The 70,597-nt window shown below is 48.0% G+C and overlaps 3 protein-coding genes across 3 annotated transcripts; all 3 read right to left on the reverse strand.

Moving 5' to 3' along the window:
• Window positions 1-10,830: 10,830 nt before the first annotated feature.
• RPS21 (ribosomal protein S21) lies at window positions 10,831-14,749 on the reverse strand. Its single transcript, XM_050907309.1, has 5 exons — window positions 14,656-14,749; window positions 13,619-13,682; window positions 11,782-11,853; window positions 11,074-11,129; window positions 10,831-10,893 (listed from the first exon to the last, which is right to left on the reverse strand). The coding sequence occupies exons 1-5, from the start codon at window positions 14,703-14,705 to the stop codon at window positions 10,884-10,886; spliced, it is 252 nt and encodes an 83-aa protein (XP_050763266.1). The 5' UTR covers window positions 14,706-14,749; the 3' UTR covers window positions 10,831-10,883.
• Window positions 14,750-15,448: 699 nt separating this feature from the next.
• On the reverse strand, window positions 15,449-39,621 carry CABLES2 (Cdk5 and Abl enzyme substrate 2). The gene is made up of 9 exons (XM_050907378.1): window positions 39,107-39,621; window positions 25,150-25,242; window positions 24,392-24,469; window positions 22,789-22,897; window positions 21,958-22,123; window positions 21,108-21,211; window positions 20,597-20,703; window positions 19,076-19,280; window positions 15,449-18,624 (listed from the first exon to the last, which is right to left on the reverse strand). Exons 1-9 carry the CDS (start codon window positions 39,619-39,621, stop codon window positions 18,484-18,486), a joined length of 1,518 nt encoding a protein of 505 aa, XP_050763335.1. The 3' UTR covers window positions 15,449-18,483.
• A 9,030-nt stretch (window positions 39,622-48,651) lies between these two features.
• RBBP8NL (RBBP8 N-terminal like) lies at window positions 48,652-62,405 on the reverse strand. The gene is given in 14 exon segments (XM_050907579.1): window positions 48,652-48,770; window positions 49,956-50,082; window positions 50,403-50,464; window positions 52,571-52,679; window positions 53,117-53,175; window positions 53,178-53,932; window positions 54,976-55,139; window positions 56,599-56,681; window positions 57,197-57,363; window positions 58,677-58,749; window positions 59,877-59,989; window positions 60,357-60,452; window positions 60,979-61,021; window positions 62,339-62,405. Coding segments are annotated over 14 exon segments (2,037 nt in total).
• Between the last annotated feature and the right edge of the window lie 8,192 nt (window positions 62,406-70,597).

Genomic DNA, 70,597 nt, shown 5'->3' on the forward strand with positions numbered 1-70,597 from the left:
AATGCATTTCAAAACAGTGCAGGAAGGAATGCATATCACCGTACTGTCTCTTCCATACTGTGTGACACTGTATTGGGATGGTTTTTAAAGCAAGATCACAGGCTCAGCATTTAGGTAAGCAGCTTGTTTCAGGACAGTAAGAAGAGCTTGCTGCCCAACCTGTATTCACCTTTCACTAAACACAAAACATTTTCATCTGCTCCTTTCTTTCAATGATTTACAACAGTAAAAAAAAAGAGGATTGTGTCACTATTTTCTCATTTTACCAATTTCTTCCCCTAAAAGCTGCTCCCTGGAGCTGTTCTTTGGGAATACCACTTTGCACTGTGCCACCCCTGATGCCAGAGCTGTTACAGCACTGGGTCTCAGAGTACAGCTACTGTTCTACTTAGGCATAAACAGCGTATTTAGAAGTTACCTGGATATATAGAAGGACATAGCTTTTGTGAGCCAAGTTTCCTCACCACAGAAGTCAGGGAGGTGATATTACACGCTTGTGAAGGTAGCCAAGATGCTGAACAGTTTCATATGGCAGAAGAAACAACCTTTCCCTCTCCATACCCTCACTCACGCTGCAGGCTGCCATAGAGATTTGATGCATCTGCTTGATCGACACCAAGTCCTACAGGTTCATACCTCTTTCTCCACTTTGTGGAGTGAGTCCAGAGTCTTGTTTTATAGGTTAATCCAAAATGTCAGAGTTATTCCCAGCATCCTGTTGTGGACAATTCATCCCAGCAGTGTATGACATGGTGTTTTCCTAAAAGAGTATTTTATGAGGTCACTTCATCATCTAGTCCTTGTTCTGCGAGGTCATTCAAAAGTCATGATAGCGGAGGCAAAATCCCCTTATGCTCTTTTGGGCGTATTGGAAACTTCAGTTCCAAAAAACCAGAACTGTTTGCTGGAAGAGACAAATGTGGCTGAAATAAATCCACAGATTTTCCCCTAATAGAGTTGCTAGAATAATAGCAAGGTCATGACTCCCTTTCGCTCCTAATAATTGTTGCAGCATATCCCTAAAAGGATGGCTAACCATAATACAATTTTTTTTTTTTCATGTAGTAGGAAGGAGTTGTTGAGAAATCACTTGGAGCACATGAGAGTCAGCCTAACGCTGTACTTGGGACCAACTACTTGCCAGGGATGCTCATCTTCTCACATCTACATCATTCTTTAACAACAAATCCATAGTTTTCTGTAACAAAGCTGTAGGGTTTTTTTCCAAACAGTAACTGTAAGTTTTCTCCCAAAGGTCTGCCTTGTTTTTATTAAGCCATAGTACCTAAAAACAAATGCTTGAGGCAAAACCAGAGTTAAGATTACCATGGTGTGGTCTCATGTCCTCCTCAAGTAATCTTCATCTGCCAAGACGCAGGGTAGCTCTGCAACTGCAGTGATGACACCAAAAGGGTGACAGTGACGCAGCGAAGGTGATGCTATCCATGCGTTCATGCTTCAAGGAGAACGGGGCTATTAGGTGTCTAATTACAAGTCCCAGGAGAGACACTGGCATTGTTTCTTAATGGAGCCTTTTTGTACTCCAACAGACACTTCGGATTAGAAAATCAGATCCCAAAGTCAACATTTAAACAATCTCCATACTTCTGGCATGTTGTTTTTGCCAATATATGTTGTTTTACTCATTAGCACATTTCCCAGCCACTCGAGTGACAGCCAAACAGTAGTTTGGGTCTGTTTATTGGAACAGTAACACGGTCTGCTCCTTCTCCCTAAGGCCACACTGACACTCAGAACTAGGACCCCCACAAACATTTTCCAGGAAGCAGTGACTTTTGGGAACCTGAAAGATACAAGGGAAGTCGTTGATCAGAACAAGCAGATGTAGATCCCTTGAGGCGACACACAATGCAGAACGGGATGCTGCCTGACACTCTGTTTAAATTGGGTGGATTTATGAGCTTCTCTGATAACAATTGTTATCTGGAGCTAGAATCAGTTACCACCCCCTTTGCTGGAATTTCTCTTGGTTTGTTCTGTTCCCAGCTCTGAGCACTTCTGGAGAGTGTTCGGTGTAGCTTTGTCTTTTGCAAATTCATGACTATGGGAATCTAAGTCTAATGGCATCCTACGAATTTGCATTAAAGGCTCCGTTGACCTCAGAGATCCAAGAAGTCTTTAGACTGGGCCAGAGCAGTAGGAGCAAACATGGCAGCTACAACTGTGTGCCTTGGAGTGGCAGTGGATTGTACAATGATCAGTCCTTTGTGCCATTCATGACTCTGGGCCGCAGCTACTGATAAAAGAAATGGGTGACTGAGAGCAGGCTCCCCGTGAGCATTGCTTTTTGCATTTTGGAGTCTCCAAATACCAGAGGCATTATCTCAAGCTGCAGAGCACTGTAAATCAGAGTCACTCTTTCCAGCAGTCAACTTTGACATGACCCTCCCTCTCATTACCCACCCCCTAAAGGAGGAAAAAATGCTCAAACGGTCCTACCCCCATAAATGGTACTGGATTCAAAAGGAGAAAAGAGATACCTGGATTATTCTATTTGCATGTCCAGAAAATTTGTGGTGTAAAATTTCCCTGCTGAATAGAGGATAAAACCAGGGGTTAAAAGAGTAAATTAGGACACCTGCCTCTGGCTCAACTCTACTGAGTTTACTGCAGATCTTTAAAGTATATATTCCTTGTATAACAGTTATTTAAAGAACTGTGCCACCTCATGTTGCATTTTCTGAGTACTCCTCGCATTGATTCAAAGCTTCTACTTTTTTCTTCACTTTCATTTTAGAGATGGGTAAATTCTAGTATAGGATGTAGCAGTCGACAGGTCTTGCTCAAAACAAACATCACTGTCAGAAGTAGAAACTAGGTCTCCTGAGCCTTGGCCCCAGTGCTCTAGTTTTTCTGAATGCCTGTGATGCACACTTCATGGGAAGCATGCCAGGAACAGCTCTCTGCTCAGCAGAAACAAACGGCACTTTTTTTCTTTCTTTCTTTTTTTTTTTAAAGGCACTGAGATCAATGAGGGTTGAGTAACAGAACAGACATGAGCCACAAGATATCTGATGAGGTGACATAGTTTAAGATTTTTACATAACCGCATGGAAAGCTGCTATACATATATGTGTATGAGACTCTCCTGAATATTTAAAGTTTTCAGGGAATTAAGACTTACGGCAGTGAATCAGCACTGGTTCCAGCTGAGGCAAGGATTAACTCTGCTGTCAGGATACTCTCAAACCAGCTTGAAAAAGAAAACCCGCAGAGATATGTGACAAACAATACATTTTGGAAAATAAGAAATCTGCATCTGGGGCCTTAAGACCAAACCAGGTCTGATATCAACCATTCAGTAGCCGAGATCAGAAGTGAACGCTGGCCACAGTGTCAGTGGCAGGCAGGTACTCTGCCACATGTCCCACACCTGCTAAGCCTCCTGTTACCTAGACAAGTGCAGCATGTGGGAGAAAGTCAGAAAAATCTTATAAAATTGCTTCCCTTTACCCTGAAAGGGTTTGTGCCTAATGTGCTCACACTTGTACCACTTGGCAAGAAGGTGACTGCTGAGACATCAATCCCCTCTGTGATCAAAAGACCCAAAGCTTTGGCGCCATTATCTTCTGCAGGAGGATGCAGGCTCTCCAAAGGCAGTGCTGTGTCAAGATGTGCTGGGTTTCCAGAAATATGAGCTCTGTGCTACAATGATCAAGCTCCCTCTCAGGTAATATACTTTGCAGCCTGAAAGCTGCTTCCTTAATCTGCCTTTTGTAGTTCATGTTTTAATCAGCACCATCTGGGATTAGCTTCTTTTTATTTACTTATTTTGTGGTACAGGCAGTCTTAGATCCTCAGATTTTGGTCAGTCTGTCTGGAAAATCTTCCAAGTTTGAGATTACCAGCTGATGTACTGAACTCTGGGATGATTGTTCCAAGCACTTGAGAGCAGACACAAGACAGCAGCAAAAGTGACCCATCAGCAGACACTGAACTTAACTGCAGCGTTGACTTTTTAAGGTCGTTATTTCCTCAGCACAGCTGGCTTGTGGGCTGTACAGTCACAGATCCGGCTCATGTGCTTGGCTGAGTGATCTGGCACAAATGACCCCATTTTCCCAGGAATGCAGAGGGAGTTCGCTGTAAGCATGGCTCCATTGGCAAGAACAGAAATCAGGTGTGTAAATCCCTTTCTTTTAGCCTCAAACTAGTCAAAGGGAGAATTAAATCCCCAGCCTTTCTAGCCCTTGTAGAGGAAAGAACTAAATGAACCAGGGACAAGCTGCAAGTAATGATCTCTGCCACCTCCCCAGTGCACTACTCAATTTATTTTGAAGTGCTATTTTTATTCAACCTCAGACATTTGAAACACTTTGCCTAGAGCATGAACTATCACATTTCCCAGCTCAATGAGCAAACCCATGTAAAGTTGTGCTAAACACTTTATGAAAACATTGTTTTGTGAAATAAAACACGCAGTATCTTAGCATTTTTGCTCAACCTTACTTACCTGACAGGCACTGCAACTCATAAGAATGGGCGACAGTCTGAGTAACTTCACATCAGGATGCCAGTGCATCGCCTTTTGGTATGCATCAATAGATGGATCAAGGTGCTTCTCAGGACTCTGGTACCCTATGAAAGCAGTGAAAAGATTATTGCATTTACAGCCAGATAAGCAACAGCTTAATTTTGATGTATGTGGCATGTCCTAGTGCACAGCTTACAGTCGGCTCATCAAAATGCCAAGCGTGACTTTTACTTCCATCCCTGCAATAATCCCCAATCGACACCCAGCAAGCCTGGCCTCCCTGCGCAAGGATCGTCCTCCATCCTCTCAGAAGAACATCTGCTGTGGGTTAGCAGATAATATATGTACAGCTCTGGGGCTCCCAAGATCTGCATTTTAATCCTGGTGCTATCAGATGTCTGACGGATGGCCATACCTCACTTTCAGAGCGCTATCGCTTTCCCAGGTGCGAAACACGGATAAATATACGTATGTCCCCATAAAGCTGGTGGAGATCTGCCGCAGGAGAAGCACAACACAAAAACGAGGCATTGCTGAAGCCCATCACCAGTTGTGGCACCAAAGGTTTTTATTTTAACTACATTTTGGTCGGGATGAGAGTTGTGCCGGGTGTGGGTGCCCAGGTGTCGGCAGGAGGGTCTCTGTGAGGAGAAGCAGGGCCGCCTCATGCCGGACACAGCCGGTTCCGGCCGGCTCCAGCTGCCCCACCACAGGGCTCAGCTGAGCCCCTCAGCAATGCTGGGGGCATGGCTGGGAAAACATGTGTAAGAATGGGCAAAATGGGTGAGGTAAAAAAAAAAAATTGTGACAGACAGCTCTGCGAGCACTGGTGCTGGGGAAGGACGGGATGCTCCGGGCACCAGAGTGGGTGTTCCCCTGAAGCTGAGCCTAGGAAAAGGGGGTGGTAGGGGTTTCTCACCATCCAACTCCGTTTTAATTAGCAATAAATTAATATTCCTGTTTTGTCCATGATGGCAATTGGTAAGTGATCTTCCTGCCTTTACCCACGAGGTTTTCCATCTTATTTTCTGTCCTGTTGAGGAGGGGGAGGATGGGAGCTGCTGGGTGGGCGCCTGGCAGCCGGCCATGGTCAACCCGCCACAGGACTGCAAAAATCAGGTACCACTCTGCTCCCAAACTGAGGGTCCCGAATCCTCAGCAGAAGAGGAATGTATCTGCTTTTCTTCACAGTCCCAGTCCAGTAGAAAGAAACCACAGAACAGGATTTATTAACAGACTAAAGCTCAGGTATGTATGCTGCAGAATAATATGCTTGCTTCAGCCTGGCCACATTTGTTTTACTTGCTATCAGCTATCTGAGAATAGATGATAAAATAATACCTTTTTCATCATAATACATTTTAAAAAACCCCACATTGACCTTACTAATTGTTCTTAATTCTTAAAATCTCAATATCTGCCGTTCCTATTGAGGATTTAGTCAAGGAGAACTCCTGGCTAATATTAAACAATAGTGTACTTCCCAGCAGGAAAAAATGCCTAATTAGTTTTCTACGGTTTTTTTCATGGCTGATTAGTCCAACACACATATGGGGAAGCTGCCTTGCCTGGGATGCCTCAATGCAAATGGTCATCAATGAATTAACTGTAATCAAAACCTCCCTTAACCTGTTCAAAGTAATATTTGCAGCAGAGATGTTTTTATCTCTGTGTATCACTAAGAGTGACAGCAATTAAACAAAACAGGAGATGGGAATAGACAGCTCTCCCTAACATTCAACTGAAAAACAAAATTGCTGCCAAATCTAGTGTAACAGCTTAGCTCAGTCCTCTAGGTAGGCTTTCAGCAGCCTCCAGCATCACTGCATTCTTTAGGAAAATAAAATATATCTCTCTCAAGCTGTCCCAGCTTCCTTTCTGTAGCGAGCACTAGTGAGACAGCCTCTGCTCCACACACTCCTTGGGAGCTTGAGCCAGGAAGCAGAGAGCAGCGGTAATGGATATACATGAAGGCAAAAGACACTCCTGGCCTTTTTTATTCCTCTTCTGAGTCACAGTGCTCCTTTCTGCAGTGAAGTACAAGTGATGCCAGGGAAGCACGTTGGCTCTTGTCTTCTCCCAGCCTTGGCAGTGTTTTGCCTGTTTGGCACCTCGTAAGCAAGGGTGATGTTATCAAAGCTGCTAATTCTGTGCCCCCAGCAACAGAAGATGCAGTGGCCTCCTAGCTCTGGACCTCTGATCACAACACCCTTACAGCCGAGATTGACTAAAGCAGCTTTTCAACACCATGTAGTTCATTAAAAGAATGTCAAGGCTTAAAAGAAAAATCGGTATTATGAGACATCTACAAGCTCCTACCAAAAAAACAGGTGTTTTAAGGAGTAGATCGGCTCTTGTCTGAGCAGCAAAATTTTGGCCAAAGACACTAAAATAGCCCCAGTTAAATCAGATGTCTTTAGGATGCCACTGCCAAGTCCTCGTAAGTAACAGAAAAGAATTTCATGACTTGGTGCAATGTAACCATGTAAGGGCAACTCTGTCCATCTTGTACAGTACAAGTACAGTTCATTCCCTTTCATGGCTCTAGAAGATCTGAACTATTCCTGTCCCAGGCAAACAAAGAACATTTTACATCACAATACTAGAAAATGCATCTCAAAATTGACTTTTAAAGGGACACATGTCTTCCCTTTTTAGGATTCTGCAGAAATATTTATAAGACCTCATGTGCTAAGCAGTCTCGCTGGTGAAGACAGTGTGAACTTCAGGAAGCCTTTAGCACAGCACTAATCCATTTCCAACTGAACTAGGTTTTAGGATATGGCACTGTAACATTTCATAAGCTTATTTTGACAAGAAATTAATGAAAAAGTAATTTGTTTCAATTTTTTAAAATTCTGAAAAACAAATGGCAACAATTAGTATTACAAAGCAAAGAAAGTTTTAAATTACATGATTCTTAAATACTTAATCAATACAGAAGTGTAAATTTGGCATAGCTGTATGCTATTGCAGTTTTATTGCTTAAAAAGACATCTGAGAGACCTCAAGTTCATCTTGAGCTTTTAAGCTGTCTTTTCACTTCGCCTTACGGAGGAATTCCACTGAAATCCACATGGATGAACAGAGTCCCAGGGGATTAGAAGCAAGTCAACAATATTTAAACTCTTTGGTAAACTAGGCATTTATCAGCAATAAACAGTTACTGGTCTTATTTAAAGTTCTATGCTAATGCCAAGGCAGAAGCAGCTAATTTCAGATGTGTCAGAAAGAAACATCAAGTCCAATTAAAGCTTAACTCCTTTTACTGTGTACAAAAGAAAGTAATGAGGATTGGACATAGGCCAAGCCAAAAATCTCTCCAGTTTGGAAACTATTTGTCTTTCCAGAAAGTGTTTTCAGAGATTTATCTGCTGGAAAAATAAATTATTTCCAGGAGAATCACAACAAACAAGTCCCCGCCCCGCCCCCCCCCCCTTTTTTTTTTAATGCATCTTTCATGGTTGACTTAGATGTCAGAAGAAAATAGCTCAAAAATAAAGTGTGGGTTCATTTTTTTTTCCTGCTTGTGGTATTTAAAAGGTATCTTTCTCGTGTGCTTTTTGTATTATTAAGTTCAACATGAAGCCTTTTTCTCGTCTTTTTAGCTGAATTCCCCCTTACTTGAAACATCCAGGAGTTTATCTTTTAGAAGTTCTATCAGCTTGGAGGAGGACTAGTAAATTCAAGTGTTATCAGTGGGAAGACAGAATGTGCAACCAAAGATGTTTTAGTTTATAGCTATACTAAAAAAGGCTAACAGCCTGCCAATTTTGGTTTTCTCTACTGAAATTGCTTCTGAAACAAAGGTTTAGTTACGTACTTCATTATATCTATATCCTAATTCACTCAATGATTTGAAAAAACCCAAACTGATTCAAATTAAAAAAGACACCACACTGCAACCACACATTAACATGGCCTGATTTGCCATGCTTAGGTTCAATAGATATCCATGGTGTCAAGACAGGATCTTCTACAGACATATGCTGCATTTTGACATGTCTGAGAAGTAAGAAAAATACAGATAAGGAGAAAGATACTACACTTGGGTAGTTCAGCCATCCTCCTTCTTAGTTCAGAGGCGATAGCGTCCCTATTCCAGGCTCTCCTGAGAGAAGTCTGAGGCTTAAGTTTCCCACACCCACATGCATCCACAGCAAACAAGTCAGAAATAAGCCACACAGTAACCAGCTCTACATGGAGACAGCTTACAGCATAAACAGGAAAGCATCACCAAAACAGTTTCTATCACTTGAGAAAACTTTGAGAGAGGGCCTATGCAGAGATTTGAGTACGGACAACTGCAAACATTGTCCTAGAGATGATCACACAGGCGTGAACACGGTGTAACGTGGATATAACCTCTCTCAGTAATTCTTGAGGACGTGCAGATCAAAACACACGATCTGAAGGACAGCCTGTGCGTAGTTGTAGGTATTATGAAATTGGTAAAATGCAGCTGACAATGGAAGTTTTCAATACCAGTCATATCATGCTGGCCTATTTTAAAACTACCAAAACCATGTACGACATTCTATTTAAGTGAGAAGCACCAGCTGATAAATAAACCTGCTGTGTGCAAACAAAATCTACCAAAACAAAAGCAGCACCTGGAAGAAAGGATATAGCCTTTTCTTGTATCCCTCCTGCAAAACAAAAATCTGAGACAAATTATATCACTAGAAAAGACATAATGCTTTTAAGTCCTTGTGGAATCATAGCCAAAGTAAATCAGAAGTCTCTTTTCCCAATAGAGGCACCAATGATTTTAACTACACACTTTAAGACACAAAAGTATATGAAGTGTCTGCTCTTCTCTGAACACCCTTCCCCTTTCTCACACCCGTATCTGAGTGCCAGCAGTTGCTTCTGTCTTAGCACTTACTGCAATCCAGTTTCTCAATTTCTGCCGACAGTACAGGAAAAAAAGATTGTGGAGAGCTTTTGCAATTTAATCCAGTGCTTAACGCTGTAAAGACGTAACAAGGTCATAATACTGCCGAAAGCACTGTGGCCCACTAGAATGACACGTGAGATCCCAAAGGTTCGTTAGGAGAGCTGTAACACCTTAGGCATAGCACTTTCTAAATGCAATACCAAAGCTGAACATGAAGAGCTGATCAAAGAAAAAAAAAGGCCATGAAACCAACGTATTTCTGGCGTGTTCTGGCACACAAAGCAGGAGCAAGTTCAGAGGTGTCAGAATATAGTACTGCAAGGTCAGGATGATTGTATATTTTTTAAACACTTCAGTTTGACAGTCCATCTATGATCTCAGCCCTGCAGGATAACCAACCTTATTTCTAAGACACCAGATGTATCTGAAGTTAATGCCTGACGATAACTCAGCAAAGCTTGTGGTTTGAGTATCAGTGTAGTCTGAGCCAACAAATAATATTTTTCTTTCACAATAACTACTTCAGAAGCTTTACATTATCAGAAAACCAACCAGTTCAAATTAAAACTAAACACCTGAAGTACAACAGGTAAAACCTTGAAGCCACTCTTTCACACTTACATTATAAAAACTTCTGTGTGTGTTAGCTCAGAAATGCGAAGTGATGGCAATTAGCCAGACAGGGAACTGACAGATAAGAGAGGCAATGTCAGCAGCTGTAGTATCATTCAAACTGCTTGCATCCTCCCTTGGTTCTGCTAGTAAGATAGCTAAACCCTTCCCCCACATCAGCAGGCAGAAAGTGTATCTAGCTATTAAAGGGCTATTAAGTAATTTATTGAAATATTGCCAAATATTCGGCTTTATTTCGCCTTAAATTATTTCCCTGCTTTTCAACATCAAGGTCTTATGTAAGAGTAAAAAGGTAAAACTTTAAGAGTCTCTCTTACATGGCAATCAATCTGCTAGCATGCCAAGAAGTATTTCTAATAAGGCAGTTTTCCATGAATTCCAGTTTTAATAATTTGCTTAAAGAATGTGTGAATGGCAGAACAAATATTGTGAGCCTCTATCAGCAGAAAACCCACTAAACTTTCATATCTTAACCAAAAGAATGCCCGTAATTTTTCCAGTGAAAAAGCAGCAAGCTGAATTAGATTGCTGCATTGCAAAATGTTCTATTACAGACCAAAAAAGGAGTTGAGCTACAATTGCAAAACTTACTAAATCTGGAAAAGAAAAATGACAGTGAACCAAAGAGTGAAGTGGAAATTCTTGATTTTCAACTCTGGCACTGCTTTACAAGCTGGTTTCTTTTAAGAATTCATGATCAGAATCTGTGTATCTTTTGAAGACACACATTTCTAAGTCTTTTAAGACTAGCTACAATAAATCCACCGATGTTTATGACTTGAACAAAAGACACAGCACAATATAGGTTTGAACTGTTTATTTTACATCAGATGTTCCATACCAGAGGTTCTTCAGTTAGAAGTTCCTAGAAGAAAATGAAACAAACATTTTTACAAACTAGTTTGCTTCAACAGCTCGAGTAAATATTTTTGACCAACTATGTAATCATCCTATAAATACAGTGTATACATTTTCATCCTAAAAGTTGGATTTGGGTATGGAAGTCACCCCTGCAAGAGTTAGAGGATAAGATAAACATACGTACTTGGAAACAATTCCATCATTTTTTGCCAGACGCAGAATGGAGTCATCCGATTCACCCTTTAAAAAAATAAAAGATGATTCTGAAGTGAGCAAATAATTGCTGATACACATTAAAAAGAGAGGCAGCTGCAGCATAATGCTGGTAGTGAAACGCACAATGCTTTCCACAGATCACTACATTTCATATGGACAGATTAGTGTTTTCAAAACAAGCTGTTAAACCATTTGTCATCCTTTAGGATAAGAAATAGTTTTAACTTGATAAAATGTATACTTGCATTAACAAGATACATTTCTAGGTAAGCAGACTTCTGATGAACTCTAAGAAGCTTCACACCATGTTTAACAAATTTACGTTATGGTAGCATCATCTCTAATGATCATAAACAACAGATAAAAGCCAGATATTAGTAGCTTGGTACATTCTTAAAAGAAAAAAATCCACTTGCATCCTTCAGTGATTTAAAAAAAGAAATAATAAACATACATAATTCTACAAACCAAAGGATTGAGGAAAAAACCAGAAGAAACTGATTCTTGCAAGTGAATTTGTTCACATGTTCACTCTGTCTTCATTATCCCCACAAAAGCTCTTCCTCTAGAAAGAGCTGAAGGCACATTGTGTTTTCAGGGCCAAACACAAGTCTAAAAAATTACTAATCAGTATAAAAAGAAGCACAACCATTTTGTAGGTCAAGAAAGTACTTACCATTCTACGAATTGCTCCACAAATGGCATATGTTTTGAACTGGCCGTTTACTCTGCCTGTTACCTTGTCAACCTGTAATTACAAGCAAGTTACTCCACACAGATTCTTAGAAAATTTTATGCTCTTACATCACACTTGCCAAGCACCCAAAGATAAAAATTACTTGTTAAATTCTGCAAATATTTTTCTGCAAACTACAAAAATGCAAGGCAAATACTGAAGTTAGAAAGACAACTACAGAGTATCTTTTCACAGCAAATTTATAGTTTATTACATAGTGCAGCTATAAAATTTAATGGATCACGCAGCATAACAAGAACACCATAGAAAATGGTAGCTAAAAGAAGAAAATGCTTGAGTTACTTGTGGATTTTACTGCCTTTGTTAATTTTTTCACGTTTCTTTTCATTAAGGTCAGTATTAAGGAAAATTGAAGTGAAAGGGAGAAGGGGACAGTCTTGTTACACAGGTAGAAAAATGCCCAAGTTGAGGGACACACATTGTCTCACTTCCTCCAGTTGCTGAGAAATTTAACAGGAAAAAAGATTGAACAACATAAATCATGAAATTAAACAGTGTAGTGAACCCTGTAATACCATGTGGGTTTGTTTTCAAGTTCTGCTAATCTCTGATCCCTTGAAAACAAGAAATAGGGATTGCTGAAGGAATGAAACATGGTGAACAAGAAAAGTATTTGCCTTTACATTTACAGGAAATCGCAAACAGAGCATTTTTAAAAATTCTCACGTCAGAGAGATAACACAGGAGACTCAGTTGTTTAAAAACACGGGAATGTAGTCTTGTGGTGTCCCATTCAAAAAGAAATAAATCAAGCTATATAGCTCATACGCTATAGAAACATTGTGTCCACAGAATTCCTGCAAGGTGAATACCAATAAACAAATGGGAAAAAACCCAGCATGCTAAAAGGAGTTTAAATTAACTGGAGCCCACATGCATTAACTAGGAACCTGCAGGAGTCAAGGTCTACTGTGGTTTATTCAGCATGTACGTTAAGCTTGGAGGGATTCGCAATAATGCTACCGTGAGAAGATGAAATTAAACTTAGACAAGAATAAATTCCTTACGTTACAGAAAGAAAACTAAATGTACAATACCAATACAAATAACCAGCATGCCTCAGGAAAAATTCTAAGCATGTAATATCCCAAGCACTGAGTTAATGAAATGATAACGCTGCACATAAAACACAGGAGCAATCTCATTTGTCACCTATCAAGAGCAGCAGTGTCAAGTATTAACAGAAATGATTCAAGCAAAACACAAAAGATGGCATTTTAGTTAAGCAAAGTAGAACAGAAAAAGAGTTCTGCTCTAGAAACTGTATCTTTCTTAAAGTTTAAACAAACTACAAAAAGCACAGAGAAGATCAACAAGAATAAAAAATTAAAAACCAGGGCGTACAAGGACAGACTGAAGAATGGTACTTTCTTACAAATAGGTGAAGGTAGAAGAGATAAGACTCTCCCAGAAACAAGCATTTCTTCTCCTTCTTTCCTTCAGGACAAGGAACTCCCTAATTTATAACTCTAAATATCTAGAGTTAGGAATTTATATTTACTCAAACAGTTAAGCACTGGAACTGACTGTACAGAGCTTTATGAAATTCCCTCTAACGAATATTTTCCAATAAGCTGAAAAATAACCAGGGGTAAGATAGTAATATACTTGTATGTTTGAAAGCCCTCAAGCTCTGCACTTACATGGTCTCTAGTGAATTATCTGGAGATGCATCACAAGCTGTTATATTTCTTAACTTCTATCGAAAGTTTAAAGGTGTAGCTCTCTCATCACATACTTCTGTTATGAAACTTACCTCAGAAATATTTATCTGAATAGAAGCATGATCCTTGGCACCAATTATTCGGTTGCTAGCCGAGCTAAGGAATAAAATAACAAGATGTATTTAAACAAAAGGAAATGGACAGTGACAATGAAGAAAACTATTAAAACGAAATCTACATGCAAATTAAAGCTGCACAAGAAGTTTAGACAGTAACAGTTTAAGCTTTCAGTGCTCAGAAAATTAAAATGCAGTTTTAACTACATTTAAAGGTGACTTTCACTTGGTAGCATCACGCTAAGTTGCCAACTCTCCCTTCACTTTGGTTTTTATCTGCCCAGTTCACCCCTATACAGTGCACACAGCAGCACAGGCCTTCAAAACACACAGAATATCAAGTTTTTCTTTTCTAAAGTGCAAAAAATATAGCAATCAAGGTAATTCATGAGAATGTAGTTTCTATGCCTTTTTCATTGGGAGCCATTACAGCTGTCAAGACACTCAGGTTGCAAACCCTCAGAAATCACGGGTTGTAAAAAACATTTGACTTAAATCTAATAGAATGCATACAAATGTTTTATTTTTTAGTGTTTTTTTTAAACACACACATTTACAAAAAGCTTCTCACTGTCCATTTACTATCACCTCAAAATTGTACTTAAGATGCGCTATCAAGGCAACAAGTGATTACTTAACAGGTTCACTACAAGAGCTTGTAGCACAGAAACGCCAGCACGCTACAAACATGCATATTTACTTCTGAAATGAACCATACATGAGCTGCCACCGCCACTGCAAGGCTGACAGTTATGCAACAGAAGATGCACAATATTCTCTTCAACTTTAGTCTTTCCTTCATATATTTTACAGAAGGTATTTAAAAGTACAGAAACAGACAGAAAACAGATTTCCCCTCCCCCGATATTCGCTACTACAAAAAACCCCTGCTTTTGCATAGACTGTATCGACCTCTGGTCCGGTTCACTGCCAAGGGCCCAGCTCCTCGGGGTACAGGCGTTGCAGACCCGCCATCCCCACCGGCACCCTCGCCGCTGAAGAGAACCGCTCACCATTTCCGAGGGACGTAGAGGTCCACAAACTCCCCGGCGTCGTTCTGCATCTCGTTCGGGCTGCCGCTGAGGCACAGGCACCAAGCGGTAATACCTACAAGAGGACCAAGGCACGGCTCACGGGCCGTCCCCACAAGGCCTGGCTTGCGCAGAGTCCTACCCCCGCTCCCTACAGCCAACCCGCCCCGCGGGGAGCGGGCCCGGCCTGGAGCACGCCAACCCCTCCCCCGGCCTCACGGCTGCCTGGAAACCGAGGAGAGAGCACCCCACACCCCCGCCGCCGCCCCCCAGGGCCCCGCCGGCCCCCGCACGCCGCCGGCCGGGCCGCCCCGGCCGTTCCCTCCGGATCAGCGCCGCCAGCCCGCTCCTACCTCGCGTGTGCCGCGGCGGAAAGGAAGGCACGCCAGCGGAAGCGGAAACACGCTAGAGGGAGCGGAATGCTTCCGGCGTGGCGGCGCGACGTCACCAGCGCGGGCGCGGGGCCGTTAAACGTCCGTTAAACGGTCGCGATGGGGCACCGCCCCCCCCCCCTCCCAGCTGAGGCGGCCCCGGGAGAAGGGCACCAGCGCCGCCGCCGCTGCCCGGCCTTCGTTCCGCCGGCTGGGGGGGAATCACAGGGCGGGGGGGGGTGCCGTGTCGTGTATGTCGTGTGTCGTGTCGTGTCGTGTCCCCCTCCGTGGGCCGCCATTCGTTGAGTGAGGGTGATGGCGCCAGGATCCTGAGGGGAACTGACCGCCCCCGGACCCCCCTCACGGAAACCGAAAGACCATTCCGAAACAAGACGTTTGGTTACAAAACATGTACCAAAACAGTTTTTATTTCACAGCATCTTAATTTCACAAGTTCATGGGGGGGGGAGGGAAGAAAATGGAACAGGCTACAACTCAGACTTTTAAATAATGGAGTAAGACAAAAACACAACAGTATTGTTTACACAAAGATGTACAGCCTCTTATCAAGAGAGTTCTCCATGCTGAGTCAACCCAGCAGCATCTTCACACAGTACACAGCGCTAGACCACCCCTCGGCGTAAACCAGCGTTTCTCTTCAAAGCAAGAGGAGCCGGGCTGTGAAAATGTAAAGCCGGCAGAACCCACGTATTATCTTGTGTCCCACTTTCCGTTTTATTAATGGATAACGTAGTATAGTCCTTTGCCACATGGTGGCAGCTTTTAGGTGAAAAGATAAATATTCCCACACAGGACTGCAAGCTACGCTCTAGGAACAGAAAAATCAACACATATACACACACAAGTTACCGTATCTCTGCAGAAGGACTGTTTCTGCACAGACACCACCACAGAGGTACCGACGTACAAGCTGCAGACGACACCTCCGGGCGGCATCGGCCCCAGCCCCACGCTCTACCAGAGACATCAGCGCAGCGTTCGCTCCACCCCGGTGTTTTTGGCCTGTGCTCCGAACAGCTTTTGAGCTCAAGAACACTGCGTGTGCCCAAGCCAATGTTTAGAGTAACCGCCAGACAACATTCAGCGTTCTGTAATTTAATGCTCCTTATCCTAATTTTTCTTCTGAAAGAGAAAACAGAAGCTCGCCAGTTTATGACGTGAAACCGTAGATTCTGGGAGCGTAACTACAGCCCAAATGCCCGCTGCAACTAGACAAACTTCCACTGAATAGAGACTGCAAAGTGTTGCAAACCAAAGTGCATTTTTTTCTCCTTAGATGGTGAGAAAGGAAAATTAATTTTGTTACAGAAAACTCTTTATACGTTAAACAAAGAAGTTCCCAGAGAAAGACATTTTCTGATTTCATTCATACTAACTGAAGTTAGTTCAGTTCACTAGTTCTGGAGATACTGTGGCAAGAAATTTCTTTGCTCAGTTCTACCTCTGTCCGCTCCCCTAACGACTTTAGGAAGTGGTGGACCACTTCAGCTGTCTTCACCACTGTTTGCTAATTTGAAGGCTCATTACACACTAGATGTTTAGTACATCACTATTTCTTGCATGCAAGGACAGTTACATTCAGTAGAAAGTTTAACTAGTAGGCAATTTTTTAAACCTTTTGGAAGATAACTTGCAAGCTGATTGACTAACTTATTAGCTACCATCTCACTTACGGAGACTGGGAAGTCCTTCTGTGTTAGAGAGAAGTCACAAGTGTATTAAATGTTACACAAATAACTTGAAGCTACATACAGCTGAACAGTTACAAAAGATTTGATAGTCACTGTAATTATTATATATGAAAAATACATTTCGAGCCCTACTTAAAGACAAAGGGACTCCAGTAAAGTTTGCTGCAATTCTAATGAAGCCAAATTAGCTTCAGACAAAACACAGCTGAAAAGCAAAGATTCAGCTTTGGTTTTGGCTACAACCAACATTTAATACAAGGAACAGGAATTTACATTACTTTACATATTAGATAGCAGGTCCCTTACCTCAGTACGAGGTCTAGTATTTCATTTAGGAGTCAAACTTAAATTACAAGTTTTTCAGTCATAATAGCCAAGCATCAGTTTTGTTCCTTGCAAACGGACACAGTTACTTGTATCATAATATTGCTTCAGAAAATAAACCCAAGAGCCAATATCACAGAAGGTTCCACATCTAATCAAGAGTTCATTCCCAACCTGGATATTTAAAAAAATAAATGAAAGAATAGCCAATGGTCAGAGAAGTTATTTAACCTCTGCATAAGCATTAGAGCATTGCTGGGCACCAGCCGTTAAGTGGCTGTTCAGATGTGCAACAAATGCCAGGTTTATGAGGACCATCACAGTGATGCAATGCTTGGAAGAACAGAGTAAAAAAAAGTAGCATTTTAAATATTGAGCATGCTTTGTTACATTGGCTTAGTTTGGCAGCAGTAGCTCTGACTTAAGTATTTGCTCAGAGCACATAAGACCATATATAATACAGTCATACTAAAAAGGTGCTTATTTTGGACTACAGAACACAAACAAAATCATAAACGATACATTTGACAGCAAATTGCTCTTAAGTCAAGCGCTCATCTTCCACTGAAGAGTGAATTAGGATGGCAATCGCTTTGCTGCAGCTACCTTGTTCAACATGTGGTACTTCATGACAGATTTTCAAACAATCTTTCCTTTTTAAAGTGTATATTCTTAAGGTATTAATAGTTAACTAAATTGGAACAGAGTAATTTCAATCTTACTACTTATAGATCTATAGTATAGTAGAGAATAGATGCCCTGTGTATCATTAGTGCAGACATACTGGAATTGTTTTCCTTATATGCAAGGCCAATGCAGGTAAAGAATAAATGGCTATACAGATTCAGGATTCCCCACTAAATAACACAACTAACTTAAAAAGCACTGGTACCAGACCAGCCAGTTTTAGGCACATCTTTAAAAAAATAAAGTATGCATTTCATTAATGTAAAAATGCGAGAAGACTCTTAGAAACATCTGAACTTTATGGTGCACTGGAATGGAAGTGATGCTTCCTTTAGTCTCAAGGAATACAATAAAGGCTTAAAAAAAAAAAGAAACAATACCATAGTATTCTTCATAGGGAAGAACAGTTTTAGTAAAACCGAAAAGATAAATAAGGAATAATAAGCAGCCATGACAGCTGACTGGTGAATATTTGTGCTTTAAATGTCCAAAAGAAAATAAAGTTCAATAACTCTTCTCATACCATCCCCCAGACTTGGCATACGTGTCCATTATGCACACCTCGACAGTTTAATAACACACTGCAGACTTCAAACCTAGCTGTAGCCACGGCAGGACGCACACAGCAGCACAGAAAGGCCAGTGGCGACTTCACCAGCAGCGTTCAGTGATGCGATCCCCAGCGCCACTGGCTGTCAGCTGGAACGTAGCTTTGGTTAAGACTGTTGTGTGAGCCGTCTGTAATGAGGTAAAACTTGGTTTTCAGGAAGATAGAGAGCCAGTTCCAAAGCTACAAGGACGGTGAATTCAAAACCAATGAGATCTCTTCTGTTGAATCTGAATCTCTCTTCTAATTTCTACGATAGTAATAACAAAAAGGAGAGAGGGAGAAACAGAATCAGTTAATCCACAAGATACCAACACACTGCTAGATTAAGTCAGCATAAAACAGGAGTCAGCGATGCATGGCCTGAGCTGTACCTACAGAATCAAGCGTTGCCAGGGATCAGACAAGTAAACCAGCTTATCAGCTCAGCTGTGACAGTTACATATGTTTGCCTGCGAAACAGTAAGTGCAAAAATAACCTCACTGTAGGATCAGTAGGACATTAGACTGCACCAGTCAGGTAGTTTTAATGAATTTAAAAAAAAAAAAATCAAGGAAGAGCCCTAATGAGACATAAAACTGACTGAAAGAGTTGGTCTTAAATGCAAGCATGCACCACAAAGTCTTGGCTTTAATCTTTGTCTTGTTCTATAAGCTAGAGAGGCTTTGACAACACCTGAAACGAGTCTCATAGTACTTACATCTATAAGGTGTTTGACTTCATGTTTCCTGAGATCACTGCTGATCTTGGCTGCAAGCAGAACGCAAGCACCAGCACACAGTTTGCGGTTCTGTTTGTTGAGTTTGCCTTGGAGGACGAGCTTCTCAAAGTAAACATAAGCCATGGAGACAGTAACCGGCTCCAGATTGCACTCTTCACTCAGGTTCCGCATTTCTCTCTTTAAACTGGGAATAGGAAAAAAGACACCCTCTCAAACACGACAGCTTTTATGAAATGCTCTAGCATGGAAACTCAGAAGAGCATATGGGCAAGACTCCTATTTGGAAAACCGTGACAAGTATTATCCTAGACTGGAGAAGTCCAGCTGGCAGCAAGCTGGAGCTGATGCACAAACTGATTTAACCTGGCTGACAACATCTACTGCGGAAGAACAGTTCCTCATCTGCCCATAAACATCAGGGGCTTAGCTGCACCACTCACACACAGGCTATTGCTGTATGATTCCCTCTGGGCTCCCAAACTGGTTCGTGATTCATATCGTAAGACTGAACCATCCTGACCTACAGAATACCGCATCAAAGCCGTGCAGATCACAGCAGTTGCTGCATAGAGACCTGTCTACTACACACCTCGTGGAAGAATCAGGCCTGAGGGGGAAGGCAGACTGGTTTACACACTTCCCACAACAGCTAGCCCTTCACTTCAGCATTAAGGCAGACTTTATGATGGATGCTACCTCTCATGGCTGCCATCCATGCTACACCTGCAAGATCTCTGCTTGAACACACTACTCAAAACAGCTACAAAGAGGAGTATGCACACTGGCAGAACACAGACTCTGCCTGAGCAAGCCTTCCACTTGGAGCTGAGCTACACATAGCCCTGGTGATTCAGCAGAATCATGTTTAAGCTGGCTATTTCAGAAGGCCCTGATTGCATTAACTGCCATGTAATACCAGCAAGATTACAGCTCTCTGAAGGCGCAACAGTGCCTCTTGCTGATGAGCAACCAGATGCATTTCCTGGAAGATGAGGAATTCTGTGTGGCATAGCCCTGCCTTCACAAAATGCTTTTCTTTACCGAGACTCCCCAGACCTAACACTCCTTCTCTATCCTAGAATCTTGTAAGAGTCCATGGTCATTGGTGAGTCTGGTAATTGAAAGGCGAAAATAGCCAGAGGGTCCAGAAAGACAATCTAGTTAGAGTGGGACTGCACTACAGCCAAACAATCAGGTTACAAGTATTTGTTTCAAGGCTAATGCTGCTTCACTGTTAATTGGCTATTAGTGTTAGTACACCACAGCTGGTGAAACAAAACCCTTTTAGGTGGAACTATGAAAACCAACTGTTACCCTTTCTCAGCATCCTAAACATTCCTGTACAGGGCTGTCATCCTACAGTCAGCTCAACTGGCAACAAGAGATTAGTGTTTAATCATATATACTATTAATAGATCTAGTCTTTGCTCCATACAAGTGGAAGATAAAAGCAGCCTTGTACAGCATAGATGTTCTCATTATTCAATGCTTGTTTCTTACCTCCTAATTTTGCTCAGTGTCAACTTGATATGAGGAAACTTCTCTCTAAAGGTTTCATTCATATCCTTTTTAAGGTCCGAGGGTTTCACGTATTCTATGACTGTAGTCTGAAACACAAGAGGCAAAATTTATCATTTCTCTTGTGAACAGTACTGACAGCCAAACAAGTCTTCCAAAGGCACTAATGCAAAGGCAAACCCGAGTTTTATTATTCACAATTTAACATTTCTGTAATGTCCTAAGTAATAGACCATGTTGAATCTCAACTACAGACAAAGTCTTAAACTAGTAAGCAAATGGTTACAAGAAGCAAATGACAACATGGAGATACGTGTCAGGTTGGTCCTCGACAAGCTGAGTATACAAATCCAACTATTTGTATTTTTCCCAATCAATTCTCAAAAAGCCACAACTTTTTCCTAGAGGAACTTTTCTTCCTCGAGGAAGTTCTTTATAGGAGGATCTTCCAGGCACTCACTCACTCCTCTGTTCAGGTATGCCTGTCACTCACCATGTAAGAGGCAAAGATGAGAACACGTTTATGTTTTCCACAGGGCCATTGAGGATCATCCAGAAGATTTGGATCATACTCTGCGGCTTCCCCACCTTCACTTCCTGAGGGAACGAGGAAAGCGCATTGGGTCACAAGATACAGAGCTTTAAATTCCCTGTTTGCTCTGTAAGAAAGTTTTCAAACTGCACGCGTTAAGAGTGTCGGCAGATCTCACAGTACAGGCAAACTGCAGCTGCAGTCCCACGTTTGCATTTCATAAATGCCCCAGTCAGGTATTAGAATTATTAAGAGACCACACAAACTCTTTCTCCAGCATGTGCCTGACGCACCATTTTAGACTTAGTGCAAACTAAGTTTGTCATCCACAAATATGCACAGAAAAGAACTGCACAAGACTGAATTTCTGCCTATATAGAGTTGTAAGGTTTGCTCTTTTACACGAGAGAAGGGATTCTTGTCACAAACTCTTTGGCTTATGCATTGTTACTGTGCTAGCAGGCAAGGAGGACCACCTGTATCCACGTACACCAGATGTTTCTTGTTGAATAATACAAAACTTCACATTTCCGAGGAAAAACTTTGTGCTCCTTGAACTGCATAAACAGAACTAGGCCAGATATACAGAGGATGCAAGGAATGTGTGCAAGCCTCAGTCCTAAGGCTCATCATTTATACTTTGTTAACGAGCCTTCTTTACTAGGCTATGCTAAAACCAGTCTCCTTCCAGCTGCAGCAGATCCTTCCTAATAACGCACTTTACCACTTGCAATTGTTTCAGACAAATATATTCCTTTTATGCTTTTATGCTGTGTGCACAAGTGGTGACAAAGCTGGCAGCTGTCCTTACCAATGTCTGTTCCTGCTGGTATCGTTTTTGCTGTCACAGGTTTATATCTTGATCCAGGAACACTCCGTGAAGCACTAGCTCGACATGAGGGAACAGCACTATGGCTGTCAGCTTTGCGAACAACTAGGGCATTGGTTGGATACAAGAATTTTGCATAGGACACAACCTTAAAGAAGAGAAAGTTGTAGTAGTTATAGGGGAAAATTTATTGAAAAGCTTATTTCCAGACATCTAGGATTTTCCAACTCAGAAAATACAAGAAACTCAGAAAGTCCCCTGGATTTTGTATTTGGGAGTGGGGACCTTGAAATTGTGGGACAGGAGGAAAGGGAAAAGTTAGATGAGGAACGCCTTGCTTCCACGACTTCAGTATGGAAGTGTTGTAGAAGATTTGGTGGGGTGGCAAAGAAAAGGGGAGAATCACATCAGTAAAATTCTGGCAGTATAAAAATTTAACTAAAGAGGTATAAATTTTGCCCATATTTCTATCAAAACATCACTCACATGTTGCCTGAGATACCAGAGCCAAATCAGTTCTCCAGAAATGGAGGCAGAAGTGATCACAGGCTTCAACAGCCTCCTCAGAAGAAGCTTTATCACAAGCCAAACACTTCAAACTTTAAGGATCAAACCAAACTTCCACTGCTCTGAAAAGTTACAGCTTTCACTTTATGGATGGCAAAGCACTGCATAAATTAAGCGATTTGCCCCAGCATGAAAGCAATCCTGGGGTGAAAGCAGCCAGCTTACCCACCTGCTGTCCCCCACTCCAGTCAGTCATTTGGTCATTGGCATTATAGATCAAGACAAAAAAAGAAAAAAATTCCTTACCTTGCCATCAGCACCCAGCTCTACTCCTTCCAGTCCAAGCACCATCTCAGTGGAGACTGAAACTCCTCCAGAAGGATGTCGTTGCTTCTGTCCTTCCATTTTTAGATCACTAAATGCAGATAAGAAAATGCACCATTGGAAAATGCAGCATAAGCCCAGCTTCCTCTATGGTAAACACCAGGTCCATCCACTAGCTATGGCCAACACCACTAGGTCAGAGTTCTATGCGAGAACAGTGCAATCCCTCAATCCCATCCCCAAGAAAGCATTAATAAGTACTCTTTTCAAAATGTAGAGATGTTCATTAACTGAAGAATCAGTTTTCATATCATTTTAACTCAAATCTGTAACATACCTAGCAAGTGTAAACTTCTTTTAATACGGTCCTTCTGCATAAGACCATATCATTCGTGAACACACCAATGCTCAAACACTTAACAGCAAACATGATTTATATTACTAGTTTTCCAGGATCAGAAACTTGCCTTTCAAGTGCCTTTCCGACCACTGTGCACACAAGCTCAAATTAAGAATTAAGGCTGCTAGCAGAACTCTGCTTCAGCGATGGCAGCATGCAGCTTTGCCACCTATATTCCAATGCGAAAAAGCAGCTTTCAGTTGAAGAACTGCATTGCCAGCTTACAAGCAGCACGACACAGTGCTCAGAACTGCTCTAAAATAGCTCCAGTGACCTTGCTGCTTTTCTATGAAGTGAGAGAATATTTTCCCATCAACTATTTTTATGGCAAGTGTATTTGCATACAATACAATTCCCACCACTAAACATCCGTTTCCTTCGTCCATAAGTTATGTACAGGACAGAAGTGACAACACCATTGTTTTGCCAAAAGTGGATTAGAATAAAGGTATTATTTTCTATGGTATATTTGTAATCACAGACCTTCACAGAATCAACTTAGACTTCACAAGGGACTGAGCAAAGCTGCAGGGAAATCCAGTTAGCAGGTTTTGTTTCTCGTAAGTGATCACGTTGACAGTTCTATACAAAAATGTAGTACAAACACTAAAAGCAGTTTCAATCAGTCTAAACTGTTTCTGTTTTTCTTAGATTGCAAATAGCGACATTCATGGCTTAGAGCTGAAAAATAGAAGAGCATCTCAAACTTACTTAGATGTAACTTCACTATAAAACCTTGAAGGTTTTCAGCAAAGGCAGCAGCATCCTTCCCTGATGCTCTGTATGCTTTTTTGCCGATACCATTGTTTGTTGCACTAAAGACAGTTGATTTCTGACGACTTTAGGAGTACAGGAAATCCTACACAGCAACAAATCACATCATCTGTTCAAAGTTGGTTTCAGGGATTTCACAGGACGGGAGTGCTTTAAAATGTGAATAAACACCTGAAGAAAAGTCTACCTTTTCCACTATTTTTCTCTTGGGAGTTTGAATGAACACTTTGACACTGCTGCAATGTCTGATTTTACTGCTCTGATAGCAAGCTCTTGTCCTTACACATAAATAGCAAGTTAAATAAGTTCACCTGCTTCAAAACAGGAGACCTACACCAACCATACTCATTTAAAAAGATCTTTTGCAAACAATAGACCAGACATTTCACAAAGCAGTTAAAGTTGACTCACCTGATCCGTAAACTCTCTCCGTAAGGTAGGATAGAAAAAGCCACACACAGTGTTCGTTTAGCACAGATTAACACTATCCTGTAAGCAGATGGGAAAAGATCAGGATATTAATTAAGATTCAGAAGTTACAAAGCAGCTTTTTACGGATCACAAACACAGAACTCCTCTTAAATTGCTCTGTAAGTTACATAGACACTGCTATGGATTTTATGTTTTCAGAAAGCAGCACAAAAGCAGAGGTTTCATTCTGACCCTGTAGGTCCTTAGAGACAAGCTCCTCAAAGGAGCTCCTACTCTTTAAATATGTATCTATATTTATGTAATTTTTACATAAACCTTGTGAAAAGATGTAGACAATATTTTACATTTAGATGAAGTCTCACACTTCTATTCATAATAAATATGAACGCAGCCTCGCTCTTCTTTTCTGCCCAGCAGCTATGAGCCAAGAATTTGGCTAAACCAAGCCATTCTCCTTAAGTCCTCCTCAGCTCTAAGCTTTCTGTGTGCTAGAGATAAGGAAGGTGTTAGAAGAGAATGATTTAACCTCCTCAAAGTAGGATGGCAGAACCATCAGAATATTGCTGCAGATGTAGCAGATATGAGCACCTACTGCCTTCGATAGAAGTATGTATAAAACTAACAAGACCCCAAGGACATCACCTTATTCCCACTGATATTAAATGGCTAACTGCATTGAACTAGAGTCTGCTTCTGAGCACCTAAGTACAGGAGGCACCTTGATCTCCAGAAGTTACCTGCTGTTCTTGGTGTCATACTGCCTCATGTTCTTGATGAAGTGCATCTTCTTCAAACTTTTGTGTCTTGGAGACCCAGATATATGCTTGGTTCTGCAATTATAAAAAGAAAACCAAAACCTGTTAAGTGCTCTGAAAAAAAGTCATGCCAGTTGTATGATCAGATGGCAGCACTAGCATGCAGGACCTCAGATTTTGGCGTGGAAGAGGGTGGAGGGAGGAGAGGACTGCATGCAACGAGTTGAGATTAATGCTGCTTTTGAAAAAAGTACCTTCGTACACTGGCATATTCCACTATGTCTTCTAAAAAGTCTAGAGAGCAGCGCTGGGAGATAAAACGCCTTCTGTAAAATGTACAACACCACGAAGAGTGAACAATATTAGTTCATGGCCTCTGAGTTTATGAACTGCAACAGATCTATGAGCTCTTAGGACAAATGGCAGGTTTTTTTGATTTTTTTTTTTTGTTGGAAGAGTGCTTAACTAAGAGTTTCAAGTTCCTAAAAAGGCCAAGAACTTGTCTTCCCCTCCAGGGCCCTTGAAGTACATAGTTACACCAACTTCATTAACAAAAGCATTCGCTATCTTCAACACATAAGAACACCTACCTATAAGTTAAACACCTAAAAAGCTTCCAAATACTCATTTAAAATCTTACAAGAAATATCACAAAAAGCCCCCCCGCATCAAGGCAAGGGAATAAGTCATTTTGTATCAATCTATGATAGATACAGGTATATCTGTATGATGACCGAACATCTGTGTGTATTCTCAATCCAGAACACAGTTGTCTCCAGCTGCAGGAGTCAGACTGAGAGCCTATGACGGTAGCTCAATAAAATTGACAGATCTCTCCGCAAAACAATAGAGAGGGTTATTAGAGGAAGCAAGGAGCATTCAGTACCCATCTGAAATCCCAGAATGGAAGATGCAAGGAGAATAATAGTAGGAATCACGTGAGTTAGTGTAACAGTAATAGGATATTACATTTAAGCAAAAAACCCAGACTTTGCCAAAGTAAGATACATTACTATTGTCAAAGTCAAGTCATTCTTTGTTGGTAGAGATTTACAAATGAATTGTGAAACTATGACTGCAATTTCCATAGGAACAATGCACTCAGATTCGACTGCCACCAGCAAAATGCTGACACTACAACTATCAGATTCCCTATTTTCTGCTTTTGTTTAAGCATACATCGTGCTACATTTTTAGCACGAGCCACATGCGTTCAAGTCCAAGGTTTTCTTCCAAAGTGACACAGTAACTCAACTAATGGACAATATTGCCATGGAAGTCAACGTAGAAGCAGCATACGAGACAAAAGTTACAGGACTCTGGTTTGACAAGATCTACTTTTGGAAAACATTCAAACTTTAAACTGCATCAGAGCTCTGGCACCCACGAACGGCCAAACCGCTCAGACCGAGGCCAGGCTCTCATGCCTGGAAGTTAACATCCAACACCAAAGCAAAAGCATGGCACCTTGGGTGGGTGCAAGGGGTGGGGGAGGTCAAGAAAAATGGGATTTATTAATTGTTAACAACTACAGAAGAGTTTTTACACAGCAAAGCCATTTGTAGCTTCAGTTGATTCAAGTTAAAGATCAAAAAAAGCTACTTGGGATTAAGTCTGGTCTTGAAGCCCAGCACTCCAAGATTTTGAAACAGTTGGTCAATCTGCTAATCCTAGTGACTTTGCCTTTCCTCATCTCCAGCCTGAGCTAGGTAAGAAACCAAACCACACTATTTTGTTGCTACAGAAGAGATACACCAGAGTTCTGGACAGGAACAAATTCTGGCTGCTTTTTCTTCAGCATGGTGTCTAGAAATGCAAGTTGCCTGAGTGACAAAACAGGTGCTTTCACCTCTTTTCCCCCTTCTTGCAAGTTATTTCTTCTCTTCTGAGCTACTTGGAGCTATTGCCAGAGCTGCCTGCCAAAAACTGTGCCAGTGAGACGTGGCAGTTTCCCTCTGCATGGCACATCGCCGTTACAGGCAGCGTCACCGATGCACAGGACTTGCTATAAAATTACGGATTTCCACAACAAGCAGATTGTTAGCAACAGTGGCATTTGCCCCTCTTGCTTCAAGCTATACCAGGAACACTAAAAACAGCACTTCAGAAAAGATGGTGTTCTGGTATTCTTCCTTATACACTGACTAAGTGTCACTTCAATCTGAGTATTCCTGAAACCAGATTAGTTCCCCATTCCTCACCACAAGTTCAAGAGAAACAAGTTACCATTTTCTCTGTGTCTTCAAGTACATAAAGAGAATGAATGCCAAAGTCTGCTTACAATCTCCTTAATGAATTATAATTAGCACCCTTTTCCAGTGAATTTGTAGTAATTTATACTCCCATATAAACTTTATTTTTTCCCCTAGAAAGAAATTGTCTTCAGATTCTCAGCAGCGCTGTTCAGGCATTCTTAAAAGAAAAAAAATAAAAAAAATCACAACTCAAACAGGTAGGAGGATGAAAAATTAGTGTCCCTTTCTGTAAACACAAGAGAGGTAAATCCTCCCACAGGACTAACACCTTCAGTATTGCTAGAGTCTGCCTCCTACAAATCAACAGCTATTAAGGGTGCTACTGAAGAACATTTCTGGCACAGCTTCAACACCCTTCACCAGCACTTCAGTTTTAAAAATTTTTTTTTTTTTTTTTTTTTTTGCTTTTCAACGAGAACTGCACAGGAAAGTTTAATGTTTTCACATACACATGGTTCTCCAGTCTACTTTGGCATCTAACCTGCAATAAAAGACCCTTCATGAAATGTGGAGGCCAATCTCAACCTCCTGGCATGAATGCAGTTGGTAACGTCCCCAGTCTTCCTCCCCTCCTGGGGGAGACCTGGCTGGATGCAGACAAAGACGCCATGTGCGGTGAGCAAAGGGGAAACACAGCTAACGCCAATGACAATAGGCACTGGTACAAAAAAGGACATAGTTCTGTAAAAGGATGCTGGTGTAAGCAACTGGACAGATTGGGAGAGCCATGGCTAGACCCTCACTAGTAACTCCACAGTGCTGTAGGTGCAACTGCCCTCAGGGTCAACGAAGGTGCGCCCACCACCACGGTGGAGACCGATCCGGAGCATTACACCTTCTGAACACCGCCTCATTTCTCAGTAACAGGGACAAAAGTGACAAACACCTGAACCTGCTGCTCTGTAAGAGCATATCTGGAAGTAAAAACCTGCTGCAGTGAAGGGAAGATCCTGCCCCTTGACTCAAAACCACAATGACTCATCCCCACTCTGCCAACAGGAAACTTCATTTTTAGCTACACTTGTAAATAATATTTTCTGTCCTCAAGTGAAGCTGTCACCTTGGAGGAATCCCAGATGCTAAGCAAGACACTCTCCCTCAAATCTCAAAACAAGGTGTACGTAAAGAGGTCTCACTAATCCAGTCAGAGTACCTGAAACAGTTTGTATGCTCAAGCCAGTGTTTCACAGCATCACAGCTCCCTTGCTGCAGTCCAAGAGAGAGTTGCTAGATTCCTGAGTACCACTAGCGTACAGAACTTCTTTATTAGGTTGTGCCGTACTTGGATTATGCTGCAAAATTTAACACTGAGTAGTCTGCACTTATTGTTATACATATACACCCACACATATATATTTTCTTTAGTTTGAGTGCTCTTCTCATGCAGCCAATCCACACTTCAACAATAGGCAGCACAGGATTGCTTCAGTGGCTGCTAGCTTCAATGAAAAAATGTCAAGTCACATATCCTGTGCTAAGCAGCTTCACCTAGGATAACACTTCTTGCTTGTGCTCTGATCCACTGGAATTCAGAGGATTTTAAGTAGCTACACAGAGCATTTGTTGCCAAATGCAACCTAAATACTAAAACAGATACTAAAATCTATACATGCACTGTAAGTTACCTTACACACACCCTTACCAACATGCTACCTGACAATCAGAAATCAAAGTATCCAATATTAAAGTGTTAATGAGGTCTGAGGAGCAGGCTGTAATTTCAACAGTATCCTAAAGAAAGTTCAAACACGGCCGTCAGCCAATACCAGCTATTTCCTTGACAAGCTCAAGCTATAGAGGGTTTGCTTGCTTGTATGACCTTGGCCAGGAGCTCACTTTTGGGTGCTTCTTCCCACTAATTAGGAGCCAATAAAGCAGGACCCTCCCAGAACTTCAACATTAAAACAAGCAACTGTGTTTACACAGCCAGCATCTCTGAGGGGACCCACCAAGAGAGAAAATACATGCAGCACATGCTCAGAGATAAGGGGCTATCAAGCAGAGGAATTCTGGATTACGCCTTAGCTTATCTCCATGTGCACACACGGACACACACAATCCAACACTGCTGCCAGATCCCTGACGAGCTAAACATGCACTGAAAAAAACCCCACAAAAATCCTTGTGTTCAGATGAAAACCCATCAAATTAAGTTCAGAGTTGCATTTTGACTTCCTTCCTGGGAAGCAATAGCCAGCCCACACATTTATCCTTTCTGATGGATTTCCCACTGAGGAAACACAACTCCTGAGCGCTTCCAGCTTCAGAGTTGCCCTCTTCTAGTCCTGCCAATGCCTCACCGAGCGCTGGCAGAGGAACTCTCTGCAGAGGGCAAACAACAACGGACAAGCAGCATGCAGGATCCCCAGCCCCGAGGCTGACACAGCTCTTAAGTGTTCCCAGCAGAACAGGACACAGCTAAGAGCAATCTATGTATAGCACCGGTAATCCCTACATGTCCCATCTTACAAATTGAAAGGAAAAAGCTGGTTAAGTCACAGCTCCAGATTAAAGAACAGTGACCCTTCTGATGGCTTGCCAGGAGTATTTTCCCCCTTCCCACCCACCGGCCAGGCTACCTGCAGACACCCAAGAGGACAAGGGTAAAGTTTCAGGATGTTGTAGTAGTTGGAAGTATCCAAGTTGACCATTCTTTAGCAGATATTATTGCAAAAATTGAATGCAAAAGAGATACTAGCCCTGTGCTCTCAGTTGTGGCTTCAGGCACAGGCAAGCCTCCTCCACGCCTGCTCCTGGGCCACTGTGTCCTCTAAGGGACAGTGAGGCAGCCCTTCGGGTACCCATGCCCCCGCTCAGCACTCCCAGGCTCTGCTTCCAGGCTTGGAAACAAACAGCCCTCATGAATCTCCTTTTAACCCCTAATATCGGGCCTTGCAGTGGCCAATGACCTTACTTAAGCCCCTGCATGCAGCTGCCATTTGGCCATTGTGAAGCTTCTCTCTGTTTTGCCCTTCTGGTTCCTGCATTTCTGCCACAGCAGGTGAACAGACCGGCTGCTCTCGCTCCCTGAAGGGCTAAATCAGAAGTTTCTAAAATCTTACTGGGATTCTCCTCCCATCCCAATTAACCCCCACCTCTCACATGGACATGTTTGCGCTCTGAGCCAACCACACAGCCAGAGTTCAATCAGCATTCAGCTGTTTTCACCCACGCAGCACCTGGAGTCCGTCTTCTGCCACGACTTCTTATCCTCACCACTTCTAGGATCACCAAGCCCTGCAACATGAGCATTCAAAGATGCTGCAAAAGCCAGACAGTAACATGACTTGAGACCTCCTCCAGCCAAAGGGACCGGCAGGACAGATTTGCTTCAGATGGAGTCACATCCATTGCCCTTCTGCTGGGGGAAGGATGCCACGCTGCATGCACCCACGCATGCACACCCCCCCCAGGCACTGGGCTAAAATTAGCAGCAAGGCTTATATCCTCTGTTGCTCTTTAGCCATACATACTGCTAATAGATGGGTGGAATAAGGGAGGTCAAGGATTTTTAATTACTGTGTAAAATTAGGGGCTAATAGAATTTGGTTTCCTATTTCTCACTTGAAAGAGTTTTATTTTAATATGGATGTCCCTTTGTAAGGTCCTTTACAGGCCTCAGTATAATCACAGCTGTCAAGGGACTGAGTTATTAATATAACAAGGACAAAAATAATTTATTGGTTTTTGGAAGCACTAGCTTAATAACAACTGTCAAAGGTAATTTGCACACGAAATCCAGATCCCAAATCCTGTTTACAATAGGAAGACATACCTGTCAGATTTGTTTTGCCAAGACATATTTTAAGCTGTATTGTGTTCCTTCCTTATGGGCAAGCCAACAACCAGATATGAACTGTGCCTCAGTTTGACTAAGTAAAATACTGGCATCAAGGGATTAAGAAAACCAGTTCCAGTTTTCAAGCTTACTTTTTCACAACTGCCATTACTGATGCAGCCCAGAAGACATTTACTGTTTTCAGGCTTGCATCTCAGAACGTATGAGTGTGAGCATCCCTATTCTCATATCAGTGCCTCGTGCCTTACCACCCTCAGCGCTTACATTAATGAGTTTCCTGCTCAAAAGCAGATTGAGTACAGCTCACCAGTAGCAACAAGTTCTCAGTAATTAAAGCCAAAAGAAGTCAGAGACCACATTTATACTGAATCACCATCAAAACCACAGATTTGGCAAAACAAATGAATTTAATGAAGAATCTATACCATGAAGTGCCCAGCACCAAGCAAGCCACTTTCATGGACAGATGGTTTCAGCTCTGATGTTCAATGAGAGGCAGCAGCAGAGAAGACACCCTGCATAACCAGTAGTAAGTGTACAGCTAAGTGCTCCTTCTTTACAAAGTCAGCTACTCACTGTTTTATGGCACCACAAACGTGCAGTTTGGATTGCAGGCCACTGTCCCAGGAGCTCACTCTGACATTTGTTTAAGTATCAGACTGCCAGAGAATAAATACAAGTCTCACAGTGGGGCTAGTTTAAGTTATTCCTCCGGTAATCTTAATTTTAAAGAGTAAACCCAAGTTCGCCACATGAGCATGGAAAATACTTTTATGCTTCAGAGCAGGTCCCTCTGAGACCTCAGGATGAGGGAGGAGGCCCAATTCCTTCACCTTTGTGTTCTTATTCAAGGTTTGTTTGCAAAACCGAAGGGGCACTGGGGCTTTCCTGCTGGTCCCAAACAGCCAGGAGAAAATCCTGCACTCCTCAAACATCAGTAAAGCCACATGCAAGGAAAAGAATGCGTCATGCAGCCTACGGGACAGGCAAGAAGGAACAGAAATGAAGTATAATTTGAACGAAGGTGGAGGCAGAGTAAGTGGGAAGCTCACTAAGCCTGGAGAGTTTTAAATACTAACAACGAAAGAAATTAGATACTCTTCACGGCAGCTGCTACTTCACTGCTGATTCACAGCCACATATGATTAAGACCTAATGCTACTAGGAAACGAGCTTCATATTCATTGCATTTCATAAATCACATTGTTTTGGTGCTAAGAGTGTTTAGACAATCCAAGGATAAAATAATGCCTTCCAGTAAGTATTATGAAAGCCATCTGTTGCAACAGAACCACCAAACCAGATGTAAGGTTTGCTGTGCCCAGAGCCTACTTCTAAAGCCCACTCCTAAAACCCCTGCTGCTTCACACAAAGCAAACTAGGTGTGCTGGCCAGGACACAACCAGTAACTGTATTTCTCCAAATTTCTACCAGTTTCTGGAGGTATTCTAGCTCACCAATCTGGTTCCCTCTGCGCTTTGTGCTGTGCTCACCAAGCACTGAACTACTGACCAAAACAGGCAAGTGAAATGCAAAGTGTGTCCTTGATAACACTGTGGGCATTATGCTAGAAATATTCATGCACTTCCCTCAGAGATGATGCTGTCATCTCATCATGTGCCTTGTTAAAATAAAAGCCTTCAGCACAACAAAACTCCCAAGTTAAAAAAAAGAAAAAAGAAAAAAGAGAGAAGCTTTTAACTGGGAAGGAGAAGAAAATTCAAAACAGGCGACTGGAGGAAACCCAGTCAAAGAAAGTTCAGAGAGGTCTCCCAGTGTTTTTATGGGCGCTTGGTTCTTCCCACCACAACATCTGTAATCCCCTCCAACCCACAATCAAGAGGTTGCAGCCTCACCAGGGCAAAATTTTATGCTTAAATTGCAGCAACCACAACAGAGCCAAGTGCAAATCTGTCCATGCTGTCGAGCAGGCAGCTTTGACCAGCAGCAGTTCAGCCCATGCTGTAGCTGGCTAGCAAACGCAAGGGCTACCCAGCTCTGAGGCAGGTTTGCAGGCTACGCTGAGCTCGGGTACCACCACGCTGAGCGAGAGCTGGCACAAGAGGAGCATTCCCCGCGGAAGGTGGCTGCACAGAGACAGGGCGTTCAGAGCTCCCAGGGGAAAGGCTGCCGGGATCGCAGGCTCAGGCAGCGGGGTCAGCTGGCAGCAAGCTTTTAAAGACTCGATATATCTCACAAATCAGAGGGCTATCTCATGAAACACTTTTGCTTCGCTTGCACTTATGAGACTAGTTAAAGGTTCTTCATTTAACATCTTTTTCAGAGGTTAGACTATAATAATTTACAGTAAATTATACACACAACAGCTATAAACCAAAGGTTAGGGCTTTAAAGCTCTGCATTTGAAGAGCTAGTGTGACAGTGTGGCTTTAGCTGAGCACCCTCCATCTGCAGTCACCTGCTTTATCAACAAAACCTCGTGCTCACTAACGAATCCAAATTTCATTATGCTTGTGTGCGTGTCAGATTATGCATTTTTAAACTCAAACCACAGAGTCAGAAGACTTCAGAACAATCTTCAAAAGAAGGCTCAAAAGCATCTTCAGGCTCGCTCAGCCTGACAGCCTCGCAGCTTTAACTGGGTGACAGATGGAAAAAGCAGGAACACATGACAGCTGAAGTTAAGTCTTCAGGATTTAATATAACTAAAACACATACTGCAGGAAATAAAAAAAATATATTTAATAGAGAATTTTGCAAGAGTCACTTCCCTCCACTTTTTTCCCCCCCTTCTAAACCAAACAAACCATACCCAAACCCAGAGCAGAAGAGCTCGTCTATAGCTCAGAACTACTCTTTAAAACTGAAAGCAAAGATTTTTTCCTCCCTGCCTCATCCCACAGTTCACAGGAGCTTGCAAAAAACCAGATCACCACCGCTAATAACTCTTCTGAACTGGTTCAGTCACGGTGTCAAGAGCACACAACAGCCCTGAAGAAGCTTCACCTACAGCTAAGTGAGATAGCTGTCCGGTCAGTCGCAAAGCAGACGCAAGTTTGGGCAGCCCACGTCTCTGCAATTATCAAGAAGGACTCTGGGGCTCAGCAAAGTTATGGTAAGGAGCCCCGACAACCTAAATGTCCTCCTCACTGGCCGTAACACTACTACAGGACTTGATTACTGGTGGGGCCCTGTTTCAGACCTCCCAATTCCTCCCCAAAGTTAAGCTATTCAGCTTTTTAGGTTTCATTTGGTAGCATTTTCCCTCTCAGCTGATGACTCGTTGACGTAAAGAAGCAAGACAACATCATTCTGACCACCCTCATCACCTCCTGCAGAGGGGAACTGCGAGCCAGCAGCAAGGGAAAAGGAAAGGTAGAAACAGCGCTTGCAGAGCATCCCCTTTCCCGCAGCATCCCGAAACCCGCTGCTGGGGCTCCTGCACAATTGCTTTGAAAAGCTGGGAAGTCAACTGCAAGTACAGTTAATTCTGTACAGACTCCTTCTGCCTGGAGATCAAACTGACTTTAAAAGCCTCTGGACTCTTTTAAATTAAGAGGTCAAATAACCTTGGTGTTAGCAGTGTTCAGGATTGTTTGACTCAGACCCATTCACAGAGGCACACAGGATACAAGGATGTGGATTTTCTCATCTCCAAGTTTCCTGCTAAGGATACAACTTACTACTTCTGGTTAATATACCTGGCTGGGAATGTCAGATAATAAATACTACAGGCAGCTATAAATTATAAACATTTAATATTGGACACATGCAATTCACCTGCAGTTGCAAGCATAACGGAAAGCTGTCGAAGCAAACTGTGCTTGCCGAGGAGGAGACTGCAGCCTTAACATTTCAGCTGACTTTTAAATAAAGTTGAGGTTTTCAGCCCTGAGCAGCACATCCCAGTCTACTGTTCATGCCTGAAAGGTCAAAGCTTGCCGGCTCTGACAGTTCTTGCTGCTTCCTGAAAAGCACTGTGTGCGCTCAGGTTATTCCAAATAAAGCTCAAAATTAAAACTAAGACTTTTAAACATTATATTTCATCCATCTCAACAAAATCTGTTTATTAGCAGAGAGTTTTTTGTTTTTAAATATTTATATTTCTTGAAGTGAAAACAGCAGCTAAGCTGACAGTAGGACAAGACACATTAACCATCATAAGCATAAAAGCCTGACCAAGCACTTCTGCCATTCCACCCAAGGAACTAATTTGATCACACCTATGTCAGCAATCCAGCATCCAATTAACACTTAAAAGCAGAGATGGTCCAAAGTGCTGCTGTTATCAACTATTGTTTAAACTCCCACCCTTAAAATGACCTAAATTAGCTCAGTCATTTCTGATTTATCAGCAACCATGAACATTCAGTTCAGCTCCCTGACCACTGAACACCACAGACATTAAAGCATCAGTTGCAAATAATTCAGTCTTCGTATTTATTGTTAGGCCCAGCAAAATGCACCAAATGTATGGCAAAACCAGAAGCACAACAAGCATTGACATTCAGGGCTGTTGTTCCCATTCTTCGTGCTTTCATAGCCTGGCTATTTTCAGGGCCCTCTTATCTGTGTTTCCCCAGAAAGCTCTGCCAGTTTCAGACCCAGCTGCAGAAATTCATTAAAAATCTGTGAATGCTGATTTGTTCGCTGTTTGCTGCCTCCCTCCACTGCTTTTTGTGAGGCTTGTTCTTTCAAAGAACAAAAGAACAGAGCAAGATGGAAAAGGAGAAGGGAGGAGGGATGGCAAGCAGATTAAGCAAGCTGGTATAACACAGCATTGTAATTTAAGATCCTGTAAACAGAATACTCCTTAGGAAAACAAAAGTGGAAGGTTAAAGTCATTAAGTTTATAATGCTCAGCCAGCAGCGCAATGAAACCAAGCATCCAGATTGAACGGTGCCTCCGAGGGAGCGTGCACCGCTGAAGTGTCCATCCTAAAGGACCTGACAGCTACCGAGCAACTCTGAGAAACTCCACGTTACATCAGCTGAGCAGATCACCGATTCCTTGGGCTGTAGCGAAGATCCTGCCTGCTGCTAATAAACAGCCACCAACTCTAGCAGAGATGCCTTCACAACCTGCCCTGAGCTACGCTGGCCAGTCACAGCAGCTTCTTGCAACTTTGCAATCAAGTCAAACAAGATCAAGTTTTGCAATAAAACTCTACCCAATTAAACTGCCAGTTCTAGATAAAGTGATCTCCATGGATCGGGGCAAGCCCCAGCACGATGAAATCCCTGGGCATGGCACAGGACTGCAGTGGCATCGGTCACCGAACACGGACAGAGCGAATCTGGAGACCCTTCAGCCCGTGCTCCTGGTGCATTTAAGGGAGGCTCCACTGAGGGCAATTCAAAGCAGCTCTTGACAGTGACTAAAAAAGGACTCTGAGGAGAGCAGCTGCCTTAAGTGGGCACCAAAGATTAGATGTCCAGAGTCACAGCACAGATTCCACCTCCCCCTTCCCTCTGATGACTTCATACGCCTGTATATTTGCATGATGCAGGCAGTTAACCTATCTAGAGTAACAACATTACTGCACAGCAAAACGATACCCAGATTCCCGAGTCCCAATAAAAGGAACCCCATTTCATGATTGTTTGTTGATTTCTGAATCTTACTTTGCAAGCAGCACGCCACACACAGAAGGGGAAGCCACCCTGTCCTGCAGGAAAGTCCCCGAATCACTCCTCGTGCATTTGCAAGAAGAGGAGACGCCGCTGTTCTGCAGGGATGAAGGGATGCTCTGTCACAGAGCAAACACGGAACCGTCCAGTGAAAAAAATAGCGCTCCAAGTCCCTCACCCTGCAAGTTGCAGGTGAAATTGTAATTACAGAGGGATGGTCCATCTTACCCACTCCTGTGCCCAGCGTGACTGGGAGGAGATACGTTGGGTCTAACACATCCCCACAGGCAGTATAAAATTGTCCTTTTGTCAGAAGATGCATGTATCTCCATGTAAAGATGTGGATCTTCTGCCTGATCGTTTCAGCAGATGTTCTCCGCTCACTCTTTTCTTCTTTAAAGACAAAAAATAGATGAACTCTCACTCCACCCTCGTAAGTAGTATACAAAATGATTAATGCAATACAATATACACTTTCAGCCATCTCTTCCAAGCTGAAAAATCATGGTCTGTTTTGTCATTACTCAGACAGAAGCCCTTTCATTCCTTCGATCACCTCCTCGCACTTCTCTCTGCCTTTTATTTCTGATTTATCATTCTTTTCAGGTGGATTGATTAGAATTACCGTAGTGGAACATAACATCTGAAATCAGATGCCAAGGAAAGAGGCAGGAAGAACATCAAATGAGAAGATCCTAGGAATATTTTCTTAGTGTCCTATTGACTTGGCATGCGAAGGGGAAGGATTGAATCATTTACACGAACTCCATCAGTCCAGAACTCAGTACGCACAGGCACACTGAATGTCACACCCGCAGAGGTAACTGTGCTTGTAAAGCTCTTGATGCAAAACGTGCCCTCAAGAGCTTTACCTACAATATTAAAGCAATGAAATGAAATCGCACAGCACCTAGTGCACCAGCTTTTGTGAACCAGGAGTGCTAGGAAGGAGCTGTGCCACAGCAACACCCTCACTTCAGGCTTTCTGCTCAACAAGCGGTATACAACAGTGCAACCTGCGCATAGAGGGCATCCATCTAGCAGGCCCAGCTTCAGTTTCTCCAAGAAGGAAAGAAAGGTCTCTTCCACTACAAGATGAAAAGCAACGGGTGGTAAATGACTGTTCAAGAAGGAAAAAACCCCGGAGGGATGACACATGAGAGGACCCCCACACCTTACTGACAAACAGCTACTTCTCTTTATATTCACCTGAGCCTCCAAGTAGCTATTTCCTCCTTGGACACCTCCACTGTGAGATGTACACTGAAAGAGAACACCCATCAACTGCATTAGCAAAGCTCCCTAGCTTTAAAGCACAGACAACATCTCTATTTCAGCTCGCTAACAAAGCTCTGGAAGCCACTACAAAGACCATGGAGACTTAAAGCCTTTGATACTGCTTAGCCTATCTGCAGGCTCAGAGGGCCAGCTCACTTTACAAAGCTGTTTATGCAAGAAACGGCCTGCAAAGAGTTCCTTCAGAGCTCAAATCCCCAAGATCTGAGGAAGAGCCTGCCTTCCAGTCGACTAGAAAACCAACACTTTCAGGCTGATAGAAGTCCCTTGGAAATGCAACGGTAATCCTGCACTGAAGGCCAGAACATCCCTGACGCTGACTCAAAGTTCCCAGCGTACAAGCATTTATTAATATATATGAGTTACTGCATAGACAAGCAGCAAAGATTAGGAGAAGGCACTACATCAGCAGTGTGGCCGTTGCACGGAGGAAGAGTCCTACCTAGCAATGACTCCGCTGGCTTCATCTGGAAACAGAAAAATGCAAAAACCGGGCTAGGCGAAAGCAGGAGGCAGGGTTCAGGACACCGCAGAACTGCAGCCAGAGACTCCGCAAATCCCCCTCACCAGACACTCCCGCAAGCTGGGGCATCCTCCGCACAGGCAGCCGTAGATCCCCAGGGCTCAGCCGCACACCCAGCGCTTCCAGAGGCAGCGGGCAGAGCAGGGCAGAGCGGGCAGCGCTCCCCGGCTGCCTGCGAGGCCGAATCCACCCCCCCGGCACACCTCCGGCGGGGCTGCCCCGGGGCAGGTGCTCCCTCCCGGGGCCAGGCGACAGCAGGGCCGGCGCCGCCTCCCACGGCCGCCCTCCCCGGGGGCGGCGGTTTCCCATGCTCCGCTCCCCACCCCCCGGAGCCGCCGGCCGGCCGAGGGCCCTGGGAAAGTCCGGCTCTTCCCAGGGCCCCGGGGGGTCCCGCCGCTTCCCACGCCCCGCGGGGTCAGGGCGGCCCCGCCGCCGGGGGCGGGCTGGCCGGGCGTGCCCCGTCCCCTCACTCACCTCTGCCGTTGCGCCTCCAGCGCGAAGCCGCCGCCCGCCGCGCTCTGCGTGGGGCTCAGCAGCCCCGGGGCGCCCGGCTTGGCGGCCGCCAGCATCCCCGGCAGGGCGGGCGGCGCCGGGGGCGGCGGGCATAGCGTGCCGCCCAGCAGCAGCTGCGGCAGGAAGATGCCCCCGCGGGGGGGGTCCGCCTCCCCCCTGGCTCCGGCGGCGGCGGCGAAGGGGGGGACGCCGGGCAGCAGCAGGGCGGGCGGCGGCTGGCAGGCGGGCGGCGGGGACTGCAGGCGCGGGGGGGCTCCGGTCGGCTCCGCCGCCGCCTCCTCCTCCCCCTCGCCCGGCCCGGCGGGCGGTGGCGGTTTCTCGGCGGGCGGGCAGGGCGGTCGGCCGTCCAGGGAGATGTTGTTGAGGAAGAAGAGGGCGGCCTGCCGCCGCCGGGAGTCGCCCCGCTTCCGCGGCGGCGGCGGCTGCTCGCGGGGCGGGCGGGGAGGCGGGGAGCCGCACGCCGTGGCCGCGGCCATTCTCCGAATGAGCCGCGACCGCCTCGGCCGCCCGGGCGGGGCGGCTGGGAGCGCAGCGCGGCCGGTAGCTCGCACGCTCATTGGATGCGTCGCGCCGGAATGTAAATTAATCCGGCAGCGGTCCCGCGCTCATTGGCTCGGCTTCTCTTCACGGGTAGCCCCGCCCTCCCCTCGCCGGCCGGTGGGGCTCTGCAGGGTCCTAGCGCTGGCGCGCAACGGCCCTGTCGGCCCCGGTAGCTCGGTGGTGCCCCCGCCGGGCGGGCAGGGGCTGCCCCGGCGGCCGGGCTGGCCCCGGCCCGGCACAGCCCTTCCCTGGCCCTCTCCCCAGGGCCGTCACGCAGGCAGCCCCTTCCTCCCTCAGGTACTCCACTACCACAGCCACAAGCCCACCGTGTCCCCACCCAACCACCCACCGTGTCCCCACGCAAACGCCCACCACGTCCCCATGCAAACACCCGCCGTGTCCCTTTGTATGATTTTTTTTAAAATTTCTCCTTCCCCCATCTCCCCACCCAAACCCCCAGCGACCTGGCGGTCACCCGTTCCCAAGGTCTCCTGGCCTTCCTGCAGGAAGGGAGGACACATCTGCTAAAACCATCGCAGGCATCTGTGCGCATCAGACCGCTCCTACAAAAGCAGATGAAGGCGGTTGCTTCTCTTGCTCCAGCCTGGCAGCCTGGGACCCAGCCCTCCGGCTTGTGGGACTGGGGTGGACCCCAACCTGCTGGCCCCAAGGGCGTGGATCCCCGTGCATGGCATGGATACCCGTGCACGGCCCTGAGACTCACCGACAGCCCTCGAAACCCGTGCAGAGGGATGAATCCCCACGCCTCCTGGCCCCTGAAGCAAAGCCGAGGCAGCGCTGATTGTGGGCCGTATATGGGCAAGGCAGACCCGGATCTGGGAGAGCATAAACTTAGTATTTATCTCCACAAAGTGACTCAAGGCATTTCTGCGCAGCATGCCACTTCCCAGACTGGTGTGTTTATACTGCACAGAATAAACATACCCCTTAGGCACTTAAACCGATCTGCCACATCCCGGGATGATGCTGTGACTGCTTGCCAAGTAAGAAAGCTCTGCCCTTTCCGCCATCCTCGGAGGACATTGATGTGCACTGACGATGTCCATGCAATTAGGCCTGGCAGAGGAGGTTTGGGAGCTTTGCTGGGCGTGAGGAAGCCTCTGGCGCTGTGAACAGCAGGGTGTGAGTGCTGCTGGCTTCTGTGTTCCTCTGAAACCGAAATGGCCCTTGCAGACTCCTGTGCTTCCCACCTCACATCCTCCGAAGCAGCTTGTGCTCCCAAGCGGGATTTTGCCCATAAACATGGACATATCAGACCAAATTTGCCATTAACGAGGGACTCCTGAGATGTTTACAATTAAGCAGTTATTCATGTATTTGCAACAGTGGACCCTTAGAATGGTAAATGCTTTTGCCAAATGTGTTTAAAGAAGCTACGTGACAACTCTTAATATTGCTTGCAGTTTACACCAGCAATCAGACCGATGTCTGACGATATGACCTGAAATATGGGCACTGAATAAAAGATAGATTTTGAAACTGTCCTATAAAACACATACAGGTTCTTCATATGGCTGTTTCCTAAGATCCTTTTTGGTATACTATTGCAAGTGGGACATCAATGCTTGTCTTATAGTATTAATAGTATTTAGTAATAATAATAGGATTAGGATAGGAAACATAAGACAATGTTTTCTTGTAGGCTTCCATTAAAAAGCCTACAATGAAATATAAACTCTCCCCTTAAAATCCGAAAAACATCCTCAGTATCTTATGCTATTCAATATAGGTCAAATTTTGAGCCTAAACTATTTGGCAGAATCGTCTCATATCACAGCTGTGAAAAAATAATTTGGGATAAAAAGGAATTAAAATCCTTCCTGCTAGCAAGCTCATCAAATAAGCCAAGGGATAAATGGGCATGGAAACCTAGCTAGGCTTGCTACAAACAATTCTCTAGAACTCAAGATTGGATTTTAAAAAATAAATGTTTTTTTTTCATTCTTTCCTTGTAAAAACAGCTGTAGGATGTAAATCGTCCCACTGAGTCAGCGCAGGATGAAGCAGAAAGAAGCCAGCCTCCGTAGCTTAGTGGGTTGCTAACTTCAAAGCGGAATTTAGCGGTTTGAATGTTGCTGCTGTTAATACTGGGGAGCTTTCATCTACGTCTGACAAGCGAACTAGCTCATAGTGTATGAGTACAGTGGGCATGTTGCTGTGTTTCAAGGAATCTGCCGCTAAAACAGATGGGTGGCACATCAGCGTCATTTCCACAAATGGCAGCGACTGGCTACAACCCTGAGCAACCTTTTCTCCCTGTTTCCTGCAACGAGGGAACCTCCGCAGTGGCGGGACGGAGGGAGCCAGAGCTCTGTTTTGACTGGAGATGCTCCTAATTCATACACGGGGATGCTGTTTTGGAGAAAGGCTGGACTCATCACGGTGCTGCTGCACAGCAGCTTCAAGTTCTGGGCTGAAGCACGCTTCAATCTTAACCGCTGCAAAAGCCCTGCACAAACGGGAAGGCAGGTAGTTTTACATTTACAACACTGTTATTGCACAAATGTAAAGCATTACTCTGAATCTCCAATACTCAACTCATGCTCATTTTGCTCCTGGAGCTCCTGCTGTACTTGAAAGGAAGCCCTCGGCTGTGTGGATACATGTCTGAGCAGTCAGGGGTTGCTGGAATAAGGAGCTGGTCTGGAGTGGGCCAAGCCTGCAAGTCCTTATTCCAATATTATGTGGGGAATAGAGCCACCAAAGTCACCGAGATTTTTCTACATGCAAGAACTGCAGGCTTTGGTCTAAGCATCTGATAAGAGACAGCATTTTAAAGTACATATGTGGGCTGGGTGTTATATTTTTTGCACAATCACGGCCCAAAATCAAGTAAAGATAAACAGGTCATGTATATATTTAGGCTGGGAACCAGAAGAACAGCCTTCCAGTTGGAGGAACTGCTAGTATTAAGATAAGGCACCAGAAATTTCTGTACGCCATTTTTCCAGCCTAAGCAGGGTGTGGCTGGGGATGCAAGAGGCCTCACGGAGGACCAGGGAGGTCTCTGGAAACCTGGGAGGATGGTGTTATGAAACCTTCCTATCTGCGTTCACATGCTGGACCACTCCTGCTCTCTGCTGGCACATCCATCTCCATCGCTCTCCTCCTGCATCCCAAACCCACAAGCCGGGTTTGACTCAGGCTCTTGGCCCCACCAGTACATTAGCCGTGCGACCTGCAATGGTTTTAATCTGCCTCCAGTCAGTTCCAGTTGGGAGTCCTGGTTTCTCTTGGCCGCTGCTGGAGCGGAATGGCCGTGTCCCCGGATTCCCGGGTGCTCACCCGTGGCGGGTGATGCAATCCTCTGCTCTCAGCTGCAGATTTCCAGTTACAGCAAAATAACATGCTGAGCCCCAGGAGGCAAACATTGCCAGCAGACCTCTGTGCTGATAACTGTGTGCCTTGGAAAATGACTCAGGCTCTCCTGCGTGACATGAAGTATTTAAAAAACCTGGAGCTGATTGATTTGATCATATAGCTCTGCACTCAGGAGAGCCGTGTGCTCGAGTCCTGAAAAATGTATGTGGTGTTTATGTGAGGATTTGTGAATGAATGAATCAAACCCTCTGCCCTGAACCACGTGGCGCTGCACTACATGCTGTTATTAATAGATCAATAATTTTCATGGGAGAATCTTACAAAATGTGTTTTCTGGAGAGGTCCCACTGGAGATCAGCACATCTAGCAGCAAGTTTGGTAAGAGCAGTGTGTGCAGCACAGCCCTGCTGGAGCTGGGGAACTCTTGAAAGGTTGATGACAATGTTCAAGGCAGAGCAGAAAGCTGTGATGCCCGAGGGATGCAGGAGGAACATGCACTTTGGCTCAAAAATTCCTACAACAAACTTTGCTCGAGATAAAGGAGCAAAGGAACTCCCCGAATCTCTCCCTTCCAAGAACCAGCACTGCATGCTGGACTTGCTAAACCTATTCACAACTTCACAGCCTCCTTTCAAAAGTGTAAAGCCTTGCCCTTGTGCTCTGTTCTGAAGACCCGAGTGGTCCCTGTCCCCTCCGAGCTCCCGGCCGCGCACTGCAGAGCTGCACGCAAGGCTGCCTGGGTGCGTGCTGCCTTTTTCACACATGCAGGGTGGGACTGGGAAAGACCTACACAAAATGCCCAGCCCACTTAAATCCCCAAAACAGGACTTAAGCAAGAATTCAGTAATGCCTGGAATGAGTTTTCCTGTGGTGAACTGAGGAGTGAAGCTGTGTTTCCAAAGCCAGCGCTATAAATGGGCATTACTTACTGATCAAATCTCAGTTAAAAGCATTTCACTACAGAGAAGGTGGTGCTCAGTCTCATGAAAAGCGCATGAATTAAATCACCTTCAAAATATCTATTGCCATAGATGCCACACAGAAGATTGTAAGGGGGAAGAATCTGATGTGCATTTCTCTATTTTTGGTGCTTTTGGTTCCCGCATTGCAGCCAGCCGCGTCCCCAGCACAGTTCCCTTTTGCTTTGAGCTTGTTGGACTTCCTACTTTCCTGCACAGCACCGTCTCCGTTACACACGCAACAGAGGAACCTTTGTGTGGTGGCAATTTTTTTTTCCAAGATGGAGAGTTATACTCACAGCTAGACTTGCACAAAATTATTTCTTACAAAATTTCACAAACCAAGTCTAGAGAGTAGCCGAAAATGTCAGTTTACTGCTGAGTTTCATGGGAGGTTGATGCACAGGGAGGACCAGGGGGGGTCTGCAAGCTGAGAGCAGCAATATGTGCTGTGAGAATGATTCAGCATGTACAGATGCTTAAGGATCAGGAAGCAAAAGAGTTACGAATGGTCTGTTATTGGAATTGTTTTGCATGATAGGCAATAAGGGAACCAGTCATTGCTATTTTGGATGGACTGAAAGTGAACAGAAATGCTTACACCGTTGCTCTTTCCAATTTGTGTGCAATTTCAAATCCAGCCCCTGACCTGAGCAAAGCCAAGCTGTGCTCTGAACCCGTTCCTCTGGGAAACCAGTTCACCGGTCCAGATGTCCTACCTACATCACGTCACTGATGACATCAGAGCTATGATTTGTCTGAACAAAACAACGTGAGCTGCCAGTCTCCCAGAAGGACTAATCTGCTCATGAGAGTGCTTCTCTGCTGCTTTATTGCTCTGTGGGTCGTAACTCATGCACTCTAAGGGTAATTTCAGTGGTTTTTTGGAGATCGTTGTGTAAAATGTCCTTCTCGTGCTGAACGGAAATGTGGCAACAAAAATGGTTTAACTCTGCAGAAAGCATAGCTTGCTGTGTCTGGTACACAGATGCCCCTTGGAGTCATTAGCCAAACTCCAGTTAAGTTATTAAACGGCTGCTGTGCTCTCAGGGAAGGCAAGATCAACCCGTTGGGCTGAACGCTGCCCAGTGTGTTCCTGCAAACACATGACCTCGAGCAGAACTAAACCTGCATACGGAAAACCTCTGCAAAGCAGAGTCTTGCAGGTCTCAGATTTCTTCCTTACAGCAGAATAGTTCAAGTCTGAGGCTGTCTGCATATCACCAAATCAATACACACATTTATCGGTCAAGAACGACTTGAACAAAAGACTGACAAGCATAATTACAAGAATTAATGGACTTCAGCAATTATCCATGTTTCTGCAACATGGTAGGGTGGTAAGAGCAAGCCAGGGGCTGGGTAGGAGCAGTGTTTCCAGGGCTGGATCAAGTGTAGCGTATAAAGTTCATTTCACTTCAGCAATTTGCTCGGAGGAGCACTTTGCTCAGAGCTGATGAAACTATTTTTTGTTTTTATAGTTATGGGATTGCCCTAACTATGAAATATATGTTCCTGCCAGCTCCTCAAACACATCTTGCATGGAGATACGGGGCATCAGCTGAAAATGCCTGCTGGAAAAAGGCAAGAAGCAACATAAAAGAAAATAAATTCCAATAAATGAAGGCGAATTCTGTGGTAGTCTTGTGTAATGGGAGGAAAAAAAAAAATCTCTGTGGAAAAAAAAGAAATTGAGGAGTTCATTATTTTTAGCAGGACTTCTGCACATTTTGCTTATCAAGGGATCGTCATAGGGAGGGGATTATTTTATAGTCGCATAAAAGTTCCCTCCCTCCTTCAGTTCTCTTGATCCCAGGCTGCCTCCCTGCAGTCTGAGGGGCCTCTTTACGGGATTACATTTCAACTTCTTTTTTTTTTTTTTTTCTGGATGGGGTATTTTTAAAAGACGGATTTATCCAGTTCACCACGCGTGTTCAGTGCTGCTCTGGGTATTGCTGCCCCCTGCAAGTCAGTCCGAGCAAGGGACAGACGCAGTGCTGGCTGCCTGGGATGGAAAGGGGAAGGTGTCACTGGTGGCCCTGATCCGCTTTCCACGGCCGCGATCTGACGAACGCTTTGAGCTGGGATGAATCAGCCCTGCAACCCTGCCACCCCCCAGCTGCCCGTCCCCTCCTTGTGCCAGCTCCTGTGCGCTGTGGCCGCATCACAGCACTGAGATGCAAAATGAGAGATGGACGTTGCCTGGACTGAGCTGGTCCCCAGGAGAAGGTGCTGTGTAAGTTGGGGTCTGCCTATCGAGTGGTTGTGCCATGAGAGCCCTGGGCTCCCTCCTGCGCTGCCCACCCGCCTCCCTCTGCTTCACCTGGACATGGGGCATCACCAGTGCAGCTGGTGCTGGGGATGGAGGTGCCACTTTCTCTGTTAGACTTATTACCACCTTATAACCTGGACGTTTCAAGAATTTCTGAGCGCAGACCTCCAGGACATTGATTCCTAGAAGATCCACTGCCAGTGGATAACTCACAGGCTGGGACTTTTCTCCTCGGCACAGAGCACAACTAAAGGTTTGAGCCCAAAGGAGCTTCTCTGGCCAAGCACAGCCTCTACAGCATGTTTTTTTCAGGGGGGAAGCAGTTGCCACAGCAGTGCAAGTGAGATACAAATTCCTGCTGCAACTCCAACCTGCCAACCCTCGCTCTGTTTTTCGGGGTCTGGCCTGGTGTTAAGCAGACGCTGCTGAGAGATGTAATTGAATCTGAGGAGGAAAAAACCCATCAGCAAGGGACATGACCTCTGGCAAAGGGATACAGTCCACCTGGGACATGGTGAAGGCAGGAGCGTGTTAACCCACACGCTCTGCACAAGATACAACACCCTGTCCTGCCCCGCTGCTCTGCCGAGGGTTATTTGGAGGCTGTGCTTCCACAGCCAGCCCGCTGCTAATGAAGGTACCCCCTGGCATCCAACGAGCTCTGCAAAACTGCGGAGATGGGAGGAAGATGAGAGCCGTCTAAAATATTTTCCAGCTTGGGAAGTTTAGCTGCTGTGAAATATTCCGGCAGCAACCGCCCCCGCGGGACCCCCCCCCCCCGCCTTCCCTGGACACCCCCGCACCCTCCCTGCTCTTTCCCCGGCCACCCGGATTCACCTTTCCCTGGCTCCAGAGCCATCAGCCGCCCAGCCCGGGGCAGACCCTGGTGTTCCCCCCCCCCCCGGGGGGCTGAACCGCATCCCCCACAGCCCCACCCCCCCTTCCCCGGGAACGGCCCCGGCCCCGGCCCGGTGCTGCCCAGCAGGCGGCACTGCCCGCCCGCGGCACCGGCCGGACCCACCACCCGCAACCGCTCCCGCGTGGCTGAGCCCATCTCCCTCGGAAAAAAACATCCTCCTCCCCGGCTGGGTGCGGGGCTGACATCCCCCGGGCCCTGCTGCTGCCCCGGGCAAGGCTGAGCCCGGCTCCCCTCCCCTGCTCCCTTGCAGCTGGGGCTTTTTGGGGTGGGTTTTTTTTTTTTTGCTGCCTGCTTGCTCTGGGGAGGAGGGAACGCGCGGTGAGGTGTGCAGGAAGGATGCTCTTGACAGGCTGGGCGCTTGGCTTGCTGCACTTTGCCCTTCGTTCTTGTGAATGGGCAAACAAAACCACGTTTAAATAGAAATGACTGCAGGTAAAGGAAATGGTGGTGCACCAGACAGGGCAGGTACCGTCTCTGGCACTGCTTCTCTGGTCTCCCTCCGTTTCGGCCCTGTTCTCTGCACGTGCGCTAGGAACAACCCAGCCTGGCTCCTGGTGCAATGTCATGGCTACAGGGATGCTCACTGCAGCCCTTCTCATCCCATCCCTGGCTAGAGCGCCCTGTCACTTGATGCTGAAGGAAAACTTGCCCGTGCTTAACGCATCAGAAAAAATTGTTTAAGAACAGTTTATCCATGTGAAAACAAGCTCCTAGCGATCCTGCCAAGGTCAGTGAGAACTGCTGAGCTGGTGCTCTGCTGTGAGCCACAGCTGGATCTCACACACCAGCCTTTTCCAGGCATACAGGACACCTTGGCGAGGGGGAGCACGCAAGCCCTCCCTTCCCATGCTCTTCTCCCTGCCCTCTCCAGGGACATGTCCCACCTGCCCGCCCACGTGCCTGCTCCTCACTTAACTAGAAAAGAAAACCATGGGCTTTCTCCAGGTCAAACAAGATCCACACATGTATGGAACCTGGGTAGGGATTTAATCAATGCAGGTTTGTGCATGGGGCCCTGCGGTGTTCAGCTCGCTCACCACCCTTCGGCCAGCCACTGGGACATCATACATGGGGAGCGGGGTCTGGGTAGTCCATTCTCCTTGCATGAAATCCTAGGGAAGAACATGGTCCTGACCCAGCGTGAGTGCTGCAGAGAGGGCATCTCCTCTTCCTAGCACCAGTCTGAGGGTCTGCTCCGGCGCAGGGCTGGGGGTCACTGAATGCGCTGCTCCACCAGCAGTGACCTGGCTGCTCCAGGCATCACCTGCACAGCTCTTCCTTGCCTAGCCTCTCCCGCGGCACCGAGTGAGGATTTTCAGGGTGCTCTGCTCATTAACGAGTCCTTATGAATTCCCCACTGCCTGGCCCAGCACGGCAGGAGGAGTCGCTCTCCCAGCGTGGGTGGGTTGCTGACGTCTCCGAGCCCTCTCCTTTGGTCTGCAGTGTCTGTGTCGCTTCTCATCCTGCCCTGCTGTTAGCTCTCCTCGGAGGTATCGTTGTGGGAAGCAGAGCAGTTCTCCGGTTCCTTCATGATCCCCGTGGAGCACTGCTCCACTTTGACTTTCTTTCTTCCTCTCATTGACTTCTTAGCTCCTGTAAACAGCAAGATGACCGCAGGAGTTAACCACAGAGCAATGGATTTACATGTATGAGGTCAGCGTGGCCTCGTTCCAAAATAGGGACAGTGCAGGAGGAAGCAAAGCTCAAGATGAAGAGAAACCCTCTCACACGTGAGATGCATGGGTACCTGGGGGAGGCTGTTGTGACCCTGGAAACAGAAACAACATGTGATGCAGAAATAGGCAGAGAATCAACCTGGTGCAGGAGTGTACCTGAGAGGGTGCCCAGACCAGCGGCATGCATTTCTTGGATGTCTCCCCCTTCCAGTCCGGTACATGGCACACACCACATGCTGAGAGAGGGGCTATGCCTCTCCATCACCCCATTCCTGCCACAACTGCTTCCAGCCCTCGCTCGGGACATCCCCATCCGGTCCCAGAGGGTCAGATGGTGTCTGCCCTGGGGAGCACAGGGCAGCTTCCTCCCCATTGCTCCGAGCGGCTGGTTTTGTAGAGCAAATACGCTTCTCACTCAGCTGCGGTGGTGTCCCCCGAGCGAGCAGGCACCTCTGAAGGCCGGGCATGGAGTAAGGGGCAGCGCTTGCCTGTTAAACAAGCTCCCTTTGTGCTTAAGCAACAGCCCTCTCTACATTTATAATTAGGTCAACACTTCCCTGTCTTTACTAACAGTACAAAGGGGGTTTAGTAGCGGGGTATTTCTGACAGAGCACTTTTTAAGGCTTGACAGGCACACTGTCTTATCCTTGCCCTTATCAGGAGCAGTTTTCTGCTTATTCACCTGTAGGAAACACGGGTACAACACATTGCTCTGTCAGCAGGGAAACCTCCACAGCCGCACAGGAAGATCAACAGAGCTGGCAGAAACCTTTCTCTGAATGTCAATAACTCACCCCTGGGAATCTGGCCTTCTCCAATCACCACCTCCCTGACCAGCTAAGCAAACACGAGGGACTTAGCCCTGTTAGCTTAGGTGCTCAGGAGTGCTCCCCTGGCTAACCATTAGCAGGGGCTCCTCTGGCTGGAGACACAACTGTTGCCAAAACACGGCGCAGTGTGGCATGCACTCGGCGGAGGAGCACCCTCCGCTCTGCTGCAGGGAAGGCGGCTGGTGCCCTCAGGCATTTCTCACAGGAGCCCCTTGGGAAGCAGCACAAGTTGTAGCCCTGAGCTGATGCCATGAGGAACTCCTCCTCCCTACCTTTTGTCCAGGGATCCTGTCCTCTTTTTCTCTTCTTTGGCAGCGTATGAGCTTTGTCTTTGGTGCAAAAATATTTCCCGTCAGCCTGGGCTTCTTGTAGGATATCATCTTCATATGGGGCAGCCACCTGCACCAACGAGAAGAGCAGTCAGTCTACAAACCACCCTGGCTTTCCCAGGGAGCTGATGGCCCGGCTGCATTGCTGGGGACCTTTGTGACCATTGCTATGGAGTGGTGACAAATGCTGTTGTTCATAAACCCTCTTGACTAGCTGGAAAGAGCGATATCTCTATCCCTCAGCAACAAGTTGGGTAACAGTGTGGGAATGGGGTTTGGCACCTCGTAGGAAGGCCATCACCTTCTGGAGTGAGTTTGGGCGGGGACAACCCGTCTTATGCCTCTCGGACCCAACAGCCTAAGCTAATGGGCTGAGGAGAGCAAACACACCTCGCTGTCCGTCGTGTCTGGCTCATCAGATTCCTGCTTCCCCGACTCAGCATCATCGTCATCTAAAGAAACAAAAAAGAAAGGTTTTTTGGCTGGCGGCAGGCCCGACAAGCTCACGAGCAGATGCAGAGCCACCAGCCCAGGCTCTGAGAGCCATCGAGGCAGAAAACAGATTCAGCAATAAACTGTGTTGCAAAGCAGAGGCACTGCGAGCTATGTGGCTTGAAATGAATGTTTATGGGAGATCCAACAGGACTCTGTTGGGGAACCAGTCCTCAATAAAGCTGTATCCGTAGGACTTTGCTACCCCAAGGTTGCAAGCGCTGCCCCGAAGCCCGTGGCTACGTGCAGGTTGGGAAGGTGAGGGGTATTTAAAACCCCAGACTGTACCTTCCCGTTTGAGATCCAGGTGGGGAGAAGCGTGTCTGGGTAAAGAGGCCAAAATGGCAATCCTCAAGTTTGCTGCCGGTGCCGGTCGGTGGCTCTCAGCAGGGAACGTGTGCTGAGGAGCAGAGGAAGGAAAGGCAGGGGAGTTGCTTCCCTGCCCAGCAAAAGGATTTTGCTGCACACAGGCCCCGAGGCTACACAACCCCAGACACGTACCTGCACACACCAGACACGCACCCGACCTTTGCACAGAGCGAAGCTGCCTGGGCCAGGGACTGAGCCTTGCTGGCGGTGGCATCACCCTGCCTGCACCCACAGCGGTACACCCGTGCTGGCCGTGGAGGGGCAGAAAGGGCTGGGGACGGAGCTGTGCCCTCTTCCGAGGGGCAGGGGCATTCCAGGACCTCAGTACTTCTTGCTCCTGACACTCAGGTCTAGCCGGGGTGGGACTGCGGCAGGGCAGCCTCCCTTGCTGCCCCTGCCCGGGTGGGAGAGCAGACGGTGCTGCTTTCAGGTACTCCTAGAGCCCCTGTAGTCCGATCCTGTCCTCACTTTATCCTTCTGCACGTTAAGGTTCACTAGAAAGTGCAGAAGTATTTGTGTATTGTTTCCTGGGCTTTGTGTCAACCTTAAGGTGAGAACTGAAGAAAGTCCTGTATTCCCACACCCAAAATGTAATCAGCTGAAATTCTTCTGCTATGATGATATCTCCTTAGCATGTAAATCACAGAGGACTCCCTTTTTTTTTTTTTTTTTTCCACCGTGCAAAATCCTGCTCCGGAGAGTGTTCCCAAACCGCTCCGACACGCCCAGACCAACTAATCCAGGCGAGCTCAACTTTCTGGCTGAGCCAGTAAGGCTGGTACCGAGCAGCTCTCAGCAGACGTGCTTCCCGCTCCGCTCCCCATGGCTGCTGCCTGCCACCCGCCCGGGGAAAACCTGGCACCCACGTCCCGCAGTGGTCAGGCAGGGAGAAAGCACCACATGTCCCCAGACTAAGGGCACTGCTGGTTTTGGGAATGGAAAGGGCTCTTAGCGGGGATGGAGCAGGGAAAGGGAAGAGAGCATCCCATCCTACCTGCTGCAGGTACCAGCATCCCTCGCTCCATGCTCAACCCTACATGCTGTGCCAGCACAGGGCACGCTTTGGAGCAGTGGGGCACAGACAGGGATGGTTTTTCCAGTGCTAGTCCTGCAAACCTCTTGCATTTCCCCCATCTCTGCTGGGGCAACTTCTGAGTTTCTGCTTCCCTGAGAGGAGCGGGTAACGCTGGAGCAGCAACATTCTCTTGTCACGGCTCACCGTGGAGTGGGTTTTGCCAACAGGTCAGTGCTAAACTGACCTTTTTAGCTCCTGGAGAACTCTGTGCCACCCAGCAGCTGAGTGCGGGGTGCTCTGCAGAGTGTGCAAGGGCACCCCATGGGTGCCTCCTGGTCTGTGCTGGGCAGAGATACTGGGCTCTTCTCCAGAACAGCCAGGGTTATTTTCTCCCTATAGATACTGAACCTGAATTTTGGGCATCCCTAGGGTTGAAAATTGAGCCCTCAAGGACGGGAATGTGAAACCTGAAGTTCCCCTGATGGCTCAAAAGAGCTGGGAGCCAGCAGCACCTGGGTCCCTGGAAGGGTGTCCCGTGCTGGTTAGCTACTGCTGCAGTCGGCGGGGATTGCAGGTGCGTGCAGAGCCCAGCACAGACTGCTCCCGGCTGTAAGATACCTTCACCAAAATGCACCTTTTGCTCTTGCCTTCTCAAATGTCACGTTTGCCTGGGGCTTTTTACCTGGTTCTCCCTTCTGTACGCTGACAGCCAGTCTCACCCTGGTCTCTGGAAGGGCCTCTGGGTCACTCGGCGTGGAGTTGTTTGTTGGATGTGCCCGTGAGAGCGCAAGCTGTAAGATACAGGGAGCACAAATGCTGCCTTCGCAGGGCAGGAGGAAAGGGTTTTCCGCAGCCCCTACGCGGTGGCTGTGACACAGGTGGGGACGAGCATCGCAGAGGCATTTCTGTGCACTCATGGTGTGTTGCAGGGGAGCCCAGCACCCCTCCTGCACCAACCTGCAGGACAGGGCGCAGGCACTGCCACACACCAGTCCTTGGACCGGACGAAACCCCGTGGTCACCGGAGGGGAGGGGCGGTAGGAAACGAGGGCCAGGGCTGAACAGCCACGGCTTTACCACGTGCAAATACGTCCCTGTTGGCTTCACATGCAGCAAAGCCATCCTCTCATGGGGCGTTAATGGTGGTCATAATGGTGCTGGCACCAGTGTCGGACTCTCTGGTGAGGGGAAGGGGGCCACGGTTGGTGCCAACATGAGCTGTACTCACCACAGCTGCTTCCTCCTCCTCTTCATCCTCCTCCTTGACAGCATCAGGCAGTGCCCGGTGGCATTGGGCCAGCAGTAGGGGAAGCGCAAGTCGTCCCGCTCTGCCCCATGTCTCCCGCAGGGGCCGTGAGCTGCTGGCACGGCGGGGCTCTCCCTGGGGCTTGGCCGTGGGCTACCGGGCCCCCACAGGTCCCGGCGGTTGTGCCAGCCCGTTTCTCTGCTGCGGCCGGAGTCTGACAGATCCAGCGGTGCGTCTGCACCATCGTCCCTTGCCACCTCTGCCTTTTCTCGGGGCTCGGAGCCATCCTGGCTCAGCCAAAGCTCCTTCTCTTCCTTCCCATCCACGGTGTCCTCCAGGAAGGACCTTTCCTCCTTGCATGCCGGCGTGATACTTGGCCACGGGGAGAGGGGCCGCTCCTTGGGCGTGAGCTTTGGGTCTCCATCTGCCCGTTGCCCTGGCTGGCACTGCTGCATGAGGAAATGCTGCAGCTGCTCCCTGTGCTTGAGGAGGTGCAGCTTCTCCTCCAGGTGCTGATCCCTCATGTACACCATGGCGGCAGGGAGCTTCAGCAAGGCTGCGCGATCTTCCCAGCCGTCATGCGACCGCGTCCTGCCATCGGCGTCTTTGGCCCTGAGCAAATGGCTGGAGAAGCTGCCGCCGTCCCGGTCGGCTGAGGTACAGTTGCTCGCCAGCCCCAGCTGGTGCAGGGAAAGGTGCTTGTGGAGGAGGCAGAGCTGCTCTCTCCGGGCGGTCAGTTTTAGGTTTTCGTAGGATGGAGCAACCTTGGGGGAGTCTAGTTTGCTTGCTGTTAAACAACTAAAAGAAGCAGGAAGAAATAATGGTGTTAATTAGAGAATTTTCATGTGATTTTCCAGCTCCTGCAGGTGATGTGCGTGGTCTCTCCTGCTCTTGGCCCGTGCATCATGCTTGCCTTCGGGTGCTGTGCTGGGGAGGAGGGTCCCAGTGGCCACGGGGATCAGGCAGCCGGCAGTGGGTCTCTGCACTGTGCACACTGCAGAGAGCCATCACCATCCCACCATCCAACTGCGCTCTCCTGTCCCTGGGCCACAGCAGCTCCAGGCAGGGCGTTGAGCAAGTGGGGGGATGCAGTGACCGCTCACATCAGCACTGCTGCTGAGAAGTCACTTGCAAACCATGCCTTACAGCCAGAAACATCCTAACTCCCCCCCATTCGGCTTTCTTAGTGCCTTGGTGGGCCTGAAGACCTCCAGGACAGAGGAACAGCCCACCCTCTCCTAATCTCACTTAATGGGAGATTTTTACAGCCGTGCTAAGAAGGTCGGTATGGTGCATGAACCTGCCCTGCAAACCAAGTCCCTGCTGTTGCTGGTTATTTGGCAGCTTCCCTGTGTGCGAGCTTTTCCCGGGAATGCTTGGCAGATCTACTCCCACTCTGGGAAACTTGCTGTCTTTACAGGTGAACTCACTGGCTTTGCTCAGCCCTCTGCGCTTCTGAAATCAATGGGGAGGATAAGCCCGGGGAAGTGCTGAGCCCTGCAGAAAAGCCCATTAGAAAAGATAAGGAGGAGCAGGGATTGCTGCCTCCCGTGAGGCAAGTCCTTCTCCTCCTGGCTGGAGGTGGGGGCACCCGGTTCGCTTTATGGGTCTGTCTGACGAAGCTGGAGTAAGGAGAGGCTGATCTCGTCGGGCTGGATTCCAGTCATTTTTTGCTGGTGTAAACTGGGAGACTCCCCCTCCCCAAGGCCGTGGGAGAAGTCTGGAGAAGAAGGTGGGCAGATACAGCGAATACCGGCCATCTCATCACAGTCTGCCCGGTGGCACAGCTGCAACGGGCCATAGATCAGGCCCACACCGCGACCCACGAGCAGGTAACTCACGCCTCAAGGCTGGGGCTGTGCTCGCGCTCCGGCGGGAGAGGAGTCTTCCTTGCCGGTGGGGACACTGCTGCCCCCGAAGGACTTTTTTCCAGGAGGCAGGGTCTGGAGCCGGGTCTCACCAGGGCAATGGTTCCATGCAGCTGGTTGGCAATCCTCTGGGAGACCTGCGGCAGAGGGGAGAAAGTCCAGGTGAGCCGTTCTGCTGTCCACCCCAGGCAGCGCGTGGCTAAGGGGAGCCCGCTGAGCAGAGACGCAGCTCTTCACCAGCGTGAACAAGACAGACAGCTCCTAAGTGCTCTGTTTGACACAATTCTGGTCAGCAGCTCAACCACATTTGTATTGGTTTTCCCAGGAAATTTCCCCTTCGTGTTTTCTAGCGGGATCTACAGTACTCTCTATTTTCTGGCTGCACTGATTTGTAGCCCAGGAGGTCTTGCGCCTCCTCTCAAGTCAAGCCATGATTCAGTGGCTTAACCAAGATAAGACCCTGCAAATTCCCTGACCCCTAGTCAGGCCACTAGACTTTATTCATGCAAGCTCCTAGCATGCACTGATTTGATGGGTGTATTTCCAGTGGAGTACCTGGCTGTGAGGCCAGGACATCATCATCTCCATCTGCTGTCATAAAAGACTTGCCACATGTTCTGACTTGACTTTCCCCTGCCCACCTGGAGATGTCACCAACCCTTCCTGTGATCCCTATTAATTATCCTCACAGCCTGCCTGCAGCCTTACCAAAACCCCTTTTCACCTGCTCTTTCAAGTTTTCTGTGGAGTTCAGGTAAGCAAAGCCTGTGCCAAAACAGAAGCATCTATGTGGGTGTGTATGTGGGCTTGAGTTCCCACGACCAGGAACAGGGCTCCAGGTCCTGCAGTCTCATCTCCCAATGCCCAATATCACCATATCACTCAGCATCCCTCAGCTGACACACACTCTCTGTGTTTTAAAGGCATGGCAGGCTTGCATCAATGCAGAAAATGGCAACCACTGAATGCCAGGCCCTCTGAAAATACCAATATTCATTATGCTGCAGATGGAGAGACATCTGCGATGCTCTTGGGCAGGGCTGCTGTGGTGTATTTGTTCTCAGTACCCACAACTCCCACAGTTTACATGTTCTCCAGGCTTTTCCAACACGCACAATGCTCCAGCTTCTTGCTCGCCCAGATAATGGAGAGCTGACTCTATAACTCAGGATAAGCTGCACTGAAATGTGGCTCAGCACAATGTGCCCAGGTCCTTCACTCCTCAGAGCTTTCCCCAGCAAGACATCTGAGAGAGGAACCAGAGCGATGGGCAGAGGACTCAAGCATGCTGGATGTGTTGTCATGGAGGATAAACACAGGAGCAAAGAAAGATGTGCACACTCACAGTGGGGACAGGAGCCTGTGCCAAACTCCAAATGCTTTGCTTGCAGTGAGTGGCAATTTCTGCAGAGAGAATGCTTCTGGCATTTGGTAGGTGCTCTCCTTGCCTCTGGCAATGGCAAACTGTCCCAGTCCGGCTAATTGTTTCACCCACTAAGTGCCTCCCTATCCCAGTCTACCTCTCTTGATCCAGTTCAGATGACCACAGTGGTGGGTAGAAGGCCTGAAGACATCAGGCTACCTCCAGCAACTCACCATTTCTGCGAGGCTGACTTCTTGGAGGACGGTGCCTGGGGTAGTCCTACTGCTTGGAGAGGTTCTCTGTCCTGCAGGCTTTTCTGCAAAAAAGACACAACCAGCCACCGTGATGGTCCTGCAGAGCTGTTGCAGGCTGCCCTGCCCTGCAGCGTGCTGGAGTCTCGCGGCCTCCCAAGGATGCCACTGGCTGGCACCAACCACCTCCTATTGAAGATTTTGAGCCAAAATTTCCGTCTGGCTCAAGCCAGCACCTGATTGAATGTACCCTCCATTGCATGTGTGGGTGGCAGCAAGGCAACGACATGGTCTCTGCATGAAATGGGTGACGGGTCCACACCTGCACAGCACTCATCGTACAGTGAGGGCACCCAAGCACTCTTTTGCTCTAATGCAGAGCAACATGTTTGTCCCTTGACATGCATTCCCTCCCCCCCTGCCCCCAGCTGCTATTCTGCCCATGACAATGTCCATCTGAGCTGCCAACAGCTTGGTTTTTGCTCTCCAGACCCTACCCATGGTGCAGCTTTGCACCACGGCTCAGTCACTCTTCCCATCTTCAGGTCCCACAAGGGTGGCAGGAGCCAGCAGCACCCACCTTCTCCCAGCTCGAGGCCTGGCACATCATGGTGGGCTTCTTCTGCTCCCCTGTGAGCTGCTTTCTCGGTGTCGGCGTTCCTGCTCGCTGGGGACAGTAAAGCCAAGGGGGAGCTGGGGGTAGAGCTGCTTTCTCTGGAGGTAACTCCTGGGTGCTTTTTCTTGTCTCTGTTGAAAGGAGGAGGACATGAATGAATGAGAAAGGGCAGGAGAAGGAAGGTTTGAGAGCCACTGTACTGGGAGCTCTGAGTTATAGAGCCCAATATATAAATATACATATTTTTATATATATATATATATATGTGGACATACCGATCCTCAGACTCACCTTCTTCCATTGCAGCTTATTGCTAGCTCAGCTGCAGTCTGGAGCATGGGACAGAGGCAGCACGACAGCTCAAGGTCTGATTTCCCCACTTGGCCGTGGGTAACGTCGCAGGAAGCCACGACATTGGGTAAGCCAAAACTCAACTGTGGCTATTGCAAAAGCTCTGTGAGAACCTGTACGTCCCCGGTTGGGCTTTCAGCCTGGTGTAGGAGTGGATTCAGCACGGGGATGTGGCGACTGTCCCCCTTTACCATATCGAGCTGGTGGGGCTGATGCTCTTGGTCACTACAAGGGAGTCACTGAGTCTCGGAGACCCATGCTTACGTCATGGACAAAGTCCTGGCTGGACCCTGATGCCGAGACATGGGTGTTTGGCCAGAAATCTTCCTATTCAGCAGCCCAGGGAAGAGCAGAGCAGAGCAGGAGCGCTCGGTGCTCAGCAAACCCAGCCCAACCTACAGCTCTGAAACTCCTCAGGCCTTGGGAAGCATTGGGGAGTAAAAGCGAGAGTTTCTCTTTAAGCGGATGGTGCTTCTATGCTCCAAAGAAAACACATTTCTAAACTAATCCCTCAGTGCTAATTCCTCTGGACTTTAAACCCTTGAGGAATGAGCTGATTTGTATATATTGGCCAGTCTGGCAGGTTACTTGGCTTTCAGCACAGCGCTCTGCTGGGATATGAACCTGTTGGTGCAGATCGCTTCTCCCTCTTAATCCCGTCTCAGTCCCTTGCGTGTCACTCTCCTTCCCCCAAACACAACCTGCTTCCTGCAGACCCTCTCTGGCTGCTGCAGGAGGGGAGCTGGTGCCATGGAAAAGCCATGGAAGCCCAGCTTGAGGTCCGTGGCCAAGGTGAGCAGCCCAGGGCTTTGCTTCCCATGAGCAGTCCCCCATGGGGGGGATGTTGAATAACCTTGTTCCCCAAAAACTGAATCCTTGGATGCAGGTGAACAGGGGAGTGAGCAAAGGTCAACAAGGACTTAGAGATCATTATGGGTGTTTCAGTGTCTAACATCTACAGGAATCCATAGGAATTAGATGCTAAAATACCCCTGAGGATGCCACGGTCTGGACGTAGCCCTGCTCAGCTGCAGGGATGCCTCTGTCCTTACCAACACCCCTCGTAATGAATGAAACCCAGGAGAGTGCTTACTCCAGGCTCCGGAGCCTCTTCAGTTCTTCCTTGAGAGTTTTGTTCTCTTCCTTCAGGCGGTTCGTCTCGTTAGCTGCAGGGACACAAGTTGTGCCGTGGATTCAGGCGCTGCAAGCAAAGAGCTGATGCTCCTCGCAGCTTGCTGGGGTGCACGGCGGGGGGAGGAGGGAATGGCACCAGGTTTCGGAGGGATGCCAAATTTCCTTCCTTCTCTGAAAACATGCTGGGGGCTAAGGAATAAAAGGGAGCAACTTTCCGACTCGGGTTTGGTCAGGATTGGGGTCTGCTTGCAGCCCATCCAGCTTAGGGGGAGAGCGTAACCCAGATGGGGTGGTGGCTCTGGCACGGCGGGATGGACACAGCCAGCATCCTGCCTGTGAGCACCATGGCCGCCTCCGATGAGCGGGTGCTGTGTTAGGGGGAGGACTGGGGGCCTCGGGGGGATCGGACGAAGGCCAGAGGGAGCTGTGAGCACCCAGCAGCCGGGTGCTGCAGCGAGGAGGCAGCGAGCGAGAGCAGGCAGGCTCCCGGGCAGGGTGGGCTGCTGCCTCAGCTTGCTCCTGCTCGAAAGCAGCACTTGGGGAGCAATGTCATAACAGGAGAGATAAACCAAGGGCTGTTGGCACCTCTCCATCCCTCCTAATGCCTTATCTCCTTTACTCTCGCGACCCTCCCTGGGCCAGCCAGATCCCCAGGGAAAAACACCCCGAGCCTGAGCGGTTCTGGGAGCTCTGCCAAAGGCTCGGGAGAAGATCCATCACACATGTTGCTTGATTTCCATTTACCCGTGCTGAGCTGCTGCTATGACTTTCCTGTCTTTGCCAGACTGTTGCTTCTGTGGTGCCAAATGGATCTTTTTTCCAGGCAGCTGACATGGCCTGGCCAGCTTGGGGCTGCTCTCGGCGTGAGCATCTCCCATTTTTCTGGGGGTGCAGAGGGCTGCAACCTCCCAGCTCTGCTGCTTCGTGTAAGTGGTTACCTCTGCTTGGGGGGGACGTGGGTTGCCATCTGTAGTCCTGGTCAGATCTGATTTTTCAAGACCCCCACACTTGCATTGGCTCCCTCCCTTCTCTCCATCCCCAAATCCCTCCTGAGTACCCGGTCACTGGGAGGGCTCACGTGCAAATATCTGGGAGAGGCATTAACTGAGCAAAGACTCAGCCAGCCAAAGCCAAGCTTACAGCAGGCAGCAATACGTACTGAGGATGAAGATGTGCTGCAGGCTCTGGAAATGGGAAGTCTCGTACTCATTCTGCTTCTTTTTCGCCAGCTCCTGGGTGACCATGCATCTGTCACAGAGACCTGCTCGCAGCCTAGAGGAAAACCCATGGCCAGCAGCTTGTTACTACACGGTTCCCATGGGGGAAATAAGCTCCTGCCCTCCCCACGGAGAAGCATGAACACTCAGCCCGTCACCCAGAATTGGTGAGAGGGGTTATCACCCGTGCGGCCCAGCCCTGGCCCTTCTACCCCGCCAGATGCAGTCCCACCACCATCAGCTTAGGAAAGCTCCTCTGCACGTGCCTGGGCTCCTCCAGCTCTCTCAGCAGCCGAGTATGAGCAAAAAAGAGGTTCATGTGCTACATCCCACTTCTGGGAAGAGAGCAAACCCCAAACTCTCCCCCTAGGAGGGTGCACTCGCTGCCACTGAACAGCACCCTATTGAAAAATAAATCTTACCTGTTTTCTAACACCTTTACATTTTCTTTAAGGACCTTCTGTTGTTCCCTTAATTGGTGATTTTTAGCAAACAACTCTTCAATTCTCTGAGCATCACTAATTGAAGAAACAGAACAAAGAAAAGAGGGTTATTAGATTTCTCCCCGAAATCTGTGCCTTTATCTGCGGTGCCCTGTCAAGTGGAAGGATTTCTGCCCTGAGCCCACCGTGCTGCTCACACCGGTATGGCCGAATTGCTTTTGCTTGTGTGGCAGGAGGGGAAACAAGTGTGTTAGAGCCCAGACACTGCCCTGTGACACCCGCCCTTGGAGTTAGCAGCTTGCTTTGTCCCAGTTTATTGCTTCCCAAGAGAGCAAGCGCCCGTTGGCACAAGCATGACTTGCCGGTGGCAAGGCAAACTGGAGGTAGGCTGGGAACACCCCAAGCCCTGCCTGTGCTGGGGACTTGCATGGCAAAAGTCACCAAAAGTTTTGAATTTGGCAGAGCCAGAAAGGCAAATTCTGCTCTCTAAATCAGGCAGCCTCGGAGGAGTGCCCAGGAGGTCTGAAAATGAAGCGGCATAACCTCCCCTCCGCTCCCCGTCCCGCCGCAGCGTGGGTAGAGCAGACGTGGCATTGCTCACCGACACTTCTCCGTCGTCAGCTCCGTCAGCTTGCTTTGCAGACCTGGAATAATTAACAGAGACAGAGAGGTGGGTATTTATTGCCAATTCCCTGGCACTCAGAAACAAAATGCAATGACGGAACTGCAGGAGGGTGCCTGGCTTTGCAGAAACCTCACCAATTTACAAACCTTATTTCCGAGAAGGAATAACACATTGCCTGTGTTAAGCAATATCACAGTTTAATGTAGCTGGAAAAGTTGTACAAAATGTGAGCACATTTTGTATTTCCACTATTTAATGAGTCTGCTTTTCCCTCCCCCTCCAAAAAGTCTGTTTCAGTTTTGTTTCTACTTATTTCTTGTTACAGTACACATTTCCCAGGTGGGCAGTATTTTATAACTCTCAGGGCTGAAAAGCATCTTGGAGGATATTTACAGCTGAACAAGAACGGCTTTCGTTGATGGATCTGCAGACGTTACTTCTTGTCAAATCCATTTTATGCAAAGTAGATGTAAACATGTGGTTTAAATTGCTCAACAGTTTCCTCTAACTCTCACACGGCTTGAAATTACACAAGAGAAGAATGAATTCACAAGCCAGAATCCTCCAAAAGCACTGTTGTTTTGTTCATAATATTGATATTGGGAATGATTCTAATAGGAAAACAATTGGATTTGGCATTTGGTTGCTTAACCTAATGGTTCTTATTTTAATAATGTGTGACCTGAGGAATAATTTATTCACTAGAGGAATGAACTATCCAACCTGACTCTAAGGTTTTCTTTAACAGAGCCTCACACTCCTGCTGCTTCTGTCTTACAGATTATTGCATCTTTCCACTTTCCCTTTGATCCCTCAGTATCCAAATATACTCCAATCCACGTCGCTCAGAGAAGATGCCCAGCAGGTGTGCATGTCGCTTCTGCAAACCTCCCAATTCACCTTTATCACAGACCACGGCAGCAGGAGCAGGAAAGGAGCCAAATTCCCCATGATTAATGCTTGGAGCAAATGGGATTCCTGCAGGGACTGAGCACCTCCGTGGCTTGCTTTCCAGGAACAATGGATGCAGGAATGCCCTCTCTTCTGCTTCTCATCATACTCCAAAAAGTTACTGGTTTTCTCAGTAAACCTCGTTCTCCACCAGTGAGAGATACCAAGGTGCCATTGGAGGCTGTGGTCCCCTGAGGGCCAGGCTGTGACCCTGCATCCCCACCCATCCCCATGAGGGATGCTTGCTGAGCCCTAATTCCCGAAGCTCCCTAATCCACATCTGCTCCTCCTCCCTTCAGGTTGTTTGAAACCAAAGAAATCAAGGTGGCATTACAAAGAAAAGGACCTTGGCTAGTTTTTAATAAGACTTCTCGTCTCTCCTTACCTTGGACCTCTTTCTCATGGATTTCCTTGAGCTTATTCAAGAACTCTGCAAAACTCTCCGTGGTCATGTTCAGGGCTGTGCCGCACGCCAGGCTGCTTCCAGCGTGAGGAAGTCCTTTCGTTTCAAATTATTCAGGTTTCAGCCTAAAATAGAAAGAAAAAGTCTGATAAAAGAGAAATGTCTTGTGTATGTGGTGTTCTGGAAAGTCTTAGAAACAGGACAAAGCCCAAATCTAGAAAGTGAAATTACTTGCTAAACCACAGACATGCACAAAGCAGCAGGCTCATCCAGGGACGCATTTTTGTCCACCCTGCCTCAGCCCCAGGCTGGGGGCACAGGCAAAGCAGAGAGTGATGGCTCAGAAAATGGGAGAACTGAAAGCCCAGCTGAAAAATCAGGCTTTTCCTCTACTCTTTGAGCTGTTTAAATTGCATTTCTCTGGGATGAGGCGGGGCAGGGCATCTTCTTGAGGAAGGGACTGCAGGGCTCGTGTCGGGACCACATTGCTGGGGACAGATGATGGGGAAACTCGTGGCAGCTTTGGTGCTTGAGCCCTGATGGACCCATCTCCCACCGGGTCCTGAGATGATCCTGCACATCCCTCCTCCCTCTGGCACCGCGCACAGCTTCTACAGAGGTAACACATACCGCTCGGCCACCCCGCTGTCATCGCCCAGGCTCCCTGCGTGGCCTCGCTGGCTGCAGCCTCTTCGAACCCTTGGGAGACACCAAACTGAGTGTTATTCACCCCATTTTACAGAGAAACCTGGAGAGGTGACGTGCAGAGCCGAGTCCCGCAGGAAGCCTGGTGGGTGCAGAGCCGGTGTGGGCACAGCACCCGTGGGGCTGGATGCAAGCTGGGGCATGCTGGGGTGCGCTGGCTGCCCCCAGCCCCTCCGTACTGGGAGCAGCGTCCCAGCTCCTGCCCTGGGCTCAGGTCTCTGCTCCACCTGCCCCTGCCTCAGTTTCCTCATTGAGGTTATGGGGTTGTTAATGCTCCGTCATGCTGAATGCCATCACTTAGTGCTGGCAGTAGTGTTCAATAATGCCCGAGAAGAGATAAAGCGCTCTGCTTTCTAAAAAAACTTTGCTTTTTCCTTTTTTGGTTGAAAACACCCCCAAACAACAGGAGAGGTGGAGAGCAACCCATGACACCCCCAGCTCAGTAAGCTGGGACAGGCAGGAGGTAAACAAACAGCCTGAAAGTAACGTGGTTGTTTTTTAAGAATGTTGCCCTAATTTTAAGAATTTTAAAGAATTTTTGCCCTAATTTTAAGAATTTTGCCCTAATCCCATAGATTTTGAAATTACTAACAGGAATGGAAAGTGGCAGCTTTGGAGATGAGAAAGTTCATTACATCAGTGATGACCTCATTCCTCCCTGGGATGCTGATGTTGGGATAAACTCTTTCTTTTCCATCAGCCAAAGCCTCGGGGAGTCTCAGACCCCCTAAAATAGCTGTGGGACCAGGTCCCTCCTGGACCATGGTGGTACCGGGGAGGGGCGTGTGTCCGAGCATCCCCGCAGAGCATCGTGAAGTGTCCCCTGGGGTTTGGGCAGGAGGGGTGTGCAACCTCCCTGCCCCCCCCGAGCAGGTCAGCAAAGCCCTGCTCGCCCCGGGGTGTCCTCCGGGATCACCCAAACCACGCTGGAAGAATAGGGACTTCAACGTGGGAGCATTCAGCATCACCGCACAGGAGCTTCTCCCCTAAAAGTCATGCCGGGTTACTGAGTCGCAGCCAGTAATCCTGTTCCTGACAAAGCACCTGAGCACTCAGCCTTCAACTGTGCAGAGATGACCAGGAAGAAAACCTCCCCTCTGTTGTTCGAAGGTGAAAGGCTGGGCTGGGACCTGGGTTTTGCAGCCCCACGGCAGCACAGGGAGGTTTCTGTTGGGCTTCAGCACGTTCCCTCCCAGCCCGGCTCTCTGCCGGCAGCCCGCCTGTGCCTTTATCTGCATGCAGAGCAGAGGTGTGCCGGATCGCCTGCATATGCAAGATGTGGGCATGCAGAGCTGGAAGAAGAAACTTTCCCCTAAAGCGTCTGATTTTCAAAAGAAATGAGGCACGCGCCGGCGAGCACAAGCAGCGAGCTCGGCTTGCGTGCTCTTAGCGTGCTTGGATCAGTGCAACACCTGCCTAAACACAAACCATCTCGGAGTGACTTCGTTTGCCTTTCGAGCAAATCTGGTACAAACGGAGCAGAGATCTCACTCTCTGGGGAATCAATTAAAAAAATATTCATTGCTCCCACTTCCCTGGGCATAACCCACCCTTTCCCAGAGCTGGGTGATCTCTCCCAGCAAGTAAAAGCCACCCGAGGCAAGGCACGGCTTGTCACAGCTCGTGCAGCTCGGGATCGGCTGCCGTGAAATGGGATTGGGAACTGATCTCTGCTGTTCAGCCCCAAGAGCCATAGCTGAATAACGAGCCAGGGGAAATAATACCCGGCTCTACTCCAAAAAAGAAAAAAACAATCCCCTGATGTTAATGGGAAGCTCTTCCCGGGATCGCTGAGTCCTAAATTTGGCTTTGCCCTGGGCAAAGCACCTCCCCAGGGTTGAAGGGAGGTTGTGAGACCCACCGCTGCCGTCACAGGGCTAAAACCCCGAGTGCCGGCTGGGAAGGTTTTGAAGTTCTCAGGCACTAATTCCCATTGCATTCCCCAGTGCTGTAAACTGGGAAGGGATTGCAAGCGGGAGCAGAGCCGGTGGTGGCTGCATGGGCTCCCTGTGATGCTCACTGGTGCCGGATCAGTCCCTGCCCACCTCAGTGCTGCCCTCTCCCCAAGGCTGGTGTCTCGGAGGGCTGAATAGCACCCGGCATTTTGGGCCATGGGGCTCCAGCTGGGACATCCCGGGAAGGTGACATCCAGGCTGGGGCTCATGCCAGCCGGCAGTTCGAGGAGGTAGGGCTGGGCTTGGATGTGGCAGTAGGCGGAGGGCGTGGGGGCAGCCCAGGTGCTCAGCGCCGGATCCAGATCCCTGCTGCCGTGACTCAGCGCTGCGGGCAGAGCCCGGCAGATCAGGATTTGGGGCTGGGGTGTGGGCAGCAGCTTTGCCTTCCATGCATGGCTGCGGCTGCAGTGCCACCAGGGTTGGGGCTCACTCCTGACTTTCTTTTCCTCAGAGCCCCCAGGTCAGCGGGGATCTGCGACCTGCTGGGGATCTGATCAGCAGGGAAAAGCTATTGCCATTTTCGGTGCTTTTTGAGATGCCAGCATCCATCCCTGCCTGCAGACGGGACTGCCACTCTGCAGCAAACCTGGCGAGGACTTTGGGTCTCTGGTCCGTGCACACACACGGTTACAGAGATGTTGCACGAGCATCGCCCCCCGCGTATCTGCACCCAGGATTCGGCCTTTTGCTGCAGCAGAGGAACCCCACAGAGAGCCCAGGCTCTCCGAGGTCTTCGTCTTTACTCCCTTCTCGCCTGGTGTGGACTGGCCAAGGCATGAAGCCGCAGCCCCCCGCTCCTCCGCCTCGCTTGAGAGGATTTATTGAGGGAGATTTATTGATGAAGACCAGACCACAGAGTCCCCCAGTGCAGAGCTCACTCCCTGAGACAGGGATTTCATTTACAGCCCTGAGCCCTTTCCAGAGCTGTCACTGTAATATACACCCGGCGGTGCCGGATGCGGCCCCGCGGCGGAGCCGGGAGCAGCCCTTTGGCGTGCTGGCGGGGCCGGGTGTATTTCAAAGTGACGGGTGCCCTCTGCAAACAGAGCCCCAGTGTCGGGGACCAAAGGCAAACTCCTCATCCAGCCCTTAAATCTGGTGGGTTTGGAAAGCCCAAGCCCGCGGGGCAGGGTGGTTGCTGACGGCCGTGGCTTTGCTCACCTGCTCTCCGCAGCTCCCGATGCTCAGCTCAGGGCAGGACACAGGGTCCGGGTCAGGGCGCAGGGTCCCCGGCACGTCGGCTCTCATGCATGGGGCTGGGGCAGCCCCCGGCATCGCCTGGGTACCAATGGCATCTCTCCTCGGGGCAGGATGCTCCTGACTGCGGCTGGGGAAAGGAAAAGCGGCAGGGAGGTTATTTCCTAGCCCATGCCAGGGAGCTTGGGAAGGGACGGACTTCGGACAGCTGGCTCTGACAGCAGAGCCATCCCCCATTCCCTGGTCCCTGGGGGGTTCCTGGCCTCTAGTTACCATCCCCGGTGCTGCCGGCCACGCTTGCATCAAGCCACGGCACATCCTCACCCTCAGCACTGTTGCCTTTCAGAAGAATAAAGCGGCTCATTAGCTAAATGAGCTTAAGATGTTAAAAAAAAAAAAAATGGCAGGACTCTGAAGTTCTGACACTGTCAGATCAGCAAAGCTCAATGGATTTACAACCAGATATTTCCCCATCAGCAGCACTGGAGTTGTTCAGCTTCAGGCTGGATTTATGTAATATACTTTTTGCTGGGTAATTGACGGGCAGGGCTGCTTTCACCAGCCAAACTTTCTTTTCTTGGCTACCCTACTATGTTCCTGGTCTAATTTTAGAATTATAAATTGAATTTATACCCAGAAAAGCTGCCTGATCACTCATGGAAAATCTGCAGTGCCAGGAGTATTTTGCAGGCCAGCACGAAGCTGATCCGCTTTGCTGATGTACTGTGCACTTGGCAGATTGGAGACAGTTTTTTGTGTGTGCTGGGGATTTTTTTGCTGGGCATTTATTTATTTGTATGACTTAACGTGGCACAGGCTGTCCTAAAATGGAGCCCAGTGCTTGCTCTCCACCGCGCTGGTTTTGTGTGCGGGTGTTGGATAGGGGCTGGCAGATTGCAAAATCACCCCCTGACAGGTGAGACAGGAGGAACAGCTTTGGCTCTCGCTTCATCGAGGAGGAGGAGAAGGTGCCTTCCTCCGCCTCACACAACCCGAAAATCCTCCCCGAAGCAGGGCAGCCACTGTGCGCTGCTCCGCCAGCCAAGGGGCCGGTTTGCAGCAAGCCCCTGCTGCAGACACCCTGCCCCAGGGTCACCTCCGCTGACTTGGGATGGGGATCCCACCCGGGCGGTGCGGAGCCACAGCGGGGCTACGAGCTGTCTCGATGGCCCTTTGGGTTTGCTGGGGACCAGCGCTGGTTGCAGTCCCCTGAACAAGCTAAACAGGACCGGCAGCGCCAGGGAGATGCTGCCCCTGCTCACGTGTGTGCAGACGTGCCCCATTGCAGGGAGAGGAGAACAAGAGCGAATCTTCCAAGACGAAGCTCCAGCCTCAAGTCCCAACCTGCACACCTATTTACTTCAACCCTATAAAGTGTGTTGCCATAATACAGCGCAGTCCCGGCTATCACAAAACCAGCAGCTCAGTTTCTCCCCCGCCACCCTGGCCCTTTGGAGGCAGCTTCTGCTTCTCTAACCACCGCGGCAATCACCAAAGCAACGGGGATTTTCTTCCATTACCTTATTTCTGCTTGAGAGCCCCTAGCTGGCGGGTGGCCCTGTTTCCCCTGGGCACAGCGATATCCCTCGTCCCAGAACAGAGTCTTTGCTGCCCTGGTGTTGCAGGATCACTAAAGCAGGAGAAGTTGGTCCTCTGCAATACCTGAATATACCCAGGAACCGGAGTCTGGCTTTTAGGTAGTGGGGTGAGCCGTTAAGGGGTCTGGTTTTGCACCATCCCCAGCTGGGAGGGAGGCTTTGTCCTGCTCCCCAGCTCCTTTGACGAACAGCTCCCTCCTGCTTTGCTGAGGTTTAGCAGTAAATATTTGTCCTGCTCCCCGCTTGGAGGGGACACTCGCATTCGGACCCGCTGGCCATGCCGCGATGCTCCCTGGAGCACGGTGGGCTTTAGCTGGATCTGCGGGCAGATCTGTGTGCTTGCATGAGGATTCAGAAGATGATTATAAGTAGCCACTTATCTGCCTGTGCATCTCAGGATAACCACAGCTTCTCTAAACATTACTTAATTAACACCTCAAAATGCTCTGGGAAGTGGGTAATGAAGCATTATCGCATTTTTCAGGTGTTTTAATTGAGAAGCGGTGAGGCTCAGGGAATAGCTCAAGGCCCCATCAGGAGCGGAGGCGCGTGGTCGCCGTCTCCACCCAGCCCAGCCAACACGCTCCCTCTGCCTCCCCTGTCCCCAGAGCCCTTGGCTGGGGAAAGTGGGCGGTAAATACCCTGGGAAGCTCTGATAGATGGTGGTATTACCTCACGCTTCGCTTGTGAACCCGTTACGCTGCGCATGGTGCCTGGACAGCATCTCGGTCTCGCTGTCTCCACCTCCATGGCAGAAGACCTCAACAGTAGCATGCCTCGGAGCCCATGCTGCTCCTGACAGATGGAGAATCCATCATTCCTGGTCCTGCATGGGCAAGCAGGTCTTGCGTGGGGTAAGGGGCATGAAGATCCATTGTAACCATGCTCACATAAACTGGCACCTCTGCTCCTGCTGTGTTAGGGTGTGCGTGGGCATCCTGAGTCAAGCTAATGGCCGTGCAAATGAAAAGAATAAATCTCTCTCCCCTGGATACAGTGCAAGTAATGAAGTCTTTAACTGAATCAGCTTTTCTCTTCAGCACTATTTAAAAAAGAGGTTATGTGCTAGGAGGATTCAGTCCTGCAAAACCATCCTGGGTTCTTTGGCCCCACAGGTTGAACCAGGTCAGCCGGATGGGGGTGGGACAGCCTGCGGCACTTCTCTTCCGTGGGAGCTCGCGGGGCCTTGGGGTGCTGGATCTGGCCCTATCCCCATGGCCAGGGCAGTTTAAAGCCTCTGGTGGTGCAGGTTCAAAAGCTGAACCAGGTGGCTGGGACCCCCTGCCCATGGGGATGCCCCAGTGGGGGATGCCTGGGGACCCCCTGCTGATGTGGATGCCCCAGCTTTCAGGGGGCTGGGAGACCACGTCAGGCTTTTATCCACTGATGTAAGACTGAAGTCTTGGTGGTCAGCAAATATTTCTCTTCTATGATAGCAGGAGCTGCAGGAAAGGCTCCGCGTGCTTTGAAGACCCGGGGCAACATCGCTGTGTTTGCTGTTATTCTGCAGAACAAGCTCCCCACCCACCCACAGGACACCTGCGTGGGACACGGTCCCCTTGGCCATCGGTGGCTTCAAGCTGCTGTGACCACGGTGGTGCCTGGTTTGGGGCGAGGGGAGGTTGGGGGGCTGTGAGGGGCCCTTTCATTCACAGGGATCTGCTCCATGTGAGCCATGCTTGCTGCTCCGGTCTTGGGCAAGAACTCGTGCTTTGGGTTTCCCCATACATCCCACGTGGCTCTTCTAAGGCAGTGACAGAGCACATCTCCGGATGCTGCTTCTCTGCTTTCAAGACGCCCTTTGGGCAATTTGAGCAATGACAGGGCTTCAGGTGTCATGCAGCTGGGGCCTCCCCAGGTCAAGCACAAGCGGGGCAGGAAGGGTGGATGCTCTCTCTTCCCAGCCTTGGCATCTGCTCCTGGCGAGGTTTGGGAGCCAGGTTCCCATTGCCGAGGTGGTACAGGAATGAGCTCATAGTGTTGGGCCGGTGGAACTCTCTCCAAAAGCCCCGGAGAAGCTTTGACGAAAGATACCAAGGACTAATTCCACCAAATCTCCATCCTTTAGGAATTCCTGCAGCTCATGCCGAAATAGGTGGGAGGTCCTGTTTACCTCCCCACTTCTGGGGAGGGAAAGTGCCTAACGCCTCTAATTTGGAAGAAAAACCCACCCAGCGTGGCTTTGCCTTCCTCGCAGCCATACATCAGTCCAGCCAGCTGCAGGCGCGTCTGCCAAGCAGAGCTAGTCCACTCCTGAGCACAGCCCCTAACACACCGCATATTTGCAGGCTAGCCAGGACATGTGCACCCTCTCACCGCTCCCGAGCGAATCGAGGGCAAAGCTCTCTGTATTTGGGAAATATCTGCTTCTTTGACAGGCTTGCATGGGACCACACTTCCCCACCTTGCTGGGCAGAACCCTGCCAGCTTCATCCTGCATCTGATCCAGATCAAGTGGTGACTTGATCCTCTCCAGAGCAGCTCTGCTCCACCTGGGCTTTAGCCCCACTGCAGCATCATGGATGGGTCCTCTCTTACCAGCTCAGCCCCACACTGTGCCATCCAACAAGCGGGACAGCCACAGCCAGGCATTTTTATGAGCTGAGGCATCTCTGCTTGTCCCAAATGCTTGGTGGCACTTTGGTGTTGGGGACACTTTGCTGCCCGGGCTGGGTTTTGAATCAATACCACGCATCAGTGTCCCATGTCCTCCACGGAAGCTATGGGAGGATCTGTGGTCATCTCCCCTGTAAGTGCTTTCAGGGCATTCCCCAGCATGGGACTGT

This window comes from Gymnogyps californianus, chromosome 17, assembly GCF_018139145.2.
Source record: "Gymnogyps californianus isolate 813 chromosome 17, ASM1813914v2, whole genome shotgun sequence".
Classification (NCBI taxonomy): Eukaryota; Metazoa; Chordata; class Aves; order Accipitriformes; family Cathartidae; genus Gymnogyps; species Gymnogyps californianus.

What these genes read in the sequence shown, in the direction of transcription:
- RPS21 (XM_050907309.1), bottom strand. Translation starts at nt 14,705, where the DNA reads ATGCAGAACGACGCCGGGGAGTTTGTGGACCTCTACGTCCCTCGGAAA. An exon ending in CTCTACGTCCCTCGGAAATG is followed by an intron (nt 13,683 to 14,655) that starts GTGAGCGGTTCT and finishes TTTATTCCTTAG; the next exon opens with CTCGGCTAGCAACCGAATAA. An exon ending in TTCAGATAAATATTTCTGAG is followed by an intron (nt 11,854 to 13,618) that starts GTAAGTTTCATA and finishes TTGTAATTACAG; the next exon opens with GTTGACAAGGTAACAGGCAG.
- CABLES2 (XM_050907378.1), bottom strand. Translation starts at nt 39,621, where the DNA reads ATGGCCGCGGCCACGGCGTGCGGCTCCCCGCCTCCCCGCCCGCCCCGC. An exon ending in TATGACACCAAGAACAGCAG is followed by an intron (nt 24,470 to 25,149) that starts GTAACTTCTGGA and finishes ATCTGCTTACAG; the next exon opens with GATAGTGTTAATCTGTGCTA. An exon ending in AGCTGGGTGCTGATGGCAAG is followed by an intron (nt 22,124 to 22,788) that starts GTAAGGAATTTT and finishes CTCTTCTTTAAG; the next exon opens with GTTGTGTCCTATGCAAAATT.